Raw genomic sequence first — 72,089 nt, forward strand, 5'->3', positions numbered from 1 at the left:
TTGATTTGCATTTCACTGATGATTAGTGAATTGAACATCTTTTCATATGCCTATTTACCATTTGTATGTTCTTTTTGGCGAACTGTTTATTCATGTTTGCCCATTTTTTAATCTGATTGATTATTTTTATGGTGTTAAGTTCCATGGTTCCGTATATTTTTTGGATATTACGCTCTTATCAGATGCATCATTGGTGAATACTTTCTGTCAATCAGCAGGTTGTCTTTTCATTTTGTTGATGGTTTCCTTCATTGTGCAAAACCTTTTCAGTTTGATATAATCCCATTTGTTTATTATTTCTTTTGTTTCTCTTGCCCTAGGGAACATGTTACAAAGAATATTACTAAGAGCAATGTCAGAGAGTTTATTGCCTATGTTTTCTTCTGGGAGTTTTATGGTTTCTGGCCTTACATGGAACTCTTTAATCCATTTTGAGTTTATTCTTGTATGTGATATAAGAAAGTGGTTGCTGTGGCTAGGACTTCCAATACTATATTGAATAAGATGTGATCATTTTTGTTTTGTTCCTGATCCTAAAGAAAAATATTTCAGCTTTTCCCCATTGAATATGATGTTAGCTGTAGGCTTGTCATATGTATCCCTTAAGATGTTGGGTTATATTCATTCTATCTGCACTTTGCTGAAAGTGTTTATTATAAGTGAATCCTGGATTTCATCAAATGCTTTTCTGCATGTGTTGCTATGATTGGATGGTTTTTATCCTTCATTTTGTTTATGTAGTGTATCACATCAATTGATTTGCAGATATTGAACTAACCTTGCATTGAAAGAATAAATCCCATTTGATCATAGTGTATGTGTATAATCTTTTTGATGTATTGCTGAATTTGATTTACTAATATTCTGTCAAGGATTTTTGCATCTATGTTCATCAGGAATATTGGCTTATAATTCTTTCTTTCTTTCTTTCTTTCTTTCTTTCTTTTTTTTTTTTTTTTGTAGTGGCTTTGTCCGGTTTTGGAATTAGGGTAATGCTGGTCTTGTAAAATCATTTTTGGAGCATTCCCTCCTCAATTTTTGGAATAGTTTGTGAGGGATAGGTATTAAATATTCTTTGAATATTCTGTAAAATTCACCTGGAGCTATCTGGTCCTAGGTTTCTGTTTGTTGGGAGTTTTGTTTGCTGATTCAATTTCAGTAGTAGTTACCAGTCTGTTCAGATGTTCTGTTTCTTCCTGAATCGGTCTTGGAAAATTGTATGTTTCTTAGAATTTATGCATTTCTTCCAGTTTGTTCAATTTGTTGGCATATAATTGTTTACAGTATTTTCTTGTAATCCTTTGTATTTTTGTGGTATCAATTCTCATTTCTCCTCTTTCATTTCCGATTTTATTAATTTTGGCTCTCTTTTTTTCTTGATTAATCTGACTAAAGGTTGATCAATTTTATTTATCTTTTCAAAGAACCAGCACTTAATTTTATTGATCATTTGTATATTTATTTAGAACTTATTTTGTTTTATTCTGCTCTGATTTTTATTATTTTCATCCTTCTACTCACTTGGAACTTTGTTTGTTCTTTTTTTGCTAGTTCCTTAGATGTAAGATTAGGTTATCTGAGACTTTTCTTGTTTCTTGAAGTAGGTCTGTATCGCTATAAATTTTCATTTTAGAACTGCTTTGGCTATGTCCCACAGATTTTGGATTATTGTGTTTTCACTTTCATATGTCTTAAGGTATCTTTTGATTTCTTCTTTTTTCTTGTTGTTAATCCATTCATTGTTTAGTAGCTTGTTATTTAGCCTCCATATATTTGTGTGTTTTTCAGTTTTCTTCTTGTAATTGATTTCTAGTTTCATACCATCGTGATAGAAATAGATGCTTGATATGATTTCAATACTCTTAAATTTATTGAGATTTGTTCTATGGCCAAACATGTGGTTTACCCTGGAAAATGTTCCATTTGTAATTGAAAAATATATATATATTTTGTTGCTTTGGGGTGAAATATTCTAAAAATATTAATTAAATCAGACAAGTCTAATTTGTTATTTAAGGCCACTGTTTTCTTGTTGATTTTCTTCCTAGATAATGTATCTATTGATGTTAATAGAGTGTTATAGTTCCCTACTATTACTATATTATTGTTGATCTCTCCCTTTACATCCATCAATATTTGCTTTACACATTTAGGTGCTCCTATGTTGGTGAGTAATGTTTACAAATATTATATGTTCTTGTTGGACCGATCCCTTTATTATGATGAAATGCCCTTTGTTGTCCTTGTTACAGCCTTTGTTTTAGAGTCTATTTTTTTCTGATATAAGTATTGCTACACCAGCTTTTCTGCATTTTGTTTTCATGAAATATCATTTTCCATCTTTATTTCAGTCTCTGTATATGTTTTCTGATCTGAAGGCAGTATAAGTATGGGTCTTGTTTTTTAATCCATTCAGCCACTCTAAGTCTTTTGATTGAAAAATTTAATCAATTTTTATTTAAAGAAATTATTGATGGGTGTGGAGTTATTTCTTTTTATGCATATTTAAAATTTTTTTTCTTTTTCTTAAAGAAGCCTCTTTAACATTTCTTGTAATACTAGTTTGGTGGTCTAGGAAGCTCTTTATCTTTCTTGCAATTGTAAATGGGTAGAGTAATCTTGGTTGGAGGTCTTTACTTTTCATCATTTTGAATATTCTGTGTCAATTGCTTCTTGCCTGAAAAGTTTCTGTTGAGAAATTTTCTGATAGTCTTATGGGAGCTCTCTTCTATATAACTAACAGCTTTTCTCTTGCTGCTTTTAAGATTCTCTCTTTGTCTTTAACTTTTGGCATTTTAATTATGATGTGTCTTGTGTGGGCCTCTCTGGGTTTGTCTTATTTGGGACTCTATGCACTTCCTGGACTTGTATATCTATTTCCTTTGTCAGGTTAGGGAAGTTTTCAGCCATTATTTCTTCAAATACATTGTTATGTTTGGTGTTGTCCCAGATGTCCCTTAAACTGTCTTTATTTTTTAAATTCTTTTTTTTATTATTGTTCTGATTGGGTATTTTCTACTACCTTGTCTTCCAATTTACTGATTTGCTTCTCTGCTTTATTTAATCTGATGTAGACTCCATCTCAAATAGCCTTCATATTAATTATTATAATCTTCATTTCTGATCTTTTTTTGTCTTTTCTATCTCTTTGTGGAAGTTTTCATTGAATTCATCTAATCTACTGCTAAGTTCATTGGACATCCTTATAACCACTGTTTTGAACTCTGATAATTGCTTGCCTCTATTTCATTTAGTTCTTCTTCTAGAGTTTTCTACTATTATTTCAATTGGGTCATGTTTCTCTGTCTTCTCATTCTAGCTGACTTCCTGTGTTTGTTTTTGTGCATTTGGCAGATCTGCCATGTCTCCCATTCTTGGCCTTATGTAGTAGGTGTTCTGTGGGGTCCTGTGGTGCCATCTCCCTTGTCACCTGAGCCAGGTTCTCCATGTTTAACCCTAGTGTGGGTTGTGTGTGCCCTCCTGCTTTATTGAGCCTTGATTGCTATGGGCACATAGTGGGTGGGATTGACCCTCAAGCTGACTGGCTGTGACAATGATTACAACAGATGATTTATTAAGTAGGGGCTGACCCCACAGAGCAGGATTCACTTTGGTGGGGCTCTGGTGTATGCTAAGTCCACCCTTTAGGTGTGTAGTTCGTGGAGCTAATTGAGTAGTGCTCTGGTGTGGTCTGAAGTCATCCAGCTGGTATATTGATTCTAGAGCCTCTTAGGAGGGGCTCTGGTGCAAGGCAAGTTCAGCTGCTGCCTCTGCCTGGCCCACGTCTACCTGGTATGAGCTACAAAGTAATCTGTGGTTGGTAGCTGCCTGTGCTGGGCTTGGAGGTGCCTGTGAGTGATTATTCTGTGAAGTGAGGCTGGCTGCCACTAGTGCCAGGTTTGGGACCACTTAACAAGAGGTACAGGGCTCGCTGAGGCCAGATGCTGCTTGTTTAGGATTTGTGAACCTTTGAGAGATTTTGGAGAAGTCCATAGCATGGGCCAAGGCTGAAAGAGGTTCAGGAGAGTGTACAAGTTGGGTGGGGCAGGGTCTCAGGGAATCACCAGAGTGGGGCAAACAGTGTTAGCCAAGTTGATGGAGACTAGGATTTGGCCTTCATCTGTTCCTTCAGGCCGTGTGGGGGTTATGGCTCAAGAAAAGACCAATGGTACCTTCCAGTACTTCTGTCCTGAAGAGAGCTGTCCCTCAAGCCCACACCATAAAGTCAGACAATTCAGTTTCTCCTTGTATGTTTCTGGCACTTTTCAAGATGTGTTCCTTTCACTGGAGCTTAGGGTAAGTGTTTGTGAGCTGGTGAGTCTATGCTTGGGTGCTTTAAGTGGATGCCTGGGTCTACAGCAGCCCTCTATGTCACCCATATGGAATCCTCACTCTTTTCACATATAGATGTTGTGGGAATTCCTTTCCCCAGCATTGGTGCCCAGCTTGGGAGTCTGGTACAGAGTGGGACCCCTAGCTCCTCAGGGAGTACCTCTACAGCTGAGATCTCTTTCCTGATTCTTAACTGCCACATGTGGGTGTAGAAGTAGGCTGTGTTTTTTAGCTTCTTCTACTAGTCTCAAAGTGGATTCTTCTTTATATCCTTAGCTATAGTATAGAAGTTCTGCTCAGAGAGTCTTCAGGTGGTTCTCAAGGGTGATCGTTCTATAATTTAGTTGTATCTTTATGTAGTCATTAGAGGAGCTGAGCACGGCATTTACCTATTACACCATTTTTACCCAAAGTATTTTTTTTTTGTAGAGTGTAAGAGTTCTTTATATATTCTAGATACAAGTGTCCCTTTCCATATATATGATTTGCAAATATTTTCTCTCATTCTGTGGCTTACCTTTTCACTTTCTTATTTGAGTTCTTTGAAGCACAAAAGTTTTAATTTTGATGAAGTTCTTTATTTTTCTCTTTGGTTGCTTGGGTGCAGTACATTTGAAATACATCCTGTCATACCTTTTCTTATCAGTCAGCTGGTTTCTTTCTCTTTCCCCTTTTGACCCAAAGCCTAAACCATTGGGTTGGTTGTCCTCCAGGAGGAGAATGACAGATAGCAGCAATTAGAATAAAAAGGTCATTTGACTCAAAGCCAGCTTTTTGGTTGAAATTTCTTAATTTCAAATTTCTTTCTATGTACCAAAGTCTAATTTTCTTCTATGTACTAAAGTTCTGTCTGAGGTTTGCTGTAAGCCATAAGCCCCATGCAGAAAGAACTCTACAGAAAGGGAGTTCCCAGATATCTAGGCAGAAATGAGAAAGAGTTCTGGAACTGGGACTTTGAGAAAAAAATTAGATAAGAAAGCAGTTATATTCTGGCCCTGGCTTCTTCTGAGTGGAGTCAAAACTTGCAAGGGGCAAGTCAGAAACAAATAATTCTCCCAGAGCTTCCCAAGTATCAACAGGAAAATAGTTAAGCCTTCTTTGAGATAGCTCATGTTAACTTGGTGCTGGATCAGTACAACTCCTCACTGGCAGGCCTGCAATATCTGATGAAGGTATCTAGCATTAAGTGGACCTTAGGTAGCATCCTGGTTGTCATGACCTGCACAGGGTATGCAGGTAACTCAGATGCACGCAGAGATTCAAGCAAACTGGTCATAACATGAAGGCTACAGTGAGAAGAGTTTGCAAAGAGGGGAAAGGCCAAGATCACAGGCTTCAACAGCAGGGCAAAGGCCACCCAAAAAGACTAACAGGGTCATATGCACCTCGGTATAAACCACCACAGGGTAGGGACAGATAAAAGCAGCTCTGCCCTGCAGAAAGAGTAAGAACAGCAAGCAGATCTGAGGTTATGTCCCATCACCACCATCAGTACTATGAAGATGCTAAGTTTTCTCCCCTCACAGTCAACATCCTGGCTGGGGGAGATCACCATTAAACACTGACCTGGATGATGGAAGGGGACACACGCCCAAGTGGGCATTGCTCGCCAGGAGCTCCTTATCCATTTTATTAAAGACAATATTTTTGGCAGGCTGGATCCTTGACCAATAGGGCAAATAATCCTCTTTATCATAAAAAATCAACTTCTGTACACTTGGGGCTATTTTCATGTCAACAAAAACATTTTGCATACCTTTTATGTGCTGAGCATGGGAAGGAATCTGGGAAAACATTTAAAGGAAAAATCACTGCTTTAGTGTGTGGATGAATGAAAGAGCACATGGAAAGCCCTTAGCACAATGCCTGGCACAAGGAGGCCCCCAATATATGTGAGTTCTCTGCCCAACCTACCCAGTTAGCGGAAAATGTAGGTTAATGCAAAGACTGGAAGGTAATATAATGGTAAGGATGGATTTGAAGTCATATGGGCTTGATTTATAGGCTCACTGCATTAGTAACCAGTTTTGTGACCTGGGAAAGTCACTTTGACCTCTTCGAGGCTATTTCTGCCCTGTGACATGATAGTGCCTATCTCATAGGGTCATTGTGAAGATACAAATAGAAAAAGTGCTTTGCATGCTGTGAGTCACCATGATTGATAGAAAATAACATGTGAGGTAATACAACTGATCTGTATTGAGTGCTGTGTGCAAAACTCAGTTCTAAATGTTTTAAATGTAAAAACCCATGATATGATTATTTCCATTTTACAAAAATTAAATTTAATCAAGCAATGTTTAAAGACATGCTAAAGTATCATAACTGATAAGTGACAGAGTCATGATTAAAACCCAGGCAGTTGAGATCCAGAGCCTGAGCCCCAGTTACTGCATACAGTACAAAGATCAGGGCACCAGGCCCTAACCCTTACTAATGCAAGACAATTTCATGGGGCCTGGCACATGAGAGACACTTAATAAAGTATAGATGTCATTATGAACATGTGACAATTGGATTCAGACTGTCTGGATTTGAAACCCAGTTCCAATATTTATTAGTGACCTTGTGTATTAGTGATCAATTGATGTGTAAAACTTACCCCAAAACAAACATTTATGATCACCTATAGTTTCTGAATTACAAATCTTAGAGCTGCTGAGTTGAGTGGTTCTGAGCCAGGGGCTCTCATAAGGTTGTAGTCAAGGTGCTAGTTAATGCTGCATCTTAAAGCTCGGCTAGGGCTGGAGGACCTGTTTTCAAGATGGCATACTCATGTGGCTGTTGTTGGGAGGTCTCAGTTCCTCTCAGGTTGTTGTTGGGATGCCTGAGTTCCTCTTCATGGTAATGTCTCCATACTACTGGGAATAATCTGAGAGAGAGAGAGAGAGAGAGAGAGAGAGAGAGAGAGAGAGAGAGAGAAAGAGAGAGAGAGCGCGCGAGCGAGCATGCCTGTGCGTCAAGGAGGAAGCCACAATGCTTTTTATGAACGGTTCTTGGAAGTCACAAACTATCACTCATGTTATTCATTAGAAGTAAGTAACTAAATCTAGCCCACATTCAGGGTGATAGGAATTCAGCCCCACCTCTTGAAAGGAAGAGTATTAAAATTGTTTATTTTAAATTACTACTTCTCCATCACTTTACATAAAGAACCTAGATGGTGCCTGACACATAGTAGGCATCCATATATGTTAGCTATGATGAGCATTTATTATCAGCTATGTTGAACATGGTGAACTCTCTTATCTCTTAGTCTCAATTTTCTCACCTGACAAATGAGATTAATAATATTTACTCTGTTCAAGGCACTTAAAAGCTATTTGTTGAATACAAGCATGAATGAATTTATTCAACAGATACCATATGCCAGGCCCTGTTCCAGGCACTAGGGACATATCAGTTGAAAAAAAAAAGACAAGGTTTTTTTGCCATCATGGAACGTACATTCCAAAGGGGGAAGACAAAAAAAATAACAACTCACATGTAAACAGTAAAGAAAATAATGGTAATGTATGCAAATAGAAGTCAATGATGTACTACTACATACCCAAAACCATGGCTGAAATTACAAAGATTGATAATACAAATGAGCTAACAGAACTCTCATACATTGCTTGTGAGAATGTTAAATGACACAATCACTTTGAAAAATCTCAGTCAGTTTTTTATAAAACTAAACATATACCTATTCTGTAATTCATCAGTCCCACTCGTAGGTGTTTACCCAAAAGAAAGAGACACATCCACAAAAAGACTCATGAATATACATAGCAGCCTTATACATAACTGTCCAAAACTAGAAAAAGCCTAATGTGCATCTCTAGGAGATTGGATAAACTCAGGTATATTCACACAATGAAACAGAATTCAGCAATAAAAGAAACAAACTTCTGATACATATAACAACATAAATGGCTCTCAAACACATGCTGAATGAAAGAAGTCAGTCACAAAAAAAGTACATGGTATACAATTCCATTTGTAGTTTTAAAAGAGGCAATACTCATCTGTACTGAAAAAATTAGAGCAGTGGGAGAAAGGGCAGGTGGAGCAGGAGCAGGAAAGAACTTTCTAGGAAGATGGAGATATTCTATATTAGCACTGTTCGACACATTGGCCACCAGTCACATGGGTTATTTAAATTTAAATTATTTAAATTAAATAAAATGAAAATTTTTATTTCCTCAATCATAGTAGCCTCATTTCAATTACTCAGTTACCACAAGTGGAGTGTGGCTACGGTATCTGGACAGCACAGATCACTTTCATCACTGTAGATACCTTTATTGGACAGCACTGGTCTATGTCTTGCTAAGTATACATTTGTCAAAACTAGTGGAATGGTAAAGTTAAGATTTGTTCATTTCACTTGTAAAATTTACCTTTAAATGTATTACATTCACTTAAAGCTCCCTCAGTTGACATGTTTAATGATGAGATGTACTGCTCTCTGCAGCTTACTTTGAAATGCACAAAGAATAAGATGGACTGATGGATGGGTGGGGGGATGGAGATATGCACTGATATATGTTAAAGGAAATATAGCAAATTGTTAACTACAGAATCCAGGTGGTGTGCATTTTTATCTTCATTGTACGGTTCTTTAAACTTTTCTGTATGAACATTTTCATAATAAATTATAAAGAAAAACATGGCGATGTAATTAAAGAATGAATATCAAGGTGAAGAAGCACAGTGGAAAATCTTAGATAGAGAGTTGGAGAGCAACCAGAAAATGTTGTTGCAGATATCACATTCACTCATACTCATTCATTCATTCAGGATATGGGGATGAATCAGACGCAGTCCCTGCCTTGAATTCTAGAGGTGCCTTAAGACTAATCTGTTGTGCCAGGGTGCTGAAGGCTTATTACATGGCATGGATCAGTGGGACAACCCCCTACCCAACCCCCCCGCCCAGCCCCCATACTTTTCCAACTGTGCCATACTGCTTCTTTGCTGATTGAACCTTTACCATACTTTCAAAAAGTTCCAAAAATGTCATTTCCATGAGCATGGGGACTTTGTCCACCACTTGATACCACTGCCAAGCACAGAGGAGATGCTTAGCAAGTGTGTGCTACATAAATAACATATAAAAACTGTGGTCTCTTTGGCCTTCTGGCCACTCCCTGAGGGCTCAGGCCTTTGAGCTTGCTGTTCTTGTTACCTGGACCACTTGTCTCTTTGGTTCCTGCTTGCTCTTTCTCATCATTTGTTTCTGCTCCAACATCACCTCCTACAAGGGACTTTCCCTGACCACCCTGCCAAATCCTTCCACCTCTCCATCAACCTATACTAGGGTATGTAACAATGTATTTACTTACAGATATATTTAAAAATCAGTTTTATTAAGGCTTTGTGATTTTGCAAGGTATTTATTTGTTCAACTAATACTAGCCTCTCCCCCAGATATTCACTGTAAAGCAGGGAGGTTTTCAGAGTGCACATTATCCTGTTTTGGTTCCTTCACACTACTGTCACTCCCTGAAATATATTTTGCCTGTTGTGCAGGTATATTTGCTTTTTGTCTTCCCTTCTGAAATAAGTTCCAGGATTTCAGGAACCTATTTTGTTCATACAGAAAGCGCTCAATAAACGTCTCATTACACTGTTGGTGCAGTGTGAAGTGGGTGCCCAGGACCCGGGTCCTGGAAGAAGACGTGAGTGGAGAGCCAAGGGACTGGATATCCCAGGGAGAGATCCCCGCACTCATGGATGCCTTCAAAACCACGCCCCTCGTGCCTCCGAGGGGGTGCGAGTCCCTTTAAGGGCGGCGCTACCATGCGGCGGGGTGCTGCGCGCGCCACGGCCTCGCTCTGGGGCTGGAGTCTGCGCGCTTGCTGCTCGCGCGCTCCAGCCGGCAGTGGTTTCTTCTGGAGGTCATGTCTCTCTGCCCTACCGCGCCTGGAGGCGCCGCCCAAACATCGCTGTCCGCGACGAGCGAGTGCAAGAGGCCATGATCCGGCTGGGCGGCTGGTGTGCGCCGCGGCCCCGCGTCACGGGGGTCCCGGCGACGCGGCGCTGGGGGACGGGCGGGCCGGCTGGCACGGTGGGCGGCCGAGCCCTGCGGGTGCTGGTGGACATGGACGGCGTGCTGGCCGACTTCGAGGGTGGCTTTCTCAGGAAGTTCCGCGCGCGCTTCCCGGATCAGCCCTTCATCGCACTGGAGGACCGGCGCGGCTTCTGGGTGTCGGAGCAGTACGGCCGCCTGCAGCCCGGGCTGAGCGTGAGCATCCCCTGCCCTGGCCGCAGTTCCTGCCTTGGGGCCCCCGCCCTCCCGGGGCGGGGAGATCAAAGCCCGCCTTCCCAGCCCCGCAGTTTGCATGTCCTTGGGGGTGGATCGCCGCCCCGAGCCTCAGGGTGGGCCTTTTGTAAAACAGGGTCCTGAAGGCGCAGCACCTGGGGCAGCCCTGCGCTCAGTAACTGTTGGCATTGAGGGCTTCTCAAAATTCAGGAGAGTATAAAACGTAGTATACTTATCTTCAGCTGACTTTAAAATTTTTCGTATATTTGGCCACAAGTCTTTTTTTTTTTAATAAAATGACTATTACAAGTAAAATCTTCTTTGACCCTTGCTGCAGTTACATTTCTATTTCTTCATTCTCATGACGTTGAGTGTCTTTACCGGATAGCTACCAGTGGTATTTGAAGCCAAAAGAGGTTGTGTGACTTTCTGGACATCACATCATGAGTCTGGTCAAGATGGGGTGGAATCAACTCCTTGGCTTCTCCCCTTGGTCTGCTGGCCCTTCGGAGTACTTGTGTTCACCAGACCCCCTGATTCCCCCGTGAGCTCTGCTCTCTGAGTCCATGATGCGAGGTTGAGGGAGGAGATATCCAGGCAGGTTTACAGACAACTTGGTTTGTAAATTTAAACGATTTCATAAAAGGAACAGGCGTTTTGCCATGCACAAACTAAAGAGGCTGGGTATTTTCTGGCATCCCTTTATTGGCCACCCAAGGTAACTGCCAGAGGATTTGATGATGGTGTTGATAGTGATGATATTAGAGCCTATTTGGTAATCACAATTTGGCTGTGTACCTCCTCGGTGAGGTAAACATTATTATCTCCAGATGCAGGTGAAGAAACTTGTCCAAAGTGATATATTTACTAAGTGGCTCAGCCAAGGTTCAAACCCAAGTCTCTGCCTCTCCAGCACATTTAGCTTTCCCCACCCCAAAGTCCTGTTCTCTGACATTTCTTTTGACTTAGAAAAGGCACCTCAACGATAATTTGGTTTGTTGCTGAGCAGGTGTTAAAAAAGGAAATAAAGTGCCGTTTTTGGTCATAAATACCCGGCACTTCCCAGAGACCAGTGTGCTGGCTTCTCCCAGTCCTGATGCCTAATTAACAACTTTAAACTGGAGGAAATACCCTAGTAACATTTTCAGCCTCAGTAACATGCCCCCCTGCTCCGTGTGTGTGCTCATTTATAGACAGTGCACAGCACTGGCAATCGGGGCACCTTAATTCTTCCCAGGAGTGTATTAAGGTGATGAAACTAAGTCCACCCCCACCACTGAAAAGGGAAGTAGCTTTTCCAGTCTTTTGTACAGTCATGCAGAGTCTGGGTCTAAGGAGATGAATTGCCGTTTTCCAAGTTCAAAGCAAAGAACAGAGCTCCTGGGACACTAAGGAGAGGGTACTCTCAGATTGATCCAATTTCCTCTGCTTCTGGGAAGATTGCAGAAAATGGGATTTTAATAGGCAAAAACATGCCCTTTGTCACCAGCACAGCTCTCAGCAGGACATCCTTAGGTCTCCCCTTGAGCCAGCTGGCCCAGCATCTGTAGTTAAAAACAACCAACTCACCAACCCAGCTTACATATGAGGCATTTCTACTTTACAAAATACCACTTTATCCATATTCCCTTTGATCTTCACAGCTCCCTGAGAGGTAAGCATGGCAGAAATAGAAGGTAGTACTCATTTGAAAGGGCTTGGAATCTCACACTGTTAGGACAGTTGAGGAACCGAGCCCAGAGAGAGACAGTGCCATGACCAGGGTTTCAGAGCAAGTTAAGTGAAAGAAGGAGGGAAGGAATGCTGGGATGCTAATCATTGAGGTGAGGTGGTTAGTCCAGGATCACATAGCAAGAGCCAAGACTTCTAACTCCTCCATCGAGCGTGTTTCCCACCACCCTATACTGCCTCCATGTGAGTTAGAAGCTCCAAGTTCAAGTTCTGACAGTATCACCCATAAGTGGCTTTGGAAAAAAACATCGGTGAGCATTAGTTCTTTCATCTGTAAATTGGGTACAGCAATTCTTACCCCTTGTGGGATGTGAGGGTCAAAGAGAACATGTTAGCAATAAACACTCATTTGCTTAACCCATTTGCTTGACTCATTTGCCTCTTCTAGTTCACAAGAGTATTGCCAGTGTGATCTCAGTGTATTCCATACACTCATCTTCTGTGGTGGTAGTGCTTGTTCTGGAGTATATAAGCTTCTGATCTGGCAGAGGTCCTTCTTGCACAGTGCACAGGGGATTTAGGTTCCTGCTTCTCAGAGGCTGGGGTTTGTTTCTCCTGTTGTCACTTCCCCATTGTCCTGGCCTTGAAAAGGTGTGGCGTTGTGCAAACTTGATTTTGGCTCAGCCAGACGAAGTTGAAACTCCTAGCCTGAGGATTGAGAGATGGGGTTCTCCCTGCTCAGTCACCGTTTTGCTGTGTAACATTAGGTAAATCCCTTCCCCTCTGAGCTTTGGTTTTCTCACATGTAAAATGAGGATCTGGATTTTTGGCTTTCAGACTTTAAAAGCAGAATTCTTTCTTTTAAACCAAGCTTTTATTGGCATCCCAATGATAACAGATAAAAGCTATTTCTTACCCTGGAGCTCTGCCCAGTGGCCCTCCGACTCCCCCGCAGTGGTGCTCTTAAGGATCTCTGAGTTTGTCCAGCCCTTGAATTTAAAGACTCTTAATGTTATGGCAAGACCTGGTCCATGCCTCTGGCCATTAAGATCAAGCACACATGTGGTTCATGATGATTGGTCTCAAGACGGCTCCAGCTGTGCCTTTAGCAGAGCAGGCTTCAGAATTCACAGCACCTGACATCTTAGCTGGTCTTTGCTGGATCCTTGCAGAAATCAGATCTCTCTTGGGGAGGGACTGGAACGTAGGCAAGCTCCACGGGGTCCCTCTCCTGCCCTGAAATATGTCCATGGTATGTGGGTGGGGGATGAGGGGAATGTGGAAGCCCCACCCTTTCCTTGTCGGCAGCCCTTTCCAGCTGTGATATTATCCTTCTCTTGAGGCCTGGGGTGAGTACCCAGGCAACACCTGCTTCTCCTCTTCTCAGGAGAAGGCCATCAGCATATGGGAGTCGGAGAATTTCTTTATTGACCTTGAGCCTCTACCAGGGGCTGTGGAAGCTGTGAAGCAGATGGCCAATCTAGAAAAGTAAGTTTGTCTTTCCACTCTTCTTGCCTTCTCTTTTTTGTACCTTCTTGCCATCTCTTTTTTGCTTCTGCCCACTTCCTCTCCTCCCTTCTCTCTCCTCACCCCTGCACAGGGCCATGCTTGTTCCATCATCACTGGACTTGGTAAAAACCTAACTGAATAAAAGAGACTCTGCTTGCAGGCTCTTAAGCTGTTTTGATTCAGTAACTTGAGAAAATATTAAGTCTAATTTGACATGGTTCACTGGGTGTTGAAAGTTTATCCAGCAACTATCGGAGAACTGACTTAGCTGCTGCTGGGCACCTGTGATATAAAAATGAACAAAACTCAGTCTTTGTCTTCATGGAGCTTACAGTTCAACCAGAGAGCAGACATTAAACAAAGAATCACACAAGTAAAGATAATCACAGATTGTGATAAGTGCTGAAAAGAAAAAAAAAATAAGAGGTCTAAAAGGAGCCCTAATGAAAAAGGGTAGTAAGGAAGCAGGGGGAGTAATTGTGTGAGATATTTCTGTTTTGTTCTAGTGAAATGATTGGTTCCATGGACTGAAGCCCCCACTCCACAACCACTGTATACCATCCACTGAAATCCATTAGAAGTTACAGATGATATGCTCCTCTGAGAACTTTATTGAAACAGCCTTTTTGAGATATAATTCACATACCATACACCCATTTAGAGTTAGAGTATACAATTTGATGGCTTTTAGGATATTCACAGTTGTGCAACTGGCACCATAGTTAATTTCAGAACATTTCATAACACCAAGAGAAATCCTATACCTATTAGCAGCCCCTCCCCATGCCTGCCTGCCCTCTGCAGCCCTAGGCAACCACTGTCTACTTTAAGTCTCTGGATTTGCCTATTGTAGACATTTCATACACATTTCAGACAGTATGTGCTGGCTTCAGCATAGTTTCCAGGGTTCATCCACATTGTAGCACAAATCGGTACTTCATTTTTTAAAAATGGAATCTGTATTTAATGAGGCTTTCAGATTGAGAACCATGACATTTCCAAACAAAATCTCTCTGCTGAGACATAGCTTTCTGATGTGCATACCTTACATAACTTTGTTTTTAAAAATTGAGGTGTAATTGACATATAACATTTTCGTTTTAGGTGTATAACATAATTCGATAGTTGTATATATTGTGATCATTCTTTTTCATTGCTGAATAATATTCCATGTCATTATGCCACATTTTGTTCATCCATTCTTCAGTTCATAGATATTTGAGCTGTTTCTACATTCTAGATGAATACTTTAGAATATTTTAAGAATAATATTACTGTGAACATTCATGTATAAGTTTTTTTGTAATTGTATATTTTCATTTCTCTTAGGTATATGCCCAGGAGTGGAATTGCTGAGTCATATGGAGAATCCATGTTTAACATTTGAGAACTGCCAAACTGTTTTCCAAAGTGACTACACCATCTTACATTACTACTAGTAATGTTTGAGGGTTCCAGTTTTCCACATCCTCATCAATACTTGTTATTGTCTTTTACAGTCTCGCCATCCTCGTGGGTGTGAGTGTTATTGTGATTTTGATTTGTATTTCTCTAATGGCTAAGGACGTTAAACATCTTTTTGTTTGCTTATTTGCCATTTGTTTATCTTTTTTGGAGAAATGTTTATTCCAATTCTTCACTAAATTTCTTAACTGGGTTATTTGTCTTTTTTAAATTAACTTGTAAGAATCGCATATATGCTCTAGATAACAACTCCTTTATCAAATATATGATTTGCAAATATATTCTCTCATTCTGTAGATTGTTGTTTTACTTTCTTAATGGTGTCCTTTGAAACACAGAAGATTTTATTTTGATGTAGTTTAATTTACGTATTTTTTTCTTTTGTCATTGTGTTTTTGGTGTAATTTCTAAGGATTCTTGGCCTAATCCAAGATCACCAAGATTTGCTCCTATGTTTTCTTCTGAGTTTTATAGTTTTAGCTTTTATATTAAAGTCGTTTGACTTAGTTCTTGGATATGGTATAAGAAAGGTCCAGTTGTCCCAGAACCATTTGTTAAAAAGATTTTCCTTTCCTTGGCATCCTTGTCAAAAATTAGTTGATGATAGATGTTAGCATTTATTTCTAGACTTGTATAACTTCTATTGGTCACAAGTTTCCTTGAATTTAGCAACCTGAATGACAAATCAAACATAAGGTATGATTTGGCCTTCATCGTACCATGTAAATGCCTCCCAAAATAGTCAATTTTCAAAGTTCTGACATGATAAATAGGCATCGGAGAAACACAAAATGCTTAGAGTTTGAGTTGTATCATAGACTTGTTTCGTTGGTAATTTACCTATAGATTTGAGTCCAGGTCTTGCAGAGGAGTATATTTTATGCTGGATTATTATTTGAACTTGATTTATGGTGAAGTAGTATTGTATAACTTCTTCCATCTATTGCAAAATCCTGGAGAGGCCAAGAATATGTGTATTGCACTGATGGTTTTTGAAACTCTTTTCTTGTCTGGATCAACATTTCCTGAATCATTCACCTGACTGTGTTCTGGGGAGCTGGATAGATTGTGGCTTAGATGTGGGCTTCTCCAAAATCTAACTGTCAGATGTTGGGCAAGTTATTAAACTTTCTGGGTCTCAGTTTATCTGTAAAATGAGGATAATGAGAAAGTCCTCAGTATAGTGCCTGGCACAAGTAGGTGCTCAGTCAATGTTAGCAGCTGTTGTTATTATTCTGCAAGATTTAATAGGTATGCAAAAAGAAAAATGTTCTTTAACCAAAACCAATGGAAAAACACTGAATTAAGATTTTTTTACTGTGGGAATTTTCAGAGCTGTTTGTTTGCTTATGTGCATTGTTACTCTTTATTCAGGTAGCAGAGGATGAAGCTTTCTTCAAATGTAGTCTAGCTGAAATTTTGTATCTGTGATTTGCATTTGTCCCTGGGGAGAAGACTTCTATAGTCAGTGCCCAAAGTTTGGGCTAAGAGAGGAAGGGGTCTAGTCAGTAACTAAGTAAATGGTTGTATGTCTAGTGCTAAAGTAAACAGAGACCATGGTTTAAAATGTAACTTAATGAAGATCTGCCAAGTGCCTGCTCCATGTTAGACCTTATACCAGGTACTGCAGATACAGAAGTAGATAAGAGAGAGTTTTTGCCTTCAAAGAGTTCGTTAGTAAACAAGTGACTAGAACATAGTTCTACAAGTGATGTAATAGATCTGTGAGTGGAGAGTGGGAGTGCAGATAGGCAGCTGCTCATATTTCCCAAGGGAGGCGGTGATACTTGAGCTGTCATCTTGAAGACTGAAAAAGAACCTGCTAGTTGGAGAAGGTAAGGGGGTTTCAGGTGGGATGGCGAACAGTGAGAGCAAAGACCTTACCTGCCCACCTGAGCAACTATACTCAAACACCCTTCTTAGCATGATGCATCCTGACTCCAGTGGCACTGAGTGGGAGACTGTGCCTCTCTGGGCCTGGCCTCCCACCCTGAAGAGCCTGCTTGAAATATCTTCAATGGCGATTAATTTTTAAAATTATTCAGTAATATATGGATATATTCTTATGAAAAACTCATACAATGTGAAATATGTGAAAAACTGTCAGTTGCCTGCCTGTGTCCCTCCTCCCCTTGCCTGTATACAACCCCTTCGATATCATCAGTCTTTTTGCCCTAGTTAATAATTTGAGGTATATGCTTCCAGGCCTTTTAAAATGCATTTACATATGTGTTTGTATACAGATTTGTAAATTTATATGTTCCACTTAGCAACCAGAGTGATATTTTTAAACCAAATTCTGGTGATGTTGGTCTCCCCTTAAAACTCTTAGCTTCCTGTGGCACCGAAATAGAATTCTAACTCTTCCGGGCCCATGAAGCTGTTGGCAACCCAGCCCTGCTGTCCTCTGACTCCTTTTTGCCTGCTCTAACTAACAACTAACATAATATATTCCACATAAAATGCCCTCGGTCGATATGAATTGTCCTTTAAAGGGGCAGTTGATGGGTAAAAATGGCCCAAACTTATTTAGAGTCAATGCCAGCAAATAAATGAGTCATATCTGAATCTCTGTAGTGTTTAGAATATAATGGATTTCAAAGCATGTTGGATAAAAGAAATTCATGATGTCTAAAGCAATGAGTACTTTCTGACGTGATTGTTACTGGTTCCTGAGGTCGGCCCCTAAGAGAAGGTTGAAAAATATATGCTTTAAAATATATAGCTTATGGCTAATTTTGGAAAATTAAAATATCAGATAAAAAGTCATTTATAATCTCACCACTTTGAAACTACCACTTTCTTCCATTTTGGTGTTAGTGCTTGAATTTTCTTTCCTGTATATTTTTTCCGTAGTTGTTATTATATTGTATATAGCTCCAAACATGTATTAAGCAATACACATTCTAAGGGACTACTTTTGAAGGAAACACCACTCGTTTAGAAGGACAAGTCTAGATGTAGTTAAACCTATGTTAAACATGGCTCTCATTACTGTATTGTAGAGCCTAGAAGCAAGTGATTCATTTATTCACTAAACATATGTTTTGTAAATCACTTAACATGTACCTGGCGCTGTAAACACCGAGGATGTATTTGCAAATAAGACATGTAAGGTTTTATACCTCAAGGGGAAAGCCTTACAATGAGGAAGATGAAAACAAGTAAACAAAATAATTTCAGATTATCATAAGTTATGTGAAGGAAATAAGGTGATGTGTTAGAGAGTAATTGGAGAAGGAGCTACTTCAGATGGGGTGGATAGATGTCTCCGAGGAGGTAACATTTGACCTCAGACCTGAAGGATAAAAATGAACTAGCTAGTGAAGTGTCGAGGGCACTTCTGGCTGAGAGAGGAACATGTGTAAAGGCCCTGAGACAGGCAAGGACTTTGCTTATTTGAGTAAAATAAAGGAGACCGGTATGGCTAGAATCAAATGAATATGGAGGGTTGATGAGATGTTGGAGTGGTAGAGAATGGGGCTGACGAGAACGATGTGATCTAACTTAGGCTTTAAAAACATGGGTTCAGGGCAATGAATTTAGATAGATATTTCTCTAAAGATATACAAATAGCCAATAATTGCATGAAAATTTGCCTTGGTATCATTAATCAATAGGAAAATGCAAATCAAAATCACAATGAGAAACTACTTCACATCCACTAGAATGACTATAATAGATAAAAGAGGTGATGGTAAGTGTTGGAGAGGATGTAGAGAGTTTTGGAACCCTCCTCATTGCTGGTGGGATTGTAAAATGGTGCCACTGCTGTGGAAAATGCTTTGGAAAATATTTCTTCAAAGAGTTAAATGTGGAGTTGCCGTAGGACCCAGCAACTGTGCTCCTGGGAATGTACTCAAGAGTAATGAACACATACGTCCACAGAGAAACTTGTGCGTGAATGTTCCTAGCAGTGCTACTCACAGGTGGAAACAACCTAAATGTGCATCAATGGTAAATGTGTAAACAAAATATGATATATCTGTACAATGGGATAATATTGAGCAATAAAGAGGCATGGCATACTGATACGTTCTACAATGTGGATGGCACTTGAAAACATTATGCTGAAGGAAGGAAGCCAATCACAAAAGACCAGGTCTTTTGTAGGATTCCATTTATATGAAATATTTAGAATAGGCAAATTAACAACTGTAGATTAGTGGTTTCCTAAGGCTAAGGGCAGAATGGGGAGTAACTGCTGATGCATACAGGGTTTCTTTTTGCGGACGTGAAATAGGTGTTGTGAGACAGGTGATTGTTGTAAAACTATAAATACACTAAAATTCATGGAATTATACACTTAAAATGGGTTGCTCTTATGGTATGGGAATTATCTCGATGAAACTGATTTTACTCAATTTTTAAAAAAAGAACAAACTATTGATACATTTAAGAACATGAACAAATCCGTAAAATAATGTTACTGGATGAAAAAAGCCAGTCAAAAAAGAGTGCTTATTCTACAGTTTCATTTATATAAAAGTCTAGAAAATACAGTCTGATTTATGGTAACAGATGGTGGCCTGCGGCCCAGGAGGTGGGGTAGGGACAGGAAGAGATAACAAAGGGATACCAGGAAACTTTTTGGAGCTGGTGGATGTGTTACTATCTTGATCGTGGTGGTCTGTGTTTCCCAGATGTCAAACCTTAACATACTATGTTTTTTAAATATGTGTAGTTTAATGCATGTCAGTTATAGCTCAGTAAAGCTATTTCAAAATAATCAGTCGAGATGCTGGTGGAGAATGGCTCAGTGGGTTCAGAATTGGAAGTTGAAGAACAAAAATTGGAAATTTGCAGTGAGAGGTGGCCGTGTTTTGGACTGGGTGATGACCATGGACAGCAGTTGATGGATTGAAACATGCTTTTGAGGGACAACCCACAGGATCTAGTGATGTATATTGGGGGTGAAGGGAAGTTAGGAAAAAGGGTAATTTTTTTGTTGTTGTTAGAACAATGAGATGTATAGTACCATTTACTGGGGAGGACAGGTTTGGGGCAGTAAGGAAAATCGTCTGTTCCATTTTGGAAATGCTGAGTCTGCAATGTCAATGTGATGTCCAAGTGGATGTAAGCCTGGCATTCAGGGAAGATGTGAGAAAATGGAAAATATATCTATTGGTCTCTGTCCCTGGTTCCTGGCACAGAGCTTCTAAAACCCTTGTGATTTCCTAAGTGATAAGAGGATGAGGAGCATCTTTTGTTCTAATGAGATGACTGGGTGGGCTCTTAGATGGGAACCAGTCACCAGAAAGACCAAGCCATAATTAGAAGCTTGGAATTTTCAGCCCCTACCCTCTACTTCTCCAGAGAGGGGAGGGTCTTGAAATGGAGTAGGGTAATTGATCATTCTTATGTGAGGAAGCCTCCATAAAATTTCAATAGTAGGAAGTTCATGGAGCTTCCAGGCTAGTGAACAGGTCCACCTACTGTGAGGGTGACACACCCCAACTCCTGTGGACAGAAGCTCCTGCACTCAGGACTTCTCCAGACCTTACCCTATGGATCTCTTCACCTGGATGTTCATCTGTCTCTTTTATCATATCCTTTATAAGAATCCAGTAATAGTACATAAAATATTTCCCCAAGTTCTGTGAGCTACCCTAGCAAATTAATTGAACCCAAGGAGGGGGTCATCGGAACCTCCAATCTATAGCTGATTGGTTAGAAGCACAGGTCACAACCCGAATATTTGACTGGTATCTGAAGGGGGTGGACAGTCTTGTGGGACCGAGCCCTTAACCTGAGGTATCTGACACAATCTCCAGGTAGATAATGTCAGAATTTAGTCAGATTTGTACCATAGCCAGCTGCTATCTCAGAGCATTACTAGGTGTGGGGAAAACCCCCACACATCTGGAGTTAGAAGTGTTGTGAGTGTGGTAATAGTGTGAGAATAAAGGAGACACACAGGATAGAAAACTGTGAGGGGAAAAGTGGGTGGGTTTTCTTACACAGGAGAGAGCTGGATCATGAAAGCAAAGTTGGGGAGTACCAGTATGTAGACAGTGTTTAAAGCCCTACACTTGGGTGACATTACCAAGCATAGAGTGTAGATGGGGAACCACAGAGGGTCAGAAGCCCAAGAGAGCCTGGGAGACTAGGCTGGGCAACTGGTTGAGGGCCACAGTGGGTTGTCTGTCTTGATGAGGTTGAAGGATTGAGTGGAAGATATTAGAACAAGTTTACTGGAAGTTTAGTAGGTGGTGATCAGAGGAGAAACATGAAACTGAGATTTTGGCAGAAGCGATTATAAGCTCCAGGGTACAGCAGGGAGAGAAGTGTTGGAGATGGGGTGGAAGAGGAAGTTTTTGAGGTGAGCAAGGTTAGGACCTCAGAGCCCCAGGGGTTGGATCCATGCATGTGCACATAGTGTGTATGTCCATGTTACAGTCACTGAGGATGATGATAGGAGTGGGGACGGAGGGACAACAGTGATCCTGTAAGATGGGGGGACACGAGGGTCAGTAACTGGGCAAGTGGTAGGTGACAGCAGCTGGGAAGGGCAGCAGTGATGTGGCTGTAGGCACAGGCTTCACAGAGTCAAGGATTTTGAAAGAGAAATGATCTGGAAGTGGCAATGGAGACCAAGGAAGACTTTCATCACCTCACATCTGTGAAGCATGTGGAATATGAAGACAAAATAGCTTTCACTCTGAGGCACACAGGGGAGGTGTACTCTTCATGTGAGACCAGGTTTCAGTGCAGGCAGGAAGTGAGAGAACCCGAAGGAGAGACTGCATATCCAAGGGAATGACCCAGCAGGTGGGAGCAGACAGCCAGGTTGTCAGAGGCAGTGCTGAGAGAGATGAGATTCAGGTTAATTAGAAGGCACATGCTTTCTCCCCAGGCACATGGCAGTCTCATGTATGACTCCTAGAGGACTGATTTGCCAAAGAGAAAAGGAGTCAAGAAAATCCCGTCTTCACAGGCTTGGTTTGATGAGCCAACTGTTGTTGGTTCCAGGGGCAGATGCCTACTTTATGAGGATTTTGGGCCTGGGTGGCTCTGTTGTTGAGTGACTGGGGGCCCTTGGGGTTGTAGGAAGAACCTAGCTCCTGGGAGGCCTTTCTGGGTCAGCTCCCACATTAACTCAGCACAGATACTCAGACTGCGGGGAAGGGGCACTCCTCAGCAAGCCACGTCAGCCTTGGGGAGACTCCCAGTGTCAGGAAATTTAGCCAGGTGAACTTGGGCTCCTCCTCGCTGTGCCCTCTGCCAGGAGGTTTAGATGGATGCTTCACCTGAAGACTTGTCCTTGGGGTTTCTATAGTTGCCTTGCATGAGGACCCAATTCTCCTTCAATAATTTGCTCAACATCCTTGTAATGCCTCTCTTGTTGTAAATGCTTCTTAGTATTTCCTTTTCAGATCCCAGACTGGGCATCTAATGAGCCCAGTGAACCTTTTGGGCCTAGCCGTGCTTAAATGCCTGAAGTCAGATGCCTACCCCTGAATCGGTGGCATGGGCCAGGGGTGGGGTCCCACATGGTTGCCCAGGGCAGTGGGACAGGGTAGATATCTCTGGTATGGAGAGCAGTGGGTTTACCTATTCCAGGTGATGGGCTCAGGCTCTGAAAGGGTCCAGTGCCACAGAGCGGGAGAGCAGGACAGCGATAGGGATGTGACTCAAAGCCTCACTCTCCTTTCTCTTCTCACAGCACTGAGGTCTTCATCTGTACGAGCCCTATCAAGATGTACAAGTACTGTCCCTATGAGAAGGTAAGACTTGCCGCTTGCTTGGAGTGTGGAGTGGGCCTGGCACTTTGCCTTTTCTTGCCTTTACCCCATGTGTCCCAGGTAAGGGGTGCTGGCTCTCAGCACGCCCAGCGGGGAGGGCACTGACCCTCACAGTGTGGCTGCCACCGGCTGGGATGGCCTCACTGCTGCCTCTTCTCCCATCAGTCCCTCCTGTCTCTGTGCCAGGGCCTCCTTTCCCAAAGACCTCTAGCACCAGTTCGAAATTCTGTCACTTTCTCTGAATGGAGCCTGATAATGATGCCAGATTCTTAGGGGAGGGTGACCATCCACATTTCAGTGAAGTGTCATTTGTGAAAGATGACACAAGGAGGCGCTGGAGGCAACCCAAAGCCAAATATTAGGGTACGTGAATTTATTTATACAAAGCCTTACAAAGGTGAAATAGTTATGTTTTGCTACATACTCACTTTGTCATGTTTATCGAAAAAATTAGAATTACATGAAACTTTTCTGGAAATTGAGAACCCGTGGTTGACCAATGCAGAGGACAGATCGGTTGCCCAGGAGGTGGGCATTCACACCAGAGTGGATTCGGGGCCATCCCCCGCCCCTGGGGAAGTTCAGGCAGCCTGTCCCAGAAGCTCCCTCCTCAGGAGACTCATCTCAGACCTTCAGCATGAGTTCTGTTGAGTGTCTTCACATTACCTCTCCTCTCTCCAGCTCTATATCAGAAACAAAATGTGCACAGTCAGCCAACATTAATTGTCTTCTGTGTGCTTTAAAAGGAATTGGAACTCTCGCTTACTGAGTAATTGTGCTGTTATACAAGGCACTTGGCAGCCATCATTTCATTGCGTGGTCACAGCACCTTCTTCCATGGTAGTCCTTAACACCCTTGTACCATGAGTTTTGTTAAACTCAAGGGACTTAATGACTTACCCACAGTCAGTAAGTGTGTATTTAGGACTGAGGGCCAGGTCCACTATTTCTAGTAGAGTAGTAATCCCTGGGTCCCCCAACCAGCAGGGTCTGCATCCCAGGGCACTTTAATAGAAGTGGGTATTTTCAGGCCTCTCCCGAGACCTGAATCAGAATCCCTGGAAGTAGCCAGGTGTATTTAAATAAGCCTACCAGGTGCACTCTTAGTTTTGAGAACTGCTAGGCTAGAGTAACTGTTTTTACTGAGGTTATACGCAGTGGTTAGGGTGATTGTCCAGTACTTATTGGAGTAAGATTGATAAGCTGGCTGTCATTCATCTATTCCCGTGAATTTAAGTATGATCTTTATGCCTGCCATCACACCTGTGCAGCCTCAGCCCAGGACTCTCTTCCTGACAACTCAAACCTGAAATGTCTGTCTCTGGGTACTGATGTCCCCGTCCCACATCTGTCCCTCCCCTCTCAGGCTGGAAACAGGGAGCCATCCTGGTAACACCCTTCTTATTATCCCTCACATCCAGCGCATCAGCAAGTTACAGTTCCTATTGATCTGTTTCTAAAACATATATGACATCTGCCTACTTCTCTGTCTTTCCAATGCCATCACCTCAGTACCTCTTCCCAGAACTAAGATAGCCTCCTAAACTGTCTTCATTTCAGTTCTACATGGAGCCAGAGGAGGTCTTCATAAGCAGATCATGTCAGTCTCCTACTTTTAAACATCTTAATGGTTTCCTGCTGCACTTACAATAGAATTAAAGAAACACACGCGCGCGCACACACACACACACCCTTTCCATAACCTACAAGGCCTTACCTAGCCACCTCTCTCGCCCATCTCAAGTTCTTGTCCTCTTCCTTCATGATGCTTCATATTCCTTTGTTGCCTGAGCATGCCAGATATTCTTGCTTCTTGCACTTACACATGCTGGGCCCTCTGCTTGGTTCTTCCTCACTCATTAGGCCTCAGCTCAGCTGCATCCCCACAATTTCTGACCATATCTAAAGTAGATTTTTCCTCCTTGTTGTTCCCTCGTTTCCTGTATAACACTTACCACCACTTGAAATGGATTTATTTCTTTGTCTATAATTTGTTACCTGTTTGTCTCCTCTAATATACCGCAAGATCCGTGAGGGAAGGGACTATGACTGTCTTGCTTACAACTGATCCAGTGCCTGGCACAGGGCCTGGCACTCTGTAAGCACTCAGTATTTGTTGTTGGATGAATAGAGTCATTTGTTCAACAGAGTTATCAAACATTTTTCAGTAATAATGTTTGCTGTTTATTTGATGCCTTTAATATTCTGGGCACTATACTTTTATCATTTTTAAGGTTTACAGCAGCTCCTTGTGAAATACAAATGCGAGTGATCCTTGAAAAATGTGAGAGTTAGGGGTACCAACCCCCCTACCCCTGCAGTCGAAAAACTTAAGTTGTCCCTTGGTACCTGTGGGAGATTGGTTCCAGGACCACCCCCTATCCCCTGTGGATATCAAAATCCATACATGCTCAAGTTCGCTATATAAAATGGCATAGATCAATACATACAGTTGGCCCTTCGTATCCATGGACTCCCAACCATGGATCAAAACAGTACAGGTATTTATTGAGAAAAATTCTCATATAAGTAGAACTACTCATTTCAAACCTGTGTTGTTTAAAGTTCGGTGTACTCTTATGATCTTGTCAGATAAAGAAAGAAGCTGAATGAAATGAGGCAGCTCATCTGCATCTAATGATCACACAGGCAGTGGCACTGAGTCCAGGTCTGTGTGTCCTGGAGTCCATGCCCTTAGCTGCTGCTGCCAGCAGTGCCCTCTTTGTAAGAATACAGTGACTGTATTCTTACAAAGAGGATATCAGTTAGGACTTTTGAGCAATATCAACAGCATCCATGTAATTTAAAGCAAAGCTAGAATTGATTAGAATGATGTTGGTTTGCTCAGAGAATCAAAGGAAAATCTGAAAAAACAGACTTTTGACCAGCAGCTTGGGAGCCAGAGCCAAAAGATGGTCTCCTTTAGTGTATGTGCTCACACTGCAACTCCATTCATTCTCCATCTGTGAATTTTTTTGTCCAGCGTTCATGTTCCCAGGAGAGAGGCCGAGCTCAGATCACTTGCCTGGCCCTAGGCCAGAGGCCATCCTGGTGGTCCTGTTAAGGATGAGGTGGCTTCAAAGAAAAAATTGAGGTGCCATTACCAGAGGAAAGGGCCCATTGATGGTGGATGCTTGATTAAATAAACAAAGGAAAAAGGCAACAAAACCCACCTCTTTGAAACACTGTTAACGTCTCGATATATTTTCTTCTATCCCAAAATTAAGCCTCTTCATTTAACCTCCAATAGAAAAATGTAGGCCATTTTTAAATGTAAGGTGATAATGAATTCATTCATTCAGAGAACATTTACCGAGCACCTGCTACAACACTTAAAAAATGCCCCATCTCTGCTTTCAGGAGCTAATGACATTGTGGTGATCGGATAGCTGGTTTTCACGCCATGTCACAGGCTCTGTGGTCACACAGGAGGAGGAAGCCAGGGAAGGCTTCTTGGGGAAAGTAAGGAATGAATTATATTATGGAAATGAGTAGGCGAGAAGTAGGGAGAGTGAGTTCTGAATTGGAAATAGCATGTGCAAACGTGAAGAGGCATATGGAGTACCTTGGGGAGTGGGGGTAGCATAAAGCGGGGAGAGGTTAGAGATAAGCTGAATACAGGCAGGGCCTTTAGTAATCAGGAGTTTGTACTTCAGGCTACAGTTACTGAAAGGCCTTTGAAATATGTCAGACAGAGAGTAACAAATACCGTATGATATCGTTTATATATGCAATCTAAACAAACCAAAGACAGACAAACAAAAAATCCCAAGCTCATGGACATAGAGAACAGACTGGTTGTCACCAGAGGCAGGAGCAGGGGACATAAAATGGGTGAAGGGGGTCAAAAGGTACAAACTTCCAGTTATAAAATAAGTAAGTCTTGGGAGTGTAATGTACAGCATGGTGACTATAGTTAATAATACCGTATTGTATATTTTAAAGTCGCTAAGAGAGCAGATCTTAAGTTTTTACCATAAGAAAAAAATTTGTAACTATGTAAGGTGATGTATGTTAACTAGACTTATGGTGGTGATCATTTTTCAATATCTACAAATATCAAATCATTATGTTGTACACTCAAAACTAATATAATGTTGTATGTGAATTATACCTAAATAAAAAAAATAGTGCATAATAAATAGATGTTAAAAAAAAAAAGTCTTAGGCAATGAGTAGATTGCCCAGAATAATAATTAACAGTGAAATGAGTAATGGCATATTTATCTTTATTTCTCTAAAGCCCTTGCTGTTTTTGACATAAGATATGACTTAAGACAGGCCCATAATACCATCGACGTTTGTGAGTACAGCTATACCTCATTTTATTGCCCTTTGCTTTATTGCATGTCACAGATGTTATATTTTTTACAAACTGTAGGCAAAACCCTCCACCGGTGAAAAAGATTACAACTTGTTTTATTGCGATAGTTGCTTTACTGTGGTGGTCTGGAACTGAACCTGCAGTGTCTCTGAGGTATGCTATATAATACCAAACTGTTTATGCCATGGAAAAATATTTGCCAGAACAAGTTCCTCAGCAATAAAAATAAAATAAGAGCTAAAACTTAAAGAGAAATTACTGTGAGCCAGGTACTGTTTTAAACATGTCATATTAGTTAATTCATTTAATCCTCATGAAAACCCAAAAGGATGAATGCCCATGTTTTACAAATAAGGTTAAGAAAACTTGACCAAGTCCTCATAAATAATACATGGTTGATTTAGGTTTGAACTAAGCCACTGTAGTTTTGACTTGTGAAATGTAAATTTTCATGTAGTTACATTTTAGTTTATTAGACTTCTTTATCTTTATTTCCTATTTCAAAGTCAAAACCTCTCCCAATCCATAGCTTAAATATTCCCTTGTGCAATTCATGTCACACAAAAATATATTTTTAATTTTCTTATTTTGAAATAAAAACATGTTCATTATTCACATAATTACTAATAATTTAAAAATCTAAATTTTAGTTTTATAGAATAAGTCCACTTTTCATCCAAGCTGTCATCCAGTAAAACATTTGTTTTGAGAACTATAGAGACACTTCAATATAAAACCAAAGGAGAGAGGGAAAAAAAGACAGACCTAATCATAGGCCTATGGAACACTTTTCCTCCCCACATGCCTAACCATCATATTATTAAAGGCCTATTTAGAGCAGTTCCTTTTATGTGATTCAGCATGTATGGGCATTAAGAAAAAATTGCAAGGTAAACCAAACGGTAAAAAACACAGTTTGAAGAGAGAAATCAAGCATTCAAACCAGACATGGCAAGGCTGGACCAGGAGTTTAAAACAACTATGATTAATATGCTAAGAGCTCTAATGGAAAAAGTAGACATTTATAAGAACAGTTGGATAAGGTAAGCAGAAAGATAGAAATTCTAAGAAAGAATCAACAAAAAATGCTATAACAGAAATTAAAAATGCCTTTGATGGTTTTATTAAGTAGATTGGACATGGTTGAGGAATCTCTGAGCTTGAGGATATCTCAAGAGGAACTCCCAAAACGGAAAAGGAAGAAGAAAGAAGACTGGAAAACAAACAACTACAAAAGCAGGAATGATTGAAGATTTCCCCCAAATTGATGTCAAGACACCAAACCACAGATCCAGGAAGCTCAGAGAACACCAAGTAGGATAAGTGCAAAAAAAAAAAACGAAAAATTCCTATGCCTAGGCATATCTTATTCAAACTATAAAAAAAAAAAAAAGAAAGAAAAGTTTTGAAAAATGCCAGAGGGGGGAAAAACACCTTACCTATAACAAAGATAAGAATTACATTAGATTTTTTACTTAGAAACCATGCAAGCAAGAAAAACGTAGAGTGAAATATTTAAAATGTTGAAAGTAAAAAATCCACCAACCAACAATTCCCTGTGGAATTAATTTTCAAAAGAGAAGGAGAAATACAGATTTTTTTCAGACAAACAGAAATTGAAGGAATTTGTTGCCAGTAGACCTGCCTTGCAAGAAATGTTAAAAGAAGTCTTCAGAGGGAAGGAAAATGCTAACGGGTCAGAAACTCAGATCTATATAAAGACAAGAAGAATATTAGAGAAGAGATAGTGAAGGTAAAATAAAAACTTTTATTTTTCTTATTTTTAATCTAACAATTTGTTCACAGTAATATTATCAACAATGTATTTGATAGTTATAACTTTTGTATAGTGAAATGAATGACCTCAATGATACAAGGGACGAGAAGAAGAAATTAGGAATACCATGTTATTATAACAGTATTGTTATAGCATTGCAGGTACACTTGTGCTACTCGTGCAGCAGTACACTGTTATTTGAAAGTGGACTTGGATTAATTGTAAATGTATATTGCAAACTCTAGGGTAACCACTAAAAAGTTTTAAAAAGTATATGCTTCTTGATATGCTAAGAAAGAGTAGAAAGTAGAATCACATAAAATGCTCAATTAATACTACAAAAGGAAGAAAAAGAGTGGAAGACAAAAATAAGAACAGATAACAAGGGCAACAAATAGAAAATGGTGACGAATACAGAAGGTATTAATCCAACTATGTCAGTAATGACTAAATGTCAGTGGTACAGATATATCAATTAAAGTTCAGAGATTGTTAGTGTGGATCAAAAAGAAAAACAACATCTAAATATATGTTGTTTACAAGAAACACACTTTAAACATAAAAACACAGCCAGATTGAAAGTAAAGAAAGGGATAGAGAAAGATATACCATGCTAAAACTGGTCAAAAGAAAGTGAGTAGCCATATTAATTTCCAAACAGACTTCAGACCAAGGAAAATTATCAGGGATAAGGAAGGGCATTATAGAGGCGGGGTGCGGGGAGTGCCCAACAAAAGAACGATGGCTTCTGTCAGCACTTTGGGAGAAAGCTGCCCCTCTACACCTCTCCCTAAAGCCAGACAATTCAGTTCCTACCCTTTATATTCCTGGTGCCCTTTGAGATGCTGCCCCAGCACTGGAGCTCAGAACAAAATACTCTAACTCCTGGAGAAAAAAAAAAAGGCAAGAGGTTGCAGAAACCATGGTGGCAGTAACTCCCAGAGAAGTTAAGACACAATTCTGACACTTAAACTTTGAGGGTTAACAGTGATAGATCTATTTCCTTCAACCTGGACAGCCAGCTTCTCACAAGACTTAATTAAGTTTTAAATAAGATTCAGGAAGACATAATAGCTTATTCTGATTGTTCTTTTTATGTCATACAGTCTCTAAATAGTCATTGTGCTCGTATGATTAAGCTGTAAATCAATAGAAAAAGCCAGTGGGGTTTTTCAATTTTTTATTTTGCCGCATATATTTGGTTGTACTCGTCCTCTTAAATTCATATTAGTTTTTACTCTTCATATTGTTCTTTGTCTGAATCGCTCCTAATTATATTTCAAGACCCAAAGTAAGTATCCCCTCCTCAAGAAAGCCCCTCTTTTCTCACATCTAAGTAGTTTGTACCTCTTCTATTTGGTACATATAGTGCTCAGAATATCTCTCTATTATCTCAGGTATTACTGGGCATCGTATTACAATTATTTGCTTCTATTTCTGTATTTCCCAGTATACCCTGAGAGTGTTGAGTATAAGGGCCATGCCATTCTGGGTTTCTATCTCCATCAACTAACAGAGTGCCTGGTACTTCATGTGAGCTCAGTTAATTGGAATTCAAATTCTGGGAATAAGTGTAGCTATAACAAAAAGAAATGCAGAAGCCTGGTTTAACAGAAGTGTCATTTTTCCTCAAATTAATTCATCAGATTCCAACTGCTAATATGTGGGACAAGATACTATTTTCTTTCAGGACAGAGCTTCAGCAGAAGATACACATTGACTTAGATGAAAGTCCTCAAAGGGTTCCATTGATTTTTCCATTATGAGAATGATCATAAGTGCATATCTTGTGGAAAAACTTGCCTAAAAAAGGAACTTGAAAAATTTTACCAAATACTTTAAAGCTACATTAATTTGACAATGTGGTTAGCTTTTTTTCTGTTAGTACCTGTTTCTGTGTGCTAATTCATTTATGTTATCTATGAGTACTCACTAGTAGACATATTGCAGTGCTAAAGGTTAGGGGAAAAAATGTTTATGGTTAGATATAATTAAAATAGAAACTAATTACATTTATTGACTTAATTCTACCCCCTACACACACACAAAGACAGAGAATTTAATAGTAAATACACGTATAATCAGTATTTTGTGAGACCTAGTTTGTCATGTTGGCCTTTTTCTTAGCCAGAATTCATGAAGTTTAAAGATTAAAGCAGTGACTTAAAGGATGATTGCTATGCCTGTGCCTCATTGAGATAGATGGACTGATGGACAGTAGAGGACATTTCTGAACTTTCTGTTTGTGATTATGTGATCTTAAGGACTGGGTTTACAAATGGTGAAGCAGATTTTAGACTCTGTGAGTTTTTCTCTTTCCGTAACAACAACAACAACAACAACAACAACAACAATAAAGCCAAATAAAGGTTAAACTGATGTTCAGATTTAAAGAAAAAAAAAGAGGGCTATTCTATAATAATAAAGGGGTCAATTATCCAGTAAGACATAACAATTCTTAACATATATATGCCTAAAAACAGAACATAAAAATATGTAAGGCAAAAACTGTTAAAACTGCAAGGAGAAATAGATGAATCTACTATTATAGTTAGAGACCTCAACAGCCGTCTATCAGAAATGAACAGACTTAAAAATAAAGACATGGTTGAACTCAACACCACCATCTGGATATAACTGACATCTAAAGACTACTTTATGGAACAACAGCAGAATACACATTCCTCTCAAGCTCACATGGAATCTTTACCAAGACTGACCACTTTATGGGCCATAAAACACCTTAACATATTTAAAATAATAGAAGTCATACAATATATGTTCTCATACCACATGGAATTAAACTAGACATTAATAATAGAAAGATAGCTAGAAAACCCCCAAAATACATGGTGATCAAACAACACACTTCTAAATAACACATGGATCACAGAAAGATCACAACAGAAATTTTAAAATACCTAAGGGTAAATAAAAATGGAAATATGATGTATCAATATGTGTGAGATGCAGCAAAAGTAGTGCTTAGAGGACAATTTACAGCATTGAATACATATATTATAAAAGAAGAAAGGTCTAAAATCAATGATCTAAGCTTCCACATTAAGACATTAGAAAAAGAACAAATTAAATCCAGTATAAGCAGAAGAAAAGAAATAATAAAAACTAGAGCAAAATCAATTAAATTGAAAACAAATTGATCAATTCCTTGAATGACACAGCCAGCAAAAACTCACACAAGAATAGACAATATGAATAGGCCCCATTTACAATGGTTCGACTTATGATTTCTTGACTTTATGATGATAATACATAGGAGAAACTGTACTTCAAAGTTTGAATTTTGATCTTTTTCCAGGCTAGCAATTTGTGATATGATACTCTTATGATGCTGAGCAGTGGCAATGAGCCACAGTTCCCTCTCACCACTCCATTTCAACATTGTACTGGAAGTCCTGGTTGATGAAATAAGAAAAGGAAATAAATATATAGATTGGGAAAGAAGAAATAAAACTCTCTTTTGTTTGCAGATGACAAAATCATCTATGTGGAAATCTGAGACAATTGACCCCCCTCCCCCAAAAAAAACACCCTTCTGAAATCAATAGGTAATTACAGCAAGGTTGAAGGATACAAAGTAATATATAAAAGTAATTTGCTTCCTATGTACCATCAATGAACAAATGGATTTGAAATTTACACTAGCATTCCCAAAACAAAATACTTGCATATAAGTCTAACAAAATCTGTATAAGATCTATATGAGAAAAACTATAAAACTCTGTTGAAGGAAGTCAGATAATAACTAAATAAAGGGGGAGATATTCCATGTTCATGGTTAGGAAGGCGATATTGTCAAGATGTAAATTCTTCCCAATCTGATCTATAAATTCAGTCTAGTCCTGTCAAAATCCCAGTGAGTTATTCTGTGGATATCGACAAACTGATTCTAAAGTTTGTATGGAATAGCAAAAAGCCCAGAATAGCCAGTATTGAATGAGAACAAAGTTGAAGAACTAATGCTACCTGACTTCAAGGCTTGCTATAAAGCTACAGTAATCAAGGCAGTGTGGTGCTGGTGAAAGAATAGACAAATAGATCATTGGAACAGAATAGAGAGTCCAGTTAAAGACCCAACACAAACATACTCAGCTGATCTTTGACGAGGATCAAAAGCAATACAATAAAGCAGAGAGACAGTCTTTTCAATAAATGGTGCTGGAACAACTGTACATCCACATGCAAAAAAAATCTAGACACACTTTACTCATTTTACACCTTTCATAAAAATCAACTCAAAATAGATCTTAGAACTAAATATAAAATAGAAAACTATAAAACTCCTAGAAGATAATACAGGAGAAATCCTAGATGACCTTGGGTATAGTGATGACTTTTTAGATAGAATATCGAAGGCATAATCTATGAAAGAAATAATAAGCTGGACTTCTTTAAAATCAAAAGATTTGCTTTGCAGAAGACATTATCAAGAGAATGAGAAGACAAGCCACAGACTGGGAGAAAGTATTTGCAAAAGACATAACTGATAGAGGACTATTATCCAAGATATACAAAGAATTATTAAAACAACAGTAAGAAAATGGATAGCCTGATTAAAATATGGGTCAAAGACCTAAACAGACACCAAAGAAGATATACAGATGATATACAAGCACATGAAAGATTACTCAACATCATATTTCATTAGGGAAATGCTGCTGATAGATGGAGTAGTATTTAGATGTCAAAACAGTGAGACACACCCATTAGAATGGCCCAAATCCAGGACACTGATGACACCGAATGCTGTTGAGGATGTGGAGTAACATGAACTCTCATGCCTTGCTGGTGGGAATGTAAAGTGGCACAGCCACTTTGGAATAAGGTTTGGTAGTTTCTCACAAAACTAAACATATTCTTACCATATGATCCAGCAATCACGCTTCTTGGTATTTACCCAAATAAGTTGAAAACTTGAGGGAGCACTGTTATTACCTGCTTTACCCTGCTGTGGCCGAGATAACTTGCCGAAGAGGAAACTCAATGATGAAAAGCCAGCACTGCCTATTAAGGAAAAGTGGCCACGCTAGGTTGTGGCCTGCACCTGGAAGTGGGGCATGTGAGGCGGGGAGTACTGGTGGGGGTCCCGGGCCACGGGGGCTGTGAGGCAGGGTGTGGGTTGGGGGTGGAGGCACAGATCTGGTGTTTGCTGGGGCTCAGCCCCTTGCTGAACCTCTCCGAGCATCAGCTTTTTTATCTGTACAGAATCTCTTTGCCACAGTGACCCTTTAAAGATGTAAATCTACTTGTGTCAGCCCTTGTTTGGAGCTACTCTACTTGTGGTCTACACACAAAGTGCTGGCCCAAGATAGAGAAATGCAGAAATGGTTGTGTGCAATTGGAAACTTTGGTAGCCGTTTGATATGGATACAGCACCCAAGAATATGACTGGATTTCAGATCTTACATAAGTCTTACTCCATGATCAGTTGGAAACTGAAAAAGAGAACTACTGGTCCTTTTTCACTGATAGTTTCTAAAACCTGGTTCTAATGGACTGATGGACTTAGAATGAAGTCTTATCTCTCCAGCATGACCTACAAGGCTGATGGGACTTTGGCCCTGCCCAGCACGGCACCTCACTCCTCCCTCCTGCTCCCCCTCTTCTTTCTGCTCCAGCTACATGGTTAAACACAGCATGTTCCTGCTGTAGAATATTTAGATTTGTTTTTCCCTCTGTGTGGAATGTTCTTCTCTCAGTCCTTTAATTCCAGGCTCTGCCCTGTCATGCAGGTTCAGTCACAGACATCTCTTCTCAGAGAGGCCTTCTCTTACTATCCTCAACCTTAGCTCCTTGTTTTATTACCTCAGAACCCTTGTACCACCTGAAATTTCTTGTGTTTGTTGTGTGTCTCCCCCCACTAAAATATGGATTCCACAAGTGTCTCTTCTACATACCATCATCTCTCTACTTTCTAGAACAGAATGAGTAGATTGTTATGAGGCTTGAATAAGATGATGGGGGATGAGTGCTCTTGGAGTTGGCATACTGGAAACGTTGGTCTCAGGCCATTCCTGTCTCCACACTGTAACATACGCCTACACTAGGCTGACTGATCTGGTCCTCCAGTGCCCCTTCTCCTGGAATGAAACCTAGGGAGGTCCTCACCCTCACTTGATAGACAGATAGACAGTGCAGTGATTAGCTTGTCTAGTGTCTACCCAGCTGAGGCATGATAACTTGAGCTGTTTTGTGAACTGATGGTACCCTGTTATTTTATAATGGGAATCTTTCTGAGAAGATGGCCAACATTGTAATTTGCTTGGGGTACTTTGTCTGCTGGATAACCTCACTCAGGAAAAGGATGTTTGGGGAACCTAGAACTGGGCCATAGAGAGGTAAGAAGGGTACCCGATAGCCAACAGGTTACTGTGGGACCACCCTGCAATCTTGGCCATGAGGTCTTCAGACTTAAAGCATCCTTTCCTTTTGATGCAGGACAGGCTAAATTCCCTTTAGTAGAGGGGGAGCTCAAGCCCTGTATAGAGAATGGGGTGGGGTGGGGAGTGGGGAGGATGAGGAAGGATGGGGCAGGAGCAGGGAGGGAGGGAGAGAAAGTAAAAGAGTTCTTGACTGAGTGCAGGAAAGAATTCAAGCGCATGCCAAAGTTAAAGTCAAAAGGAAAGTTTATTAGAGAAAGAGTAACACTCCATAGGCAGAGTGTGGTCATCTCTCAGAAACAGAGAGTGAGAGAGCCTGAGAGAGACTCAGAGGGACAGAGACAATGAGAGGAACAGAGAATGAGAGAGAGGGTTCAGAGGATTTCGGTTTATATATCATTCTTTAGTTTCTGTGAATTACAGTTTAAAGACTTTGATTTGATAGTATGGGTATGCAGCATGAAAGATAAGAGTATGTAGTGTGAAAGAATGGTTTTGTAGCAAGAAAACCTACTGGCAAAGCCTCAGTCTTTGATCCATAGGTTCCCCATGGTTTTAGCCCTAGGGAATGAATGATTGTGTTTATTTTCTATAGGACATGACTTAAAGACTGTTGTCCTGTTTCCCCTTCACAGTGTGGGGAAATGGTTTGTTATCAATCGCAGCAGGAATCTTCCTCTGTTCTGCAGGCTTCCCTAGGTCTGGCAGCAACATGTTGCAGACTCTGGAAATAGCTTGATTTAACATTTAGTTCTCTTGTCCTCTCCCTACATAATAATAAATTGTTTCAATGTACCTCGGAGCTCTGTCCCCTTCTTTTCTTTGGCCTTAGAGCCTATGCACGAATATACGCGAGGCATTCACAGCGTGCATGCTGGGTGGAGGGAGGAGGCCATCAGTGTGTGTCCGGGTGGTGCTAGGCAAGACTGGAGCTGTGGAGGGGCAGTCTGGATTTTAGCCAGGACTCTGCTGCTTTCTAGCTGCTGGGGCATGAATAAGTCACACTGTCTCCCTGAGCATCAATTTCCTCTGTAGCCAATGGGATAATCATGTTTCCCTCTCTTGGCCCTTGGTCCTAAAGAAAGTCTGGCTGTGCTCTAGCTCATAGTCTATGCCTTGGCCTGATGGCACTTTCTTCTCCCCTCTGCCTGTTCATGTTGCAGTATGCCTGGGTGGAGAAGCACTTTGGCCCTGACTTTCTGGAGCAGGTTGTGCTAACCAGAGACAAGACCGTGGTCTCTGCCGACCTTCTCATAGATGATCGGCCGGACATCACAGGCAAGTGGCCTGCAGCAGGTGAGGAGCGAGTGTAGAGAGCCAATAGCCACGCAAACAGCACACAGGGCTGGGCCTCATGGCCCCTGTCCTCACTTAATCACCAGATATGTATCGGGCATTCAGCCTCTTCCCTGAGCCTCTTCCCTGTTGGGGAGACAAGGCTCTTGCAGCATCTGACCTGGGAGTCAGGAGACGCAGTTCTCAGCTCCAGGCAGAACTTGCTGGGTGGCCTTCAGTCAGTCCCTTAACCTGGAAGCCTTGCCTTTATCATGTGAAATGAGGGCCCAACTCTGGTTTCCAAATGTTTGTTTTTAGCAGACTGTCCTCTCTCTCTCTTTTTTTTCTTAGAGCAATTTGAACTGAACTTAATATATAAAACAGAAAAGTGAAGCATAATTTCTCCAGCTGAAGGTTTGGGAGTTGTATTTGTCCCTTTTGTTTATGGATACCCCCTTCCTAAAACAAACAAACAGACATACAAACAAACCTTGAGCTGGCTTAGAAAGGAGAGGGGAAATTTATTATACCTAACTAAAAAGATGGGACAGGAGGCCTTTAGGCACAGCTGAATCTAGGAGTCCAGACATCAGTCAGAATTCAGTTTCTTTATCTCCTTGTTCTGCTCTGATATGCCTTCATATTTACACAGGCTCTTTCCTCCTGGTAACCATCTATAGTTTCAGGGTTAAATCCTATTCTTTGGACTCCCTCAGTGGTAAAATACTGATTATTTCTTCCTTAATGGCTTTTCGAGCTGGTTTGGGAAACATGCCTATCTCTACACTAGTCACTGTGTCCAGAGAGTAGAATCCATAGTGTGCCCTCCCCTGACCTCCCTAACCATGCAGTTAGTTTCTCAAGGAGAGTCAAGTCACAGTGCCAGTGGGGACTGTGACCTCGAGGGTCCCAGAGACTCCCTCAACTTCCATTTCTAACCATGGAAAGCAGGTAAGAGGCCTGTGTAGGAGGAGCTGTGGACCCAGGCCATAACCCAAGGGGCAATGCCAGTATGGACATGTGGACATGAGAGATTGAGGCTTGGGAGGGTTTGCAGGGCCTGTGGTCAACAGCTGGTGAGCTACAGAGCTGGCACTGGCCAGTGCAGGATATCTGGGCATGGGAGGGAGGAAGGGCAGGGCGTCAGCAAGGCTTAGCCTCTGACAGTAACTGGAGATAACCACAGCCACAGTTACTGCTGAGCACCACTGTGAGCTGTCCCGTTGCTTTGTGGGAGCCATCTTGTTTAATCTTTGTGACTCCTAGGAGGCAGGTGCTAGCGCAGTCACCACTTTACTGACAGGGAAACTGCATCTCAGAAGTGAGTTACTTGACTGAGGACACTTGAGTTGGTCCCAGGCAAACTCTCCAGGGTCCTGACATTGGTCTGAGTGCTGCTTTCCTGCCCACAGGGGCTGAGCCCAACCCCAGCTGGGAGCACATCCTCTTCACATGCTGCCACAATCGGCACGTGCAGCTGCAGCCACCCAGCCGTAGGATACATTCGTGGGCGGACGACTGGAAGACCATTCTGGACAGCAAGCGGCCCTGCTGAGCTGGACTGTTCTCTGGGCCCCTCTGTGGGGCCCCTGACTTCAGGGCTTCCAACTCAGGGCCTGGGGGGCTAGTGTATTGGCCTGGGGCCTTCCTCACAGATGCCCCTTGCCCACTACATGTCTCCTCCCCTTCCCCAGCCCTGCCAGCCCTTAAACTGGAATTGGGGCTGGACTGGCCCATGGGCCCTAGACAAGACTCATGTAGCCAGGCAGTGCAAGCTGACCTCAGGCTATGGCTAGGCTGAGGAGGCCAGGGCCTCCAGACACAGAGAGGAACAAGGGCATTGATCAGAGGCCCAGGAGTCCTTCCCCTTCCTCAGGGGAGTCTCTTCTTCCATGGGTTTGCGGGCCATCAGTGAGGTTGCCAGCAGCAAGATAGCTGAGCTGCTCCTGGTCTGAGAGCTGCAATGAGCAGGAGCAAGTAGAAAAGAGCTCCTCATATACTCAGCCACCACCTCTTAACCCCTGTCTGCCCAGCCTGGTCCCTCCAGAGCCCTGCCATGCATTCAGCAAGCACCAAGTTCCAGGACATGCCAGGCTCTGTGCTGGGGTACCACACATGGCCCTGCCTTTGACCAGCTCATTGTTGGGGCCCCACTCAGGGCTCAGCAGAGAGCCATGAGGCTTGAATGTTTGTTGAAGACATGAAAAATAAATGCTGTTCACATGTCACCTGAGACTATGGCCTCCTCTAGCCTCAACCCCAAGATCCTCCAGCCTCTGGCCCTGAGCACCAGCCATACATCTTATAAATACTTGGGTCATCCCCCTGCACTGATGAGAGGCTGAGGAGGGCACAGCTTCTCCAACCCTAAGCATCGGGTTCTGTGTGGGGGCCAAGGAGGGATGGAGTCCTGATAGTAGCAGGGCCGGGCTGGCCCCAACTCCATACCCCACACTGATGGTAAAGTTTAGCAAATGCCTTCTTCTCAAGTGCCTCTTTCCCTGGTTCTGCAGCAGCGCCTCCTGGCCCACACAGTTCAGAGCAGAGTCCCCCTACCCTCTGCTCCTCTCACAGCTAAGTTTCTGTAGGATCCGAGGAATCGTGTGGAGCTAGCAGGCTGATGATAGTCTGTTTTTGTTCCTTTTGATCTTGGAAGTGGCAGCTTGTACAGCCGCCTCCCTATGCTTTCTCGAGGTCTCAGGGGCCTTCACTATTTCATTTCCTGCTCCTCCACTTCCTTCCCCAACATTGCCCTTGCAAGGAACCCCTAATTTTTTCCATCTGGGGTCCTGGAAGGCCTTTCAGCCCTCTGTAATAGGCACTCTCGAGCTATTCGGGTAGGTCAGGTAGGAGAAAAGATGAGGCGCAGGTGCCTGAGGCCCAAGGCTGGTGTAGCATCTTGCCTTTCTGGCTCTCAGGGTCTTAGGGGCTTGGTCATTCCAGATTAGGAAGGACTCTTGACTTGGCCAAAGGCAGTTATCCCCTCCTTGGCTGGCTTTATCCCTGGAGAACAGAGTAGGGAGCTTTGCAGGTCAGTCCTGATGAGGAGTGTATGTGGGGTTGTGTCATGTGACCCAGAGGCCATCTGGCCCAAGCAGAGCACTGTGTAGAGCCCTGACTGATCTGAGTTCTGGAAAGAAGCAAGACCTGGGTGTGCTGGTTCCCCAGCCGCTCCCTGAGGCCCTCTGCTCTACTCACATGAGGACACAGCCAATGTCTAAGCCAGGAGACCATGTCACATGAACAGTGCGGCACTGCCCTTTCTTCCCAGCTTGTTCGCTCTGCCCTCTTCCTCCCTGTCACCGGCAGCGCCTGCACTTCTGGTCTTCTACACCCTCTTTTCACCCTGCTTAAAGTTGTCAAGTCTAGACTTACCAGAGTCCTCCGAGATCACCCTGGACTGGCGGGGCTTTGCAGCCTCTGGCCCATTGAGAGTGGCATCTTCCCCTTGATTTAGCCTTCCTGGGGTCAGAAGAGTATCTGCTAGTGCCTGCCATGTGTGGGGCTTGTACTAGCCAGGCCACAGTATTGAACCAGGCCCACCCGGCCCCACCTTCAAAATAGTGTAGACTTTGCAGACCTTAATACAGAGGGAGCAGAAAAGCAACTCAGTTCATTTCTATCCTGGGGCTTCATTCTGTTGACGACAAACATAGTCCTGCCTGTTCACATCTGGGTTTCTCTTTCCACTCCTCAGGGAGTATCCTAAGTGGGGAGGGGGCCAACTTCTTTTGTGGAGGTATGTCAGTGGTGAGGGCATCTGGTCTCCCATGGTGTTGCTGGACCAATGCATGCTAGAGCACTGCTAGGATAGCCTGTTCCCCTGAGGTCAGCTTTGAGACCCAACGTCCAGTGGATGGCCCCCTCAGCCACAGGAGACAGCTGGTCCAAAGCGGGCAATGAGACCTCTCTGCCTTCTTGCCTCCTGAAGCCATTTCCTCCCTGCCCACCTAGCCCTTGGTGAAATGCAGGGGGCTCTGAGGGCCTTGGGCATGAGCAGGGATGTGGCAAGAGGCCAAGGTACAGAGCCCTACTCAGGGACAGTCCCACCTCAGTCTGCCAACTCTGGCTGCCCATTCTCAGCCTGTGGCAAGGCCTGACTCTAGGTCTGCTTCTAACAAAGCTATAGCAAGGGTTTTCTGCTTCAGGTCCTCAAAAGACTGACCCCTCTAAAATGTTTTCTTTTAGGAGATTGCTGCCATGAGTTTGAAAGGCCAGTCCAGAAACTCCAGTGCTATGAATTGCCACCTTTGTTCTCCATTCAGCTAGAATCACTCACCCTGAGGTAGCAGCCACTTCAGCTGCCTTTAGTTTAAAGGAAAAAAATAATAATAATAATTGCAGGAGCAAGATGCTTCAGAATGTGGCCCCAGCAGAGAAGTAATCACAAACATTTCATTTGTGATGAGTGCCACAAGAAGTCCAGGTGCTGTGGGAGCAGCCCAAGGTCCAGGATGGGCTCTCCCAGTGTGTGGCATTGACTAGGCCTGGGTAAAAGAGGACAGAGCCTTTCCTGCTGAGGGAAGGTCATGCAGAGGCCCTGGGGGCAGGAAAGGGTCATTGAGGAGCTAGGAATGAAGAAGGCACAGGACTGGAACCTAGAGAAAAGGTACGGGGGGTCGGAGGTGGGGCCTGTACCATGGCACTCAAAGGGAGGGACACTTGACATAGCTGACAACACAGGCCAGGACCACAGAACTTTGATTTTCAATTTGTCAAACAAGATACACCCAATTGAAATGAAGGTGACTTTCTTCAAATCTTGAGAAGCATGTTTTGCTTCAGAACGATTTAATACACCACAGAAAAGGAGGTCCACCTCCCAATAGGAGAGCCGGGCTTGTCTTGCCCCGAGACTCGGTGACATGTCAGCTTGGTCCCTCCCCTTCGTCACTGGCTGGCCTCGATGTGCCTTAGCTCTTGTCAAAAGTGAAGATTTATTCTTGTGAAAATATTGGAAATATCCGGGGATATGCGACTGGAGCCCCTGGAAGGAGCAACGGCCTCCAGATTAGCCAGCGGTTTTAAGCAGCAGGAGTATAGTTTCTTCACTTTACTGGGTTAGTTTCTCAGTTGGGACCCATCCCAACATCACAATAATAACAACTATTTTCTTAGCACTTACTGTGTTCTGAACGCCAATGAACACCTGACATGGCCTCATAACTAGCCTCTTGCAGTCACTCGCACTTAACCAGTGGGGCTGTGGGCTTGGCAAGGTCAGTAGTGCCAGGATTTTAGCCAGCTAGCCACACTCTGGGGCTTATGCTTGTGACTGCCACACAATCCTGACCTCTAATCCAGAATTCCCTAAGGGCTTGGGTGTCCATGGGTAAAGCAGAGTCTCACTCAGGCTGGGCCTCCATATGAAGGTGGGTATTCAGGCATCTGACCTGCAGTAGAAACTGGGGGATAGGTGGGAAAGGGTCAGGGGAGAGCTAGGCAATTCCTAGAAACCAGAGTTTCTAGGACTGACATGGCCCTCAGGGACAAACCAGAGGAAGGAGGAGGGGGAGGAGGGAAGCTCCCCTATGCCCTGTGGGCCAGTCATAGGGAGGGACATGTGTCAGGGAGACAATGATGCTTGGTAGACACCTCCTGTTGCCCTCTATTTCCCCCCTTTTGGCCTCTGTTAGAGTGAGGATGAGCTAGGTCTCTCAGAGATTTCCCCACCCTCCAAAGTGCATGTGGCAGCGGTGTGAGAAGACAGAAATTTCAGCTGAAACCCCAGCTGATTGAGGGCATTCCACACAACTGAGGAGCAAATGAAACAGCTGAATGCCCCAAGACCCCACCTCTCCTTCCAGTGAGAAGGATTCAGAGTCCCTGCCACCTATGGAGATGGATGAGGACGCTGGACAGGAGCTTGGGAGGTGGCCACCAAGGAGATCAAAGTGACCCTGGGGCTGAGGGCTGCAGGGACTACCCAATATGGCTGGGCTCTTTACCCCTGCTGCAGGGGCTTGGCAGTAAAAGCAGGTAAGGCACAGGCTTCCAGGCCAAAACTGGGTGATGCGATCACTGCACCAAGCAGAAACCAGCAGCTGGATCCGGATGTCTCCTTGGCAGGGACAGAAACAAGAGAAACTCTTTAAAGCGTGAGAGGGAACATGAGCCCCTACAGGGAGTGGGGACTTTGAACTAAGTGATTTTAGAAGGAGCCTGAATTGGAGACCAAAGAAAACCATTTTAGGTGGAAAGAGACTGAGTTAGTTTTAATTGGCAATTTTGAAAAATATGGTAGCGATAAGTTATTAGTGACCAGCTATAGTTAATAACAAACACATTTCTGCACATCCGATTTTTAACATATAAGTTTAGTCCTTCCCACGAATTGCCCAAAAAGCCAGAACTCAGAGAGGTTCATTGACAAGCCTCAGGCTACCCAGTGAACAGCACTGGGGTTTGAACTCAGCTCCCAGTGCCTGTAGGGGAGATGCAGAAGGCAGTGGGGCAGTGGGAGGGACCCAGAACAGGGAGTCTGGAGAAAGGGGCCCATTTTTGCTACCTGCATGCTGTGACCTCGGCAAAGCCACTTTTCTCTGCGCTCTTTTCCAGAGTTGGTCAGTTTCCATAAGAAAGGGCTGCAGGAAATAGGGACTTTTAAAATTTCAGCATGTTGCTGCTCAGTGGAGGAAACTGACTTGTTCTATGAAACGAGGTGGTCAAATGGACTCTGGAGGCTCTGATGAGAACCAGAGGCGTCTGTCTAGGTTTGGCCACCAAGTGACAGCAGCACAGCCCACTTCAAATGCAGTGTGTATGTGTGTGTGTGTGTGTGTGTGAGAGAGAGAGCAAGAGAGAGAGAGAGAGAGAGAGAGAGAGAGAGAGAGAGAGAGAGAGAGAGAGAAAGAGACAGAGACAGAGACAGAGACAGAGACAGAGACAGAGTGAGTAGCGGTGGGAGTGCTAGTGATTAGTGAGTACACAGGCAACCATAGGGAAAGAAGGGAAGACCAAATTTCCTAAGCTCCCTTCCGGCCCTCCTGGACCAGCTTCTCCCAGGCTGCTGTGGGAGGTCGGGCCCTGGGTGTCAGGCAGACTGAGGACCTGTATCCAGCCTGCCTGGCTTACAGAAGACCTTGTCTCCAGCCACAAACCTCAAACACCTTCAAGACTCTAAGGTGTCCTGAGAAGAAAAGTCATCCTGCTTCTGAGCTGGGTGTTTGTGCAGGTCCCAGGCTGGCCTTGGCCTGTACCTAACCTGTCACTGGCTCTCTGTTGTGATGAAGATAAACTGGAGACTTCTTAGCACTCAAGAAAAACCTTTCACAAACTGTCCCTGCCCCCCATCCCTCAGACTCCCTGGACTCCTTACAGTTCCTTGAATGCACCTTACCCATGCCTTTACACATACTGTTTGCTTCCGTTTCCAGAGGGCTTTCTGCACCAACCGCAACATCTGACCTCCTGGTGAGGAGGCTGTCACCCTAAGCCCTGCACCATCACTGGAAAGAAGCCTGGTCTGTGTCAGCAGCTGCATTTGTAGGTTTTTTTTTTTTTTTCTCCAGAGCTGCCCAGCCCTTGGGGTTGGACCTCGCAGAGGGAGAGGCAGCCTGAGTCGCAAAACTGCAGTCCTCAAAAGACTAGGCTAAGATTGTGACAAAATGACTCTGAAGGATAGAAATGTGTAGAAATAGGAACCAAATTACCTGTCTAGTGAACACGTAGGCCCTATTGGCAATTTGGATGAGAAAAATTTTTAATACTTCACTGGATTCAGCAAAACTGGTTTAGATGCACAGACTTGAGCCTGGAGAAGGGCAGAAATGATTAAGGTCTTTAAAATTTAGAAGCTGGGAGGTAAGGGGACGCTGAGGAGATGCAGCCTGTGATGCAAACAGTGTTCTTACCCTGCTTCTGCAGCTTCTTCCCAGGCCACATTCTTCTTTTGTGGAAAGACAGATAATAAGTGATGCAGGTTGCAGGTGGAGAATTGCAGTTCACACATATAGCCACAGGATGACGCCAGAGGACCGGCTCTGGCTGCTTGCCTTGTCCCTAGGGCCCTGGAGCAGGTAATCAGCCTCTTGGACCAGACATGCCCAGACAATATGGGCTATGTTCTGGTCCCATACTGGTGTTCTCAACAACTAGCATCTCTTCCTGGAAACTCCTGTGGGCAGGGCTTGGGTTGTGCACAGTGGGGACCTTAGCTACAAATGGCTGAGTTAATAGATGAATCACAACAGCTTTACCCCCACCTTAAACAGCAGGACGTGTGGAGGCATTGCAGGCCCCAGGGACAGACCCAGAGACAGACTAGTCCTGGGTGGACCTAACTAGGGGAGAATGCAGGCAGTGAAAGACCTTATGGGTCTCTGTTCTCATGGGCATCCCATTGCTGTGGGGTCCCGTCCATGCTTCCCATTTCCCCTCCTTCACAAGGCACTTCGTATAAACCAGAGGCACAAACTGGAGCCCTCAGATCTATTTTATTGGTGTTTTTTTCAGGGGAACTTTCATATCCTCCCACTGCAAGCACTCAAGAATCTGGCCCCGAGACAGCTGACAGCTGTTCTGGTTGGGCAGTACTGAGCGGAGCCTTTGGATAAATGTCCTGTCACTCCTCTATGTGTGCTGGAAGATTTGTCTCTACCCCCTCTATGACCCAGGCCTGTTCACACATTCTCCTGGGCCCTGGTGGCATTTTAGTCCCTGACCTCTGACCCTAAACAAGACATACTATTGTCCTATCATTTATTTCAATATTACTCACACTGGACCTTGCCCTGTTCTTGCACCCACCCCACCCCTAGCCCACAATTCCCCCTTTTCCTCTACACATAGCTCACCCCTGCTCACCTCTTTTTCCAGAGAGTTCTCTAGACTGCCTCAGTGCTGGAACACCTTCTTTATTGACCTTAACTGCCTGAACCACTAACTCTACACTCAGACTCTAGGGCAGGCATTTTCCATCAGAGTGAATGGAAAGAGAATGGGAGAAAAGAGGAAGGACCCCACATTTATCGAGCATGTGCTAGACACTTTATCATGTCATTAATCTTCCCGCATGAATATGAGGTGAGGGAAAGATAGGCTTATTTTAATTTTGTGAAAATCAAAGTGGAAAAAGTGGAGCTGGGGTTCTGTTTGAATCCAAAGGCTTTTTTTGTGTGTGTGTGATTCAAAGCTGCCCAGAGGCACAGTAAAATGGAGCTGGGGGACAAGAGAGGGTGACTTGCACTGAAACCTGTTCCATAATTCCCAAGCCCAACCATAATTGACAACGGTGCTGCTGGTGACCAGGAGCTGTGCCTTAAATGTGGAAGGCAGCTGGGCCTGATGGAAGGAGAGAGCTGTGGGAGAGAGGGCTCTTGCAAAATGTGAGAGGGAACATAGGCCCTGAAGGTGTGGGGTCTGGGGACTCAAGAGTGTCCCGAGTCCCTGGAAAGATAATGGTTTAGGGTACCTCAGTAGGATCTGTCAGGTGAGTTGAATCCTCTTCTTCACTACACTCTCATGCACTCATGTGTGCGCACACACACCTGGGTTAAGCTAGAACACGGGTATCTGTGTTATGGGGTAGTGGGGAGGGGTGAGTGAGGGTGCTAGGGTTGAGGAGACCAACAGTGTCCCAGAAGGCTGGTGATACCCGGGGAGAATGGAGAGTCTCAAGCACAGAACACTAGGATTTATCAAGTTGGGCAGTCTACTCCCCCATAAGGAATGGTGGCAGGCTGCAGGAAACAAATTTGATACTTGCAGCTCAATGAACCTCAGATAACAAGATGAGCCCCATGAGGGATGGGCATCGAACTAAACAAGAGATTGACACCAAAGGTAGTTAATGTAATCAGAACAAGAATTTAGAACACGTGTGATCAATATTCTTAGATGTGATAGACTATTGGATCCTCAAAGAGCAACTAGAGAATTTGGAAAATTAAAATCTGATCACGGGGTGGGGGACAATAAATGGGCTAAGTAGCAGAATGGACATAGCTGTAGAACAAATAAATGACTCGGAAGATTAAGCTGATAACTTATCAAATGTAGCACAAAGGACAAAGAAGTGGGAAGTACAAAATAAAAAGAGACATGGAGGACAAAATTTTGTTTCCTAATCCAAAAGGAGACAAGAATGCAGGGAAGGAATTTTCCAGAGCTGAGATGAAGAATGTCCTAGAACTCTGATTTAAAAAGACCACCAAGGGGAGAGGAAGATGGCAGACTAGGTAGAAGCAGGGTTCGCCTCCTCCCAGGTCCACATTGAAATTACAACCAAATTATGAAGTAATCAACATGGAGAATCACCTGAAGTCCAGCTGATAACGCGTACTTCTGATAATATAAGGAAAGCCACATTGAAGCCAGTAGGAGAGGCAAAGTTGCGAATCAGGCATGACCTGCACCCATGGGTGGTAGAGGAACACTGGGAGGGAGAGTGAGGCTGCAGAGGCTTCCCTGAAGGAGAGAGAGGTCCTAGCCTCATTTGGGGGCTCCCCAGCCCAGGGTCGCAGCCCAGGGAAGAAGAGTTCCCAAAAACACTGACTATCTGAGTGAGAAGGAAGGAGACCGAGACCCTACACGCCCCTTTAAAGGGCCCACGCTCAGGCTCTCTTGGCTGTGGACACTCACCGGGGGCACTAGTGGTAGGTCAGAGGCTCGTGCAAGATTCATAGGGGGAAAGACTGCTTTACCTAGTGCCGGAATGAGGGCTGGATGGGCAGCTGCCATTATGCCTTAGTCAGGCCCCACTACGGAGCAATCTACAGACTGTACCAGCTTCCCTGTGCAGATCCCCACCACATGGGCAGTTTAGAAGCTGCACCAACCTGAGGAGATTAGCCTTCCCCACCCAACCTGCAGATTGCCTGGGGTTTTTGTTGCTGGCTGGCTGCCGTGCCCTGCACCATTCCAGGGCCAAACATTCGCAACAGGCGGCCAGCACTATGAGCACACATTTTGGAGACAGTTTCAGACAGATCACTTCTCCCAGCATGAATTTGGGTGGATCTTGGGAATTTGTGGGCCAGTCCCAAACAACAGCTGGTCTTGCTGTGATCTGTGACTTTTGTGGGAACGTGCTAATGGTTACTGGTTACCGAAGTTGTAGCAAGATGAGGCTGTATTGATCTAACGGCCATTGTCTCCCTGAGACCCTACCCCACCCAACCCACAAATTGCCCCATTGACGGTCAATGCCAGTGGCCTGCCCCTCCCCTGGGTCTTGCAATCTGCACAGGCAACAAACTTTGGCTAGCACAGTGTGGGCATTGTGGGGTAATCGGTTTCTGGCAGGCCTTTGCTCCTGCAAGAGTTGCAGTATTGCGTAGGGAGATTACAGGGATCTGTGGGACCACCCCAAATGGCAGCTGGCCTCACTGTGATCTGTGACTACAGCTGGAACACACAGGCACCGAAGTTGCAGCAAAACTGAGGCTGTATTGGCCTGAGGCCTTTGTCTCCCTGAAATCCCACTTCACTCAAGCCAAAAAGTGCCTACAGCCCATTGACAGGCAGCCTCCCTTTCCCTGCTTGGCTCTGGGATTGCGCGTCTTGCGCAGGCAATAGACCTTGGCTAGCACAGTGAGTGCATTTCAGGAAAAACAGTTGTGGGCAGACTACGGCTGCTATATGAGCTGCATATCTCCTGGTGGGATCACAGGGATCTGTGGGACTGCCTCATACAGCAGCTTACCTCCCTGTAATATGTGACTATTGTGGGAATGGGCAAACACAGAAATTACAGAAAACTGAGGCTATTGGCCTGATGGCTCTTGACTCCCTGAGATCCTGCCCATTCACAAAGTGCCTGTGGCACATTGACAGGCAGCTGCCCCTGCCCTGGGATGGCACATCCTGTGCAGTCAACAGATCTCAGGCAGCAAAATGAGCAAAGTTCAGGGAATGCAATGAAGGGAAGATCACTGCTGCTAGCATGAGATACAGTATTGCTTGGGCAGATCTCAGGTGTTTTGTAGGTCCATCAGAGACGGCAGTAAGTTGCACAGTGATATCTGACTTTGGTGGGAACCTGGAGTCCCAGAGCTGGCAGCATATCTGGTGCTGTGTAGGCCTGACAGCTCCCACCAGGTAGTCTTGAGCAATCAAAGGCAGCGGCTGACCTTGGCCTATTGGGGAGCCTCTCCTAACAGACCACAAAATCAACACGGTGTATCACTGAGACAACAACCCACCTAACCCACAAATTACTGGTGGCAAGCCTACTCCCAGGCAACCCAGTACCATCCTGTGCTTTCTTTGAGTCATAAATTCAACAGCAAACAATAGTACTCAGTTCATGCAGCCTAAGCAAAGCCCATTCATGCAGGAGAAGCATTCAGTGGCAGGCCACAAACACACCCACAAGCTTTAGTACTTCTTAAATGGAACTTGGTTGTTTGCAGGCCTGAGGTGGGAAGTAGCTGAATTTGCTATGATCAGAAACTTGTACAAGGAACCACAGAGACAGCTCTGGCAAGTAAAATGACACCGTAGTGGTGGGGGAAATTTGCTCAATAGTACTGGAAGACTCCCCAGAGCCCTACACCACCCAACACACATATCACCCAGAGGCTCTTCCAGTTTCAGAGACTTATGGGCAAATGACAGGCAGTGTCAGGCCTTGAGGAGTACTGGTCCTTCAGCTAAACTGCCCTAGATCACGGATGGGGGATAACCAGACTGCTGCCTACAGCATTGTCTCTTCCACTTACCTATAGATCCACCATAGGCAACAAACATCTGTGGATCTCTTTGTAGCTCCCACCAGGTAGTCCTGAGCAATCAAAGGCAGTGGCTGACCTTGGCTTATTGGGGAGCCTCTCCTAAGGGGCCACAAAATCAACACCCCCAGAGACTGGCACTAGACCACAGCACAGTGACTACTGACTAGTCCCATAAACACTACACACAAAGGGTGGTCTCAACAAGTACACAAGCCTGCTAGGGAAAATCCCACTCAGTGGGATCAGCCCACACACAGCAAATCTTACCCTGTGGGTGCAGCTAATTCCCACAATTAGCCTGAGCATTAATGCTACCCACTGACATACTAACACCAATAAAGGCTTAGCTACAACAGAATATCACACACAACCTGCACATCTGGTCAAGGCTGAGAGATGAAACAAATATTCATGACACATAGAAACAAACACAGAGAGGTTAATAAAATGAGAAAACAAACATGCCACAAATGAAACAACAGGAGAAAACTCCAGAAAATAAGCTAACTGAAATGGAGGCAAGCAACCTACTAGAGACAGAGTTCAAAATAATGGTTATAAGGATGTTCAGTGAACTTAGGGGGAGAATGAGTAGCACAATGAGAACCTCAACAGAGAGAGAGTAAGCACAAAAAAGGACATAGAAACCATAATAAAGAATCAGAAATGAAGAAAATGATTACTGAAATGAAGACTACACTAGAAGGATTCAATAGGAGATTGCACGAAGCTGAAAATAAAATCAGCGAACTGGAAGACAAGATCACAGAATATACTCAATCAGAACAACAAAAAGAAAAAATAATTTTAAAAAATGAGGATAGTTTAAGGGACTTCTGGGACAACATGAAGTGTAACAATATCTGCATCATAGGAGTACCCAAAGGAGAAGAGAGAAAACAAGGGATTGAGAATCTACTTGAAGAAATAATGACAGAAAACTTCCCTAACCTGGCAAAGGAATTAGACATACAAGTTCAGGAAGCATAAAGAGTCCCAAACAAGAGGAATTCAATTAGACCTACCCCAAGACACATCATAATTAAAATGCCAAAGGTCAAAGACAGAATCTTAAAAGCAGCAAGAGAAAGGCAACTAGTTACTTACAAGGGTACCCCCATAAGAATGCTGATTTTTCAATGGAAACTTTGCAGGCTAGAAGGGAGTGGCAAGAAATATTCAAAGTTATGAAAAATCAGAATCTATAGCCACAAATACTCTTCCCAGCAAGGCTTTCAATTAAAATGGAGGGTGAGACAAAGAGTTTCCCAGACAAGGAAAAGCTTAAGGAATTCATCGCCAAGCCAGTATTACAAGAAATGTTAAAGATACTTCTGTAAAAACAAGACAAAACAAAACTGGGGGGCGGGGGTTAAAAAGGAAAAACAGACAAATAATAAAATAGCATAACTATGTAACTATCAATAATCACTTTATATGTAAATGGATTAAATACTCCAATCAAAAGACACAGGGTAGCTGAATGAATAAGAAAACAAGACCCATGTATATGCTGTCTACAAGAGAACCACTTCAGATCAAATGACACTCACAAACTGAGAGTAAAGAGATGGAAAAATATATTTCATGCAAATGGAATAAAAAAAAAAGCCTGCATAACAATGCTTATATCAGACAAAACAGACTTTAAAACAAAGGATATAATAAGAGACAAAAACATTACCTAATGATAAAGGGATCAAGCCAACAAGAGTATGTAACCCTAGTAAACATTTATGAACCCAACATAGGAGCCCCTAAATATATAGAGCAAATATTGACCAGCATAAAGGGAGAGATCAACAGTAATACACTCATAGAATGAGGACTTTAAAACTCTATTGACTCCAATGGACAGATCTTGCAGACAAAAAATCAACAAGGAAACAATGGGCCTAAAAGATACACTAGACCAGATGGATTTAATAGATATTTTCAGAGCATTTTATCCTAAAGTAGCAAAATATACATTCTTTTCAAGTTCACATAAAACATTTTCCAGGATAGACTACATGTCTGAACACAAAACAAATCTCAATAAATTTAGGTAAGTAGCAGGATACAAAAGTAATATTCAGAAGTCAGTGGCATTTTTACACACCAAGGATGACCTTTTGGAAAGAGAAATTTAGAAAACAATCCCACTTACAACTGCATCGAAAACAACAATACCTGGGAATAAAATTAGCCAAGGAAGTAAGAGATATGTTCTCAGAAAATTATGTCATCAAAAAAATAAATTGAAGAAGGTACAAATAAATGGAAGCATATACTGTGCTCATAGATAAGGAGAATCAACATCATTAAAATGGCCATATTACCCAAACCAATCTTTGGATTCGATGAAATCCTTGTCAAAATACCAATGGCATTTTTCAGAGGACTAGAACCAGTAATCTTAAAATTTATATGGAACCAAAAAATACCCTGAAGAGCCATGGCAATCTTGAGAATATCACACTACCTGATATCAAACTATACTACAAGGCTATAATCATCAAAACACCATGGTACTGGCATAAAAACAGACACATAGATCAATGAAACAGAATAGAGAGCTCAGAAATAAATCCATGCCAAATACTCACTTAATATATGACAAAGGAGGCAAGAATATACAATGGGGTAAAGATAACCTCTTCAATAAATGGTGCTGGGAAAATTGGACAGATACGTGCAAAAAAAAAATAAAGAAAAGAAAAGAAACTGAACCACCTTCTTATACCACATACAAGAATAGACTCAAAGTGGATTAAAGACATAAATGTAAGCATAAAACTTCTAGAAGAAAACATAGACAGTAATCTCTCCATATTGCTAATGGTAATTTCTTTTTGGATGTATCTCCCCAGGTAAGGGAAACAAAAGAAAAAATAAACAAATGGGACTACATCAAACTAAAAAGTTTTTGAACAGCAAAGGAAACCGTCAACAAAATGAAAAGACAACAGAATGAATGGGAGAAGATATTTGCTAATGATACATCTGATAAGAGGTTAATATTCAAAATATATTAAGTATTTATACAACTCAACAACAACAACAACAAAAAACAAATAATTCAATTAAAAAATGAGCAGAAGACTTGAACAGATGTTTCTCCAAAGAGGACATACAGATGGCCAATAGACATATGAAAAGATGCTCGAGGTCACTAATCATAAGAGAATTGCAAAGTAAAGCCACAATGAGGTACCACCCGACATGTTAGAATGGCTATCATCAATAAATCGAAGAACAACAAGTGTTGGTGAAGATGTGGAGAAAAGGGAACTCTAAAACACTGCTGATGGAATTGCAAATTGATACAGCCACTATGAAAAATAGTCTGGAGGTTTCTCAAAAAATTAAAGATGAATATACCTTTTGACTCAGCAATTGCACTACTGGGTATTCATCCAAAGAAAAACAAAACAATAATTCATAAAAATATATGTGCCCCTATGTTCATGGCAGCACAATTTACATTGCCAAGATATGGAAGCAACCTAAATGCTCATCAACAAATGATTAGATGAAGAAATTATAGTTCATATGTAAAATGAAATATTACTCAGCTATTAAAAAATTGAAATCCAAGATCTTTGGAAACATGGCAGAAAGAGAGACATCCTAGATCTCTCCTCTTGAAACAACAATAAGCTGAATATCTAAAACTCAACAAAAAACAACCAAACTGCACACCAGTATGTCTGAGCATGGGATCTGAGCATAAGAGCTACCACAGGTTAGAACTCAGGGATTGCGCAGAGGACTGGGAGAAATAAAGAAGTTGCCTCTTGCAGCCGCCAGAGATACCAGTAGGAGGAGAGGGAGGGGAAAAGGAGTGTCAAGTTCCCTGAACAGCCCTGCCTGGGAAAACCGTGAGTTCCCTGTGGCCGGTGGCAGGCCCCAATATCAAGGCAGAAGGCAGAGAAGCGGGATGGCAGGAAAGCAATTGATTTTTACTGGCCGTGGTTCCAAATCCGAGGAAGAACCACGGTCCCCACCCCCCAACCTGGAGGATACCCTCGTCCATACCGTCTGAGACCAAACACCACGAAGCCCCAGGGGAATCTGAGCAAACACTACCAAAACTGTTGCTAACACTACGGGGTTGAAACTGAGGGTAGCGAGCATGATTAAATATCTATCAGAAAATAAAAAGGCATTTTTAAGGCTTTATATAAAGCAGGGATCCAAGAGGCTTAGATGCCACCTACTGGAAACCAAAAGAAAAGCACCTTTTTTTGCATCAGGCTAAACAGAGAGCTTTATATAATAATTCTTCTTTCTGGAAAAAAGGCAGAACACAATTCAATTAATGCTCAGGTGGAGAAATAGTCTATTAAACACCATGAACAACCAAAGTGACAAGGCATCTCAGAAAGAAAGAGAAAAAATTCCATAAAATAAGCTCACATATATAGAAATATGCAATTTAAATGACAGAGAATTCAGGACAGTACTTCTGAAAAAACTAAGTGAATTCCGAAATGAGTCATATCAACAATGTCAAGAATTGAAAAAACTACTAGATGAGCTGAGCAAGGAGATTGAAACCCTCAAAAAGAACCAAACAGAATTTCTGGAGATGAAGAACACACTTTGAGAATTGAAAAATAAAATAATAAGCTTGGGAAATAGAGTTGACCAAATGGAGGAAGGGATCAGTAATATCAAAGACAGAAATCTAGAAATAAGTCAGAAGGAAGAAGAAAGAAACCGAATAATGAAAAATAATGAAAGAGAAATTCAAGAACTAGCTGATACCATCAGGAGAGGAAACATAAGAATAATGAGCATTTTTGAAGGAAAGGGAAAGGAGCAAGGACTGGAGCTGGGAATTCAGGAAGTCAACATAACACCCAATTATCAACCCCAAAAGGCCTTCAGCAAGACATATTGTATTACAGTATTCAAAAAATCAACAACAAAGACAGAATTCTCAGGGCAGCCAGGAAGAAGAAAACAGTAACTTATATAGGAAAAGCCATTTGATTATCGTCAGACCTCTCAGCATAATCCTTACAAAGCCTAAATATCAAAGAGGTGGCAATACTTCTAAACTCATTTTATGAAGCCAATATTACTCTGATACCAAAAGCTAGTAAAGACAACACACACATAAAAAAAACTACAGATCAATATCTCTCATGAACACAGATGCAACAATCCCAAATAAGATACTAGCAAACTGAATACGGCAACATATTAAAAAGATTATACACCACGATCAAGTGGGCTTCACCCCAGAGACACAGGGATGGTTCAACATACTCAAATAGATTAATGTGATACACCACATAAACAAATTAAAAAATAAGAATCATATGATCATATCAATAGATGCAGAAAAAGCCTTCGATAGATGCATCTATTTATAATCAAAATACTTAATAAAATCGATATACAAGGAAACCACCTTAACATAATAAAGGCCATCTATGACAAACTCTTAGCCAACATTATACTTAATGTTGAAAAGTTAAAAACCTTCCCTCTAAGATCAGGAACTAGGCAAGGCTGCCCACTATTGTCACTGTTACTCAATATAACATTAGAGGCCCTGTGAGTGCAATCAGGCAAGAGAAAGATATAAAAGGGATTTAAGTAGGAAATAAAGAAGCCAAAGTGTCACTATTTGCAGATGGCACGATTTTCTATATAGAAAACCCTGAAGACTCCACAAGAACACTACTAGAAACAATAAGCAAATACAGTAAAGTTTCTGGATAAAAAATTAACATTAAAAAATCCATAGCTTTCCTATACTCTAATAATGAAGTATCAGAAAAAGAAGTGGAAAATAGAATTTGTTTTGCAATTGCAACAAAAAGAATAAAATGCCTAGGAAATTGAGAGAATTATTTTACTAACTATGTAGGTGTCTAACCAATGTACCGTATAATTGAACCTAATTAAAATTTAAAAAATAAACTATACAAAAAAAATAAAAAGAAGTGGAAAAATAACTCCTTTTGTGATTGCAATAAAAAAAAAGTAAAATACCTAGGAACAACTCTAACAAAACATGTGAAGGACCTATATCATGAAAACTATAAGACCCTATTAAAAGAAATCAAAGAAGATACAAAGAAATGGAAAGATATTCCATGTTCTTGGATTGGAAGAATCAACATAGTTAAAATGACCTTTTTATCTAAAGCATTATACAGATTTAATGCAATCGCCATCGAAATCCCATTCGCATTTTTTAAAGAAATAGAACAGAAAATCATCAGATTTGTATGGAAGCACAAAAGACCCCAAACTGCCAAAGCCATCCTGAGAAAAAAGAACGAGGCTGGAGGCATCACTCTGCCCCACTTCAAATTATACTACAAAGCGACAGTGATCAAAATAGCGTGGTATTGGCAGCAAAACAGACACACGGACCAGTGGAACAGAATGGAGAGTCCAGAAGTAAACCCATATTTATATGGGCCAATAATTTTTGACAAAAAAGCCAAAAACATACGGTGGAGAAAGGCAAGCCTCTTCAATAAATGGTGCAGGAAAACTGGAAAGCCACCTGCAAAAGAATGAAACTAGACTGTTGTCTATCACCAGACACCAAAACTAACTCAAAATGGATTAAGGACCTGAATATAAGACCTGAAACAATAAAATTCATAGAAGAAAATCGAAACGAAACTCAACGACCTTGGACTTAAAGAGTATTTTATGAATTTGACCTCAAAGGCAAGGGAAATAAAAGCTAAAATAAACGAATGAGACTACATCAAACTAAAAAGCTTCTGTGCAGCTAAAGAAGCCATCGACAAGGTAAAGAGACAACCATCCAAATGGGGAAAATATATTTGCAAGAAATGCCTCTGATATGAGCCTAATATCCAAAATATACAAAGAACTCATACAACTCAATAACAACAACAAAACAAATGATCCAATCAAAATATGGGTAGAGGTACTGAACAGACACTTCTCCCTAGAGGACATGCAAATGGCCAACAAATATATGAAAAATGCTCAACAGTGGTAGCTATTAAAGAAATGCAAATCAAAACCACAATGAGATACTTTCTCACACCTGTTAGAATATGTATTATCAACAATACAAGTAATAACAAATCTTGGAGAGGATGTGGAGAAAAAGGAATTCTCATACACTTCTAGTGGGACTGAAAATTGGTACAGCCACTATGGAAAACAGTATGGAGGTTCCTCAAAAAAATGAGAATTGATCTACCATATGATCCAGCAATTCCTTTACTGAGTATTTAACCTAATAACTGGAAAACCCATATTCAAAAATATATTTGCACGCCAATGTTCATAGCAGCATTATTCTTGGTGACCAAGACATGGAAGTAACTGTAGTGTCTTACGATAGATGATAGGCTAAAGAAGCTGAGGTACATGTACACAATGGAATATTACTCACCCATAAGAAGAGATGAAATACTGCCATTTGCAACAGCATAAATGGACCTTGGGATAATAAGCCAGACAGAAAAAGCTGAAAATCACATGATATCACTTATATGTGGAATATAAACCTAACAGCAATAAATGGACAGGACAAACAGAGACTCATGGACATGCACAATAGACTAGTAGTTACCAGAAGGTAGGGGGTAGGGGAGGAGGAAAGAGGTAGACAGGGTAAAGGGGGTCTAATATAAGGGGGTTGGGGGGAGGGTGAAGTGGGTAAAAGGTATCAAATATATAGTAGCTGAAGGAAACTGGACTTTGAGTGGTTAACATACAGTAGAATATATAGATGTCAATTGATAAGATACACCTGAAAATTATATAATTGTATTAACCAATGTTATTCCAATAAACTTTATTTCAAAAAAAAAAAAAAAGAACAACTCTTGCTAAAAACTACCTTCTTGCCTGAATTCTTGGGGTTTTCCCTTTTTTCAAAACAATTTATATTAAGCCAACTCTAAATATTGCTCTTTAAGAGAGGATTTGGTTAAAGCTGTCCTGTATTTGATAGGCTTGGGCTGGAGGAAGGCAGGGGATAGTCTGGTCCTAATTGGCTATTAGTCCACTCTGTATCCACTTTACGGTCATAGTAATTTCTGCAGCGGTCCATGACTGGTTTCTCCTGGGCCCAACCACTCTCTCACTGTTGTCTGCTGTGTTATTGCAGATTCAAGGTTCTGAGGTAAGGGGTACAAGTTTCGGGCAGTTGGAAGAAAATGCAGAGAGCCGTAAGCAACTGCAACATAGCTCTTTACTCAGGCAAGGGCGCAGACAGCCTCACAGGGTTGCGGCACCTTTTACACACAGGTTAAACAATAGTGGTACACTTGCAGAAGCCCGTGCACGTGTACTGGGCACATGGTTACAGAAGAGGGGAGAAGTGATGAATCACTTCCACTCAGAAGTTAGGTAAGGGTCTTGAGTGGGAGCCTGACTACGGCCATCTTTTTTTCTCTGCACACTCCACCCCTTCAAGGTTCCTCCTATACAACTATGTAGGCTTGGCAAGTGATCGCTGCAGGAGGACAGAGCTCTGTACCCATATGCCACAACAATAATACAGGGAACAACAACATGCCACTAGGAGACAGGCTTAACCTCCTAAGATATATTCTGGCACCAAAGAAACATACACTTTATACAGATGTGGGGATGTCCTATTCCAAGAGGCAAAGTCATAGCTTTGGTTTTAATAGTCTTACTCCCATAACCATCTATATAGGTGGCTGGTCCAGGGAATGTCTGGATTTCCACAGATAGGATTAAAGTAGGCTCTGGTGTTTACCATGCTAGGACTCTTTGCACATTGCTTGGGGGCCGGTAGATTGCCCCATGTGGAAGCCACATGTGAGTTCCAGTCCCTGCCTATCCCCTCCAAAGGGGTACCTCGGCCTTCTCCCTAATCATATAGGGTCAACAGAGTCCTGAGGTTTAAAAAAGTCCAAGGCCACAGGCCTAGTTCTTTTGGTGGGAGGATTCTGCCCATGCCTGAATTGATGTTCAGGTTTTAACTGCCTCCACAATTCTAATAACAGCCTTGGGCTGACGGTCTCTCTTGTCTTGATCAACTCCTGCAGCTGGCAAATCAGTCCACATTTGTGTTCAGGTCACCTGAACAGGACCTTACCCAGGGCCTTTTACCTCTTGCCCCTTGGAGATCTGGGTGTTACCGCACTGTCAGCGGCAAGCTGATAGAGGACGGATTTCAGTGGCGAGACGCCCAGTTGAAAGAATACACGAGAGACTGACATGAGAATGAGACGGCAGGTGCCTACTTTATTGTGGGGAGCGAGTGCTTCTGCGCTAGGGGACCCAGTGGGTTCCACATATGCCAGGGAACAATAGTAGCATTCTGCCACACGTGCGTGATACAATAGGCTGACTCATGCTTACGTGAGCTGGGCGCAGGCGCCCTACTACATTAATGTAACATTCTAAATCCAGGATCCTATTCCTAGCTGCAAGCCTGGATCATAGCCAGACCTGGGACCATCCAGGCCTGGGGCTCACACTCCACCCCTACAGGGCGCTACCTTGGGCCCTCAATCCACTATGTATAGTACATAATACTTGATAATGATAATAAATCACTGTGTTATTGGTTTATATATTTACTATACCCTACTTTTCATTGTCATTTTAAAGTGTACTCTTTCTACTTATAAAATAAATTTGTTATAAAACAATATGCCAGGTTAGGACATCAGCAGCCTCATATATTTCATGTTTACTGTGTCTCTTGATTGCATCTTTTCTCTGTGCTTGATTTAATCTTGTGTTTTGTATAGTAACATGCTGTAGAGGCTTGTAGCCTGGGAGCAAGAAGCTATACCATACAGCCTAGGTGTATAGTATAGTAGGCTTGTATAAATGTACTCTATGATGTTCACCCAAGGATAAAATTACCTAACTGCATTTCTCAGAACACATTCCTGTCTTTAAGTGGCACATGACCTTATATGTATTATCTCATTTAATCTTCACAGCAAGCCCATGAGGCAGGTGCTAATATTGTTCTCATTTTTTTGGATGTGGAAACAGAGGTTCCGAGAGGGTCACCAATTTGCCCAAGACTACATAGCTAGTGAGTAATGAAGTGAGAGTTTGAAACAGACAGTCTGCCTCCTCAGGGGTTAAGACATGTCCTTGGGCTCCTGGGAACAATGGAAAAAGCAACAACCTGGATTTGAGAAAAGGTCAGAGGTTAGAACTTGGACTCCAAAACAGACAGACATAGTAGACACGGTGGCTCTCTGGAGAAGTGCCTCTCTCAGGGGAGTGAGGTCAGAGTGAGGGTCCCCTCGGGAGTGTCAGGGGTTAGATCCTGCATTTCCTAGTTGCTGTGGCCCCTGAGGGCCTGCTGAGCCTAGGGGAGTTGACAGACAGAAGCTGATGGTAGGAAGCACTTTGGCGCTGATAGATGGCTAAGAATTGATGATTTTGTTCCCATGCTGTTAATCGACTTGAACAAATACATGCAATTTTTTAGTGATGTGGTTTGTATCACCATGGGACTGGTGGACTGGGAGCAGAGGGGTGCACCCAGGCCCTGAGTGTAATCTGCAGCTCAATTGTACCTCCTGGTGGTAGGCAGCCCTTAGGTCCATGTGCCACAAACACCCTGGCAGGTGGCCATTCCACAAGCTTCTCTCCCAATGATAAACCAGAAAAGATGGCTCCTCTCCCCCCAGGGCAGAGATTGGCCTCTTAGTTGGTCTCCTGCCCCAGCCAGATCCCTGCAGGCTACATGCCTTCCTTCAGCAGCAGTGCCTTACAGGAAGCCTCAGTATTCCCTGCAACTGCATTAGAGTTGAATCAGGCCTCTCAGTGCCTCCTCAGCCCAGCTTTGCCTCCTTTTCGAGTTGATGTCTGAGAACAAAAGGAAGAGAGGGGGTCATCAGTGTGCCAGGCCCTGTTCCAGGTGCAGGGCCGTGCTGGGAGGGCAGGCCTCATCTCCGCCTTCCTGAGCATGGGCCACGCAAACAGAGAAGGTGGCCACAGGCTGTGAGGATCCCTAGTCTCTCTCCTGCATGGATTCCAGGTCAGCTGCACCATCTCTCAAGGCCCTGGGTGCCCCAGACCAGCAGGGAATGGACACCTAGACCCTTGCACCTGAGCAGTCCAGCTGTTGGGGGAATTCAGCTGTCCCTGTGGATGCACTGCTCTCCTGGTTCCTGCCCCTTCCCCTCTGGGCCCTCAGGAAGATAATTTCTGGGCTTACAAAGCTAAAGATCAGATCTACAATGGTGGACACCTCATTGAGTAGCTACTGCTCTGTGAATTCCCTGAGAGAGAGGGAGAGGGAGGAAGGAGGTAGCTGAAGGTGGGAGAAAAGGAGAGAGGAAAATGAAGGGAGGGACATTTAAATTGGGGCAGGAAGAAAGAGTAGGAATTAGCTAGTTAGAGGAGGTGGTGGGGTGATGGGAAAAGGGGTAATGTGTGAAGTCCTCAAGGCAGGAGGGAGGTGGCCTTGGATGGCTACAATAAAGCCATGTGGCTGCAAATGTAGACAGGGACAAAGAGCCGGTGAGGGAAGAGACAGAGGTGGGCAGAGGCTACGCCTCGCCCCTACAACACGGCTTCAACTTGTTATGGCACCTTCGGGCATCAGCCTGTTGTCACAGTGACCTGCACACATCCTATTCGCCTGGGTGACTGTAAGCATCTACAAGGTCACAGCCTGCCTTTCTCAGCTGCATCTGCACCTGGCACAGGGACTGGTTGGCACCTGGTGAGTGCCTGCAGGATGAGTAAGTAAACAGATGTGCAGATCAACCAATCTCACAGCAGAGCCACAAAAACCAAGGTTAAAAGAGGTCTAGAGAACTTTGTCCCTGCTTTAACCCTGAACTCCCAAGATGCATAGGTCAGCCCCCTGGATGGGGCTTCCAGAAGGCAAAGGGTTTATTTAAAGGGGGCAGAATGGGAAAAAAAAAAAGAAAGCGGGTGTCCACAGCCCTCCTGGGAGGTAAAACATCCTCTTGAAAAGTTGTAGGGCTTCCTGGAAGAGGCAAATTTTAGGTAGTTGGCTTGTTCCATCCCAGCTACCTTAATCCATTCCTCCCAGAACCCAGAGACCCAGTTTCTTCCCCTTCCAGCAGCAGGGACTCTCATCCCATGGTTTAAAAGGCCTGAGAGTGAGCCACAGGAAGTGGGAATGAGACAGCCAGCCCTGCTCAAGGACTTTGGTTAATTCATCAGGCTTTGCCACTTTCCCAAGGTCTGAACCCTTCCACTCAATATTCAGGCCAGCTCCTAGCTTAGCCCTACCTGCGTATGTGCAGCTCTATTTTTATAGCCCTGGGGATGACTAATGAAAACATTTTAAAAGACGCAAAACCTAAAAGCTGGGTGCCAGTTGTTTTGTTTGGAAAGCAGGATGACATCTACATTCTGTCTCATTGAACCGAGTCTTATCCCCTATACCTTCTCCCTGCCCCCAACCATGGGAGGGCCCATGGCCTCAGGAAATCCAGTTCAGGCCCCCTGCTTTGCTGCCTACCACCTATGTGACCTTGGCCAAGCCCCTCCCTGCCTTGTGCCTTAGTTTCCATTATGTGAAAAATAAAAATTTGGACAAGTTGATTCTTATTGACTTTGGGTGATTCAAGAACTTTCTCCCTGCAAAGGATGGGTGTGGTGGGGAGGCAGCTCTCTACTGATTTGTCATCTCCTCCTTCTCTGTCTCTTTGACCAATTATCCTAAAGAAGTTCCACTGTTTATCCCAGAGGAAGGGGTACATCAGGTCCCTTGTGGTGTGTTGGGAAATCTTTTTGACGGGAGTCAGCAATGCCGAGTCCTAATCTTGACTCTGCAACTCACTTGTGCTAATGTGACATTGGGCAACACACATAACCCTTTGGGTCTCAGTGTCCACATCTGTTAAGGGAGTAATGATGACCACCTGGCTAGCCTCACACAGGATAAATATATGTGGTTGATGGTACTTAGAGTCCCTTCAATATCCTCCAGGGCTATGATTGTTCATGTTCTCCAGTCCAGATATTAACTGAGCCCTTAGGGCATCAGAAAACACATGGGCATGGGCCTAGCTAACTGGACGAAGTGATTTCTGAGTTAGTCCTGGCAAATAACAGTGGTACCTCTTAGTTCTCCAGCATGAGGACAGAGTCTCTAGGATATGGCAAGGGTTCAACTCCATGACCTCCTCCTTCTCAGGGTGTGGTGGCCACACTAATATCTCTGTCTCACATGTTCTCTGTAATGTGACTTTACCTCTCCCCTCAAATCTGGGTGGATGTATAACTCATTTTGGAGTAACAGAGTGTGCAAAGCAACCCCAAATCATGAGAGAAAGCAATGCAGTTTCTAGTCCTTTGTACCATGTAAGTGGTGCAGCTGTCTGAAGTCACCATGCTGTGAGGAAGCCCAGCTAGTCTACATGGATAAGCTTGGGGGTCACACCAAGAAAAAGAAGCCTGGCTTTCTCCATAGTGGCTCAGGACTGACACTGCATGGAAGACTGCCCAGTTGAGCCGTTCCAGTATTACTGACACACAGAAATGTGAAAAGCATAGTGTTGTCTTAGCCATTAAGTTTGAGGATCCATTGTTATGCAACAATAGTAGCCAGTTCAGAGGAAGTGAGCTCAGGGTGGAGAACAGGTTCTCCTTCAGAGATCTTGGGAAAGACCATGGTCCAGAGTTGCAGTGGTGGCTTTCGCATGAGTAGCTGTGTGCCCTTTGCTAAAGTGGCCTCTCTAGGCCTCAATGCCTCTTTTGTCAAGGCAGCGATGGGAGGATGATGGCTGGGATCAGCTTTACTAGTGCTCACCAATAGTTCCAGTTCTCCACTCCTAGGCATGCAGGAGATATGCATTCCACTCCTCTACTCCCCAAAGCCAGGTGTGGCCACATGACTTGTTGGTCAATGAAATGAGAATAGAAATGATAGATGCTCTTACTGTAGGAAGAGCCAATGTGTAGTTCTCTATGTTCTCTGCCTGGGCAAACCCTAAGGCCTCATTTTGAGATGGTGGTGTCATAAGACAGCAGAGCATCACTTAGTCTGTGTCTCTGAGGAACTGCAAAGAGAGAGACCCCTCTCATTAAGCCAAACCTTTGTGGTATTAAGCAATTGTCATTGTTATTGTAGCATAAAATAACTATCTTGACCAATTCAATGATAAAAATAAATAATGAGAACTAAAGATTTCTTATTTTATTGTTGAGAGCCTGGGTCATTGTGGGGATTTAATTAACTGCTAGCTCTTGATCAAGATGAACTGGAACTTTAAACAAACATAAACAGTTGGAAAGGCCTATGGGAGGAGCTAGGGCTTATGAAAATTCTTGTGCTCTGTATAATTAATTGCCAGAACCCTACACTAGAGAACCCTATAGGAAGAACTCTGTTTATAATAAAGCTCTATGGTTCTAACTTCCTCTTCCCTTATCTAAATATCTCTCCACTTTGGCACATAGGCCAGAGTATGCAACTGGCTTTCCATATCTGCATGCTCTGAGTTGCAACCTTTTCTTTTTTCCGAATAAATCCTTTTTGATGAGAAATACCTAGTAGATATTATTTTTCAGTCAACACTCTTATTATAATACTAATTCCTATGTCTTAGGTAGATTTTCCCCCAAAGCAACCTAAGACAATAAATACAAGACATTTATCTGGAAAGTGATTCCAAAAAGTCTGGATAAAAGAGTGGAGAAACAAGACAGGGAAGGGGAAGAAGTCCAATTATGGGGTATAGGAATGAGCAGGTTACTGTTGTGGTCAGTTTGGGTTAAGTCCTACTGGGGACCTCTGGGTGACTGTGTTCAATGTGCTTTAGGTCATCTCAACCCAGAGGGTCAGGAAGCTGAGGATTTGGCCATAAGCTCCCAACAGTCTGTGGGTGTTTAGAACAAGTCAACCCAAGATGTGCCTCTGTGGTATAGATTGTTTTGAGGTAAAGCAACTTAGCTTCAGGCTCAAGAGAAACTTCTCCCCCTCCCTTAACTACCTAGAAGAACTTGAATTAAGGACCTTGCCCTTAATAAACTATTATCAGATATAACTTCTTTTGACTTATCTATAGGGCAGGACAAACCTCTATTTACTAAAATAGCTGTTCTTCTAAGCACCTGTTCCTACCATCCTGGAATGACCCTTTGAAGCCCCACGGCACCTTACTTCATCCCTAGCTCAGGATTGCTTATATACCTAGATCCCCCTTTCCATCTTTGAACCTCTCCTACCGAGGGTCCTCACAATTCTGATTTGATTTAAACTGTAGTTTTAAAATAATCATTTTTCTTTCTTCTCTTCCTGGGCACACTTCACTGATCTGATCTTAGTCTCTTACCTTGATTATCACTGACCTCTGAGGCAGCAGAAGACAGCAGCCCTAACCCCCAACAGTCACAAGTTTTAGGCCCCTGGCAGGCTAAAGATAACATCTTAATCTAAATTATGGTTTAGCTCCTGAGCCCTAAAGTGAGATTTCCCCCTGGTTAGCTCCCTCTGAAACCGGTTCTGGATACTGGAGCTAACCTGGAGTTTTCCTCAAGACCTTTAAGAGATGATTTATTACTCTATCTCACTTCTGACCAATCAGCTCCTAACATGACCCAGAACACCCAACCTATGGTGTCTTGTGATTCCACTCTATATAATCTGTAATTTACACACCATCAGGGAGTCGAGTCTTTCAGATCGTGAACTCACCTGACTCCAGACTGGCTGATTCTAAGAAACTAATTCCTTTCTTTACTACAAACCCCAGCTTGTGGATTTTTTTTTGAAGCCAGAGAGCACAAACAGATGAATTTAATTATTGGGGTTTAGTAACTTGACCAGTGCTGGATTTTGGGGGAGCATGAGCCAGAAAGTGGCCTGAATCAGGCATCACACAACTTCTAACCCTGGCTCTATCTTCCTTAACCGTGTGAACTTGGGCTGCACGCTTTGCCCCTATGGTTTTAAAGTTCTCGTCTTTAAAACTAGAATGTCTAGGTTACACTGAAGCACGAGAATATCCTGTAAAGAACTGGCTGAGGAGTCAGTCAGACCTGGGTTCAAATGCTAGTGCTGCTTCTTGCTGACTGTGTGATTTCGGGCAGGAGACTTCCTCCCTCTAAGCCCCAGTTTCCTCTTCTGTTGTGAAGAATAAGTGAGATTATGCATGCCTAAGGGTCTAGTGCAGGGTCTGATACTCTGCAATCCAGTATTCTCAGTGTCATGAATGACTGGGAAGGTCTTGGTACCTCCACCCTTGCTGTGCGACTCTGGGAAAAAAACAGAACTTCTCTGGACCCTGGTTGTAATGTATAAACCTGCCTTGTCCAGATTTTTGCACAAACAGTTGAGATTTTGAGTATGATGTGAGGGATTAGGGCCAATAAAGAAATAACAGGGACAAGCCACGAGTGTTATAATCCATAGGTAGGATTGGAGATGAAGAGTATAGACCGCATCCAAGTTCAAGGGGAACACTCTTGTCTGTCATTCATCCCTGGAGGTGCTCCTTCTCCCCCACCTCTACACCCATATCTGATTTTTAAAAATCAACACCAGGCAATAATTATTTGTTCATACATCCTTTAGACATATTTATTTAGTACCTCTGGGGGAGGAAGATTCAAGACAAGACTTCAAGGGAACATATAATTGAATTGGGGTGAAAAGTATATAAACAAATAACTCAAGATTCATTTAAATTTATGGAGTGCAGAAGAACACTGAAAAATTGCTTCTGCATTGTATGATGCTGTAAAGGCTTACCAAAGGAGAGGGAAGGTCTCCTGTTTAGGAAGGCCTGGGACAAGAGTCTGTACCCTCTTGAATCCCAAGGACAGTAAAAGGTTTTTGGATTTTAGGCTGGAAGAGAAAAGGTAAGGCTGCCATGTACCTAGAGACGTCATGAAAAGGCCTCTGATTGAGAAGTTTGAGAAGGGGTAGGAATGAAAGTCTGGGGTCCCCAAGGTTGGACCAGACACAGACTGGAAGAGCTGGAAGTACCAGACATTGAGTGTGGTCTGAGCAAGGGCAAAGAGGATTTCTTTACCTGAGGGTCAGGATTCGCCCGTGTAGTCCTAGAGTAGGCAAGTTCTCATTTGTTCTATGGGTCTGGGAAAATAGGAGTCCCCAACATTAATTGGTTTTGACTTATCCATTGGCCCAACCATTGGCAAGTGGCTGCTCAAACAGAATTTAAAGTGACTTTAAAAAATAAAGAGGTCCTTAATCTATTTTGACTTAATTTTGGTATGTGATGGTAGACAACAGTCTACTTTCATTCTATGCAGGTGGCTTTGCAGTTTTCTTGCACCATTTATTGAAAGACAAGAGGCTTGCCTCTCTCCACTGTACGTTTTTGGCTTTTTTTGTCAAAAATTATTGGCCCATATAAATATGGGTTTACTTCTGGACTCTCCATTCTGTTCCACTGGTCCGTGTGTCTGTTTTGCTGCCAATACCACGCTGTTTTGATCACTGTCGCTTTGTAGTATAATTTGAAGTGGGGCAGAGTGATGCCTCCAGCCTCGTTCTTTTTTCTCAGGATGGCTTTGGCAGTTTGGGGTCTTTTGTGCTTCCATACAAATCTGATGATTTTCTGTTCTATTTCTTTAAAAAATGCGAATGGGATTTCGATGGCGATTGCATTAAATCTGTATAATGCTTTAGATAAAAAGGTCATTTTAACTATGTTGATTCTTCCAATCCAAGAACATGGAATATCTTTCCATTTCTTTATATCTTCTTTGATTTCTTTTAATAGGGTCTTATAGTTTTCATGATATAGGTCCTTCACATGTTTTGTTAGAGTTGTTCCTAGGTATTTCACTTTTTTTTTATTGTAATCACAAAAGGAGTCATTTTTTCCACTTCTTTTTATTTTTTATTTATTATTTATTTTTTTAAATTTTAATTAGGTTCAAGTATACAGTACATTGGTTAGATACCTATATAGTTAGTAAAATGATCCCCTCAGTTTCTCCCTCCCTCCCCTGACACTCCACTTAGTCAATGTATTAATGCTAATTGCATTCTTTATGCCATATTCCCCATTCCTGTGACCATCCATCAGCTACTAATTTGTACTTTAACCCTTCACCCCATTCTCCCAGCCTCTAAAACCTCCCTCCCCTCTGTCCATCACCAAATATGCACTATATTTGTGAGTCTGTTTTTGATTAGTTTGTTCTTTTTATTCCTTAAATCCCGCATATAAGTGAAATCAGATAGTGTTTATTTTTCTCTGACTTAAATACCTTCATCAAAGCAACAGCTGTTTCCATTTCTTTCCTTTTCATATGTAGAGGTCTTTGTTTTCTTATTGTTTCAGCCACTCTCTTTTAGTTGGAGCACTTAATTCTTTTCCATTTAAGGTACTTATTGATAGGAATGTAGTTGTTACCATTCTTTATTCCTCTTTTTGATACATATTTTTTCTTCTTAAAGAAGTCTCTTCAACATTTCCTGTAATTCTGGCTTGGTGATAAATTCCTTTAGCTTATTTTTGTCTGAGAAGCTCTTTATCTGTCCTTCAACTCTAAATGATAACTTTGCTGGACAAATTATTCTTGGTTGTAGATCTTGGGTCTTCATCCTGTTGAATATTTTTTGCCAAACCCTTATGTCCTGCATAGTTTCTTTTGAGAAATCAGCTGCCAGTCTTACGGGTTTTCCCTATAAGTAACTATCTGTTTTTCTCTTGCTGCTTTTCATATTCTTTCTTTGTCTTTAACCTTTGGCATTTTAATTATGATGTGTCTTGGTGCGGGCCTCTTTGGATCCTTGATTTTTGGAATTCTCTGAGCTTCCTTGGGATTTATGTCCATTTCCTTCACCAGGTTAGGGATGTTTTCTGCCATTATTTCTTCAAACAGCTGTTCAACATCCTGATTTTCTTCAGTTATGCTGATCAGGTGACTATTTGGAGACTTAATAGAGTCCCATATCCTCCTTAAATTATTTTTATAGTTTTGGCATCCTTTTTCTTGTCATTTTGATTGAGTATCCTGATTAGCTTTCCTGTCCTCTACATAGGACATGTGATCCTCTTCTTTATCCACTTTGTTTTATTTACTATACTTCTCATCTCTGATAATGTGTTCTCCATTTCAGACTGGTTCCCTTTTATAATTTCCATTTCCATTTTTATCTCTTTGTTGGAGTTCTCTACACTTTCCAAAAGTTCATTGAGCCTCTTTATAACTACTGTTTTGAACTCTGCATCTGTTAGATTACTTGACTCCATTATTTCTGGATCTCTGTTCTGTTCTGTCACATGGTTTCTGTCACATAGCTGCTTTTCTGTATCTGTTTCTATGTATTAAGCAAAGCCCCTAAGTTTCCCAGTCTTATTAGTGTGGATTTGTGAAGTAGGTGTCCAGTGGCACAGTCCTCATCTTGTTCCTGATCTTAGAAGGAAAGTTTTTAGTTTTTTCATCATTAAGTATAATGTTGGCTGAGGATTTGCCTTTAGTATGTTAAGGTACTTTCCTTGTCTACTAATTTTGTTAAGGGTTTTGGTCATAAATGGACGCTGTATCTTGTCGAAGGCTTTTTCTGCATCTATTGATATGATCATGTGATTTTTAGTTTTTAATTTGTTTATATGCTGTATCACATTAATTGATTACGGTATGTTGAACCATCCCTGTGTCTCTGGGATGAAGCCCACTTGATCGTGGTGTATAATCATTTTGATATGTTGCTGTATTTGGTTCACTAGTATCTTATTTAGGATTTTTGAATCTGTGTTCATGAGAGATACTGGCCTGTAACTTTCTTTTTGTGTGTTATTTTTACCAGGTTTTGGTATCAGGTTTTGGCCTCATAAAATGAGTAGGGAAATATTGCCTCCTCTTTGATTTTTTGGAAGAATTTGAGGAAAATAAGTATTAGGTCTTCTTGAATGTTTGGTAGAATTCACTGGTGAAGACAGCTGGTCTTGGACTTTTACTTTTTGGTAGGTTTCTGATGATTGTTTCAATTTCCATAATGCTGATCAGTCTATTTAGATTTTCCAGTTCTTGATTCAGTCTAGGAAGATTGTATTTTTCTAAGTACTGGTCCATTTCTTCTAGGTTATTAAATTTGGTGTTATGTACTTTTTCATAGTATTCTTGTATGATCCTTTGTATTTCTGAGGTGTCTGTCATAATTTCCCCTCTGTCACCCCTGATTTTGTTTATTTGTGTCCTTTCTCTTTTTTCTTTAGTGAGTCTAGCCAGGGTATTGTAAATTTTATTAACCTTCTCAAAGAACCAGCTCTTTGTTCCATTTATTTTTTCTATTGTTTTTTTGTTTGTTTTCAATTTTATTTATTTATGCTCTCATTTTGATGATTTTTTTCCTTCTACTGACTTTAGGCTTCATTTGTTCTTTTCTAGTTTTTGAAGATGAGCATTAGGTTGATTACTTGGGCTCATTCATGCTTTTTGATGTGAGTAGACCTGTAATGATATGAACTTTTCTATTATGAGTGCTTTTGCCGTGTCCCCAAAGTTTGATATGTTGTACTATCATTATCATTCATTTCTATGTATCTCTTGATCTCTCTTTTTATTTCTTCTCTAACTCAGTTATTCTTCAGTAATATGTTGTTTAATCTCCATGATTTTGTGGTTCTTCCCCTTTTCTTTTTACACTTTGATCTCCAGCTTCAAAGCATTATTATCAGAGATTATGGTTGGCATGATTTCAACCCTCTTATATTTGTTGAGGCTATCTCTGTGTCCCAGTATGTGGTCAATCCTTGAGAATGTTCCATGTGCACTAGAGAAGAATTTATAAGCAACTGTTTTGGGATGGAAGGCTCTGTAAATGTCAATTGTGTCCAGTTGGTCTAATGTGTCATTTACGGATGTTATATTTCCTTACTGATTTTCTGTTTGGATGATCTGTCCCTATCCGAGAGTGCAGTATTTAGGTCCTCTATTACAATAGTATTTTAGTCTGTTTCTCCCCTTAGTTCTGTTAATAATTGCTTTATATATTTTGGTGCTCCCTGATTGGGAGCATAGACATTAATAATTGTTATGTGTTCTTGGTGCATGATTCTCTTTATCATTATGAAGTGTCCTCAGTATCTTTCTTTACCTTTTTTATTTTGAAGACCATTTCATCCAATATTAGTACCACTATTCCCACTTTCCTCTGAATGCCATTTGCTTGATATCATTTTCCACCCTTTCACTTTGAGTCTCTATTTGTCTTTGCAGCTGAGATGCGTCTCCTGGAGGCAGCATATGGTTGAGTTTTGTGTTTTGATCCATTCTGCAACTTTGTGCCTTTTTATTGGTGAGTTCAGTCCATTTACATTTAGTGTGATTATTGAAATATGAGGTCTTCTTATAGCCATCTTATCTTTTGCTTTCTGGTAGCTCAGTGTTTCCATTGCTTCCTTGTCCTTGTGTTTCTGTTTTCTTTATTTTGGTTGGCTTTTGTGGGTTTTCCCTCTGGTCCTTCTTGTTTTATGTTATATACTTCAGTTCTGAATCTTCCGTGTGTGGTTACCATTACAAATATGTAAAGGATAGTTATATTGTCATCCCTTTTCTTCCCTACGTGCCTTATCTTCATTCCCTTTTGCGAATTCGGATCTTTGAATCCTCCCCTTTTCAGTCATTGTTTTCGCTGTTTGTCCCTATGTATGCTGAATGTTCATTACTATCTTGCTATGGCAATTCTCTTCTTATTGTTTAAGCTTATAATGCCCTGTTCCTAGTAAACGTTGAACTCCTCTGCTTCTATCTGCCTGCTAGTCACCTTATTCCTAATTATGGTTTTGTGGGGTTTCTTTTGTTGTTGTCATTTTGTTTTAGGTGACCTGTCCCCTTTCAATATTTCCTGTAGTGCAGGCCTCATAGTGGAGCATTCCCTCAATTTTTGTATGCCTGGAAAGGTCTTTATTTCTCCTTCATATCTAAGGAGAGCTTCTCTGGATACATTATTCTAGGCTGGTAGTTCCTTTCATTTAATAGTTTTATATTTGATTCCAGTCCTTCCTGGCTTGCAAGGATTGTGCTGAGAAGGCTGACGATAATCTAATTGGTTTTCCTTGATAAGTTACTGTTTTCTTCTCCCTTGCTGCCCTGAGAATTCTGTTTTTGTCATTGATTTTTGATAATTTTAAAATAATGTGTCTTGGCGAAGGCCTTTTGGAGTTGAGATAATTGGGTGTTATGTTGACTTCTTGAATTCTAAGCTCCAGCTCATTTCTTAGATGTGGGAAATTCTCATTAACTATTTGTCTAAAAATGCTTTCTAGTGCCTACTCCTTTTCCTCGCCTTTTATAATGCCCATTATTCTTTTGTTTCCTCTCCTCATGGTATCAGCTAGTTCTTGTATTTCTCTTTCATTATTTTTCATTCTTTGGTTTCTCTCTTCTCCCTTCTGATTTATTTCTAGATTTCTGTCTTTGACATCACTGATCCTTTCCTGCATTTGGCCAACTCTATTTCCCAAGCTTGCTATTTCATTTTTTAACTCTCGTATTGTGTTCCTTATCTCCAGAAGTTCTATTTGGTTCTTTTTGAGGGTTTCAGTCTCCATCCTAAAGAACTCGTTCTGCTCATCTAGTTGTTTTCTCATTTCCTAAAATTGTCAATATGATTCGTTTTGAATCTCATTGAGTTTTTTTCAGAAGTACCATCCTGACTTTTCTGTCATTTAAGTCGCATATTTCTATGTGGGTAAGGTTATTTTTGGAAGATTTTTCTCTTTCTTTCTGATATGCCTTGTCACCTTGGTTGTTCATGG

General features: G+C 42.1%; 1 protein-coding gene across 2 annotated transcripts; it reads left to right on the forward strand.

Annotated features, from left to right (window-relative positions):
- Positions 1-10,152: 10,152 nt before the first annotated feature.
- Positions 10,153-38,981, forward strand: NT5M (5',3'-nucleotidase, mitochondrial). 2 transcript variants are annotated; one of them, XM_016136214.2, is made up of 5 exons: positions 10,153-10,564; positions 13,641-13,741; positions 22,893-22,953; positions 36,637-36,769; positions 38,161-38,981. In XM_016136214.2, the coding sequence occupies exons 1-5, from the start codon at positions 10,295-10,297 to the stop codon at positions 38,301-38,303; spliced, it is 708 nt and encodes a 235-aa protein (XP_015991700.2). In that variant the 5' UTR covers positions 10,153-10,294; the 3' UTR covers positions 38,304-38,981. The 2 variants fall into 2 exon arrangements, with proteins under 2 accessions (XP_015991700.2, XP_015991701.2); XM_016136215.2 differs by having other exon boundaries at positions 36,637-36,751.
- The last annotated feature ends 33,108 nt before the right edge of the window (positions 38,982-72,089 follow it).

The sequence above is a fragment of the Rousettus aegyptiacus genome, unplaced genomic scaffold, assembly GCF_014176215.1.
Source record: "Rousettus aegyptiacus isolate mRouAeg1 unplaced genomic scaffold, mRouAeg1.p scaffold_m13_p_6, whole genome shotgun sequence".
Classification (NCBI taxonomy): Eukaryota; Metazoa; Chordata; class Mammalia; order Chiroptera; family Pteropodidae; genus Rousettus; species Rousettus aegyptiacus.

Excerpts from the sequence above, each read along its gene's own strand:
- NT5M (XM_016136214.2), top strand. The coding sequence starts at position 10,295 with ATGATCCGGCTGGGCGGCTGGTGTGCGCCGCGGCCCCGCGTCACGGGG. Across the intron at positions 22,954-36,636 it reads AGTACTGTCCCTATGAGAAG|TATGCCTGGGTGGAGAAGCA; the intron begins GTAAGACTTGCC and ends TTCATGTTGCAG. Across the intron at positions 36,770-38,160 it reads AGGCAAGTGGCCTGCAGCAG|GGGCTGAGCCCAACCCCAGC; the intron begins GTGAGGAGCGAG and ends TCCTGCCCACAG.